This window comes from Ostrea edulis, chromosome 6 (genome assembly GCF_947568905.1).
Source record: "Ostrea edulis chromosome 6, xbOstEdul1.1, whole genome shotgun sequence".
In the NCBI taxonomy this organism is placed as follows: Eukaryota; Metazoa; Mollusca; class Bivalvia; order Ostreida; family Ostreidae; genus Ostrea; species Ostrea edulis.
The window spans coordinates 57,198,333-57,263,699 of NC_079169.1; the positions used below are offsets into that span (position 1 = coordinate 57,198,333).

Below are 65,367 nucleotides of genomic sequence, written 5' to 3' on the forward strand. Positions count from 1 at the left end.
AGTTTGTGAAAATCATGGCCCTGGGGGTAGGATGGGGCTACAATAGGGGATCGAAGTTTTACATACAAATATATAGGTAAAATCTTTAAAAAAATTCTTCTCAAGAACCACTGGGCCAGGAAAGTACAAATCTACATGACAGCTTTCTGATATAGTGCATATTCAAGTTTGTTAAAAATCATGGCCCCCGTGGGTAAGGTGGAGCCATATTTTGGGGATCAAAGTTTTACATATTTATGTAGAGAAAAAATCTTCTTCTCAAGAACCATTGGGCCAAAGAAGTTTACATTTGAATGAAAGCTTCCTGACATAGTGCAGTTTCAAGTTTGTAAAAATCATGGCCCCTGGGGTTAAGATGGGGCCACGATAGGGGATCAAAGTTTTGCATACAAATACATAGGGATAATCTTCTCAAGAACCGCAGGGCTAGGAAAGTGCAAATTTGCATGAACTCCTCCTAACATAATACAGATTCAAGCTTGTTACAATCGTAGCCTCCAGGGAGTAGGGTGGGACCACAATAGGGGATCAAAGTTTTGCATACAAATATATAGGGAAAATTATCAAAAATCTTCTGAAGAATCACTAGGCCAGAAAAGTTTACATTTACATGAAAGCTTCCTGACATAGTGTAGATACACGTTTGTAAAAATCATGGCCCCCCGGAGGTACGTTTAGGCCACAATAGGGATCGGAGTTTTACATGCGAATATAGAGGGAAAATCTTTAAATATGGGCCAAGATGACTCAGGTGAGCGATGTGGCCAATGGGCCTCTTGTTCATTTTAGAAGCACTGTCACAAGCTGATTTAGCATACTGCAGAACTGTAAGAGGATGATGGACAGACATTATGTGCAGTTTGAATGAGACCACAGTATGCACAATTTATATCAGATCATCATTTTCTTATGCAAAGAAGATCGCTAATCGAGCAAAACCTGATAAAAATATTCAAAGCCATTCAAACTCTTTACATGTCACCATTCTCAAATTACGGAAGTGTGCACCATCAAGATCACAATCGCTTTACATTAACATACCTTTAAATGACTTCTAGACCTTCGTGAATGGTATGCAATAGTTACTTAATAGAAATGTTGTCCTAATTTAAACCACAGATAGTATATTTGAACACATTTTTGCCTTTTGCAAAGCAGAACTAATGCACTTTGGCAAGTTCCACAAGTTATGATGCAGACCGAATTATTTTCCGTTAGCTTTGCATTTTTGTACATTGAATGGTATTTCTGTCAAACTTTTACTTCTATGAATTTTTAAAAATATGATAACACCGGTGTAATAACTAATATCTAAAGGTGGATAATGTCATTAAATAAAGATTTAAAGGTGGATAATGGCATAAAATAAAGATTTAAAGGTGGATAATGTCATGAAATAAAGTAGGTTAACGGATCAGATAGGAAGAGAAAATACGAAGGGAAGAGGATCTAAAATGTAAGAAATACAAATTATTCCTCCATCTGAAAAACACCACACATATATCCATTATCGATACGACGCCAATATTGTAACTGAGACGTAGTATGACCCATATACACTTACAGTCAGAAGTAAAGGTTTTATTTAATTTTTTTTTTTTTTTTTTTAGAAAAACTTACTCGGGTAACTCTCCGTCAGCAGAGGGTAAATATAGATCAAACCTCTGGTATGCGATAATGCAAAACACGTGAAAAAAGAGACAAGCAATCAAGATGCTGACAGTTGCATTAAAATGACATATCATAGATAAATTAGTTGCTGTTTTCAGATTTAAGACAGTTAATGCTGGTTTAACCTTCACAAACACTGCACCGCCGATACAACGCATTTTGCGACCGTTAAGATGTCTCGATACTCTATGGAGTGGTAATTTTCTTATTTAGTAATCCAAAAATAAAACCTTCTTTCGCCGAAAATTATTTCGCCACGTTGATGCTGAAAGACAATCCCCTAAGCACATACTACAAGATAGTGAAATTAGCTTGTAAACATAGGAGTCTTTATATTGATATTTGGTTTCATTTTATCTTTAATATTGATTACTTTTTAATCACTGAAGATTCGTACAAGAAATGATTGTTTTGAGACACCTAGATTTTAGCCATGTTTGGAATATGTGCGATTCGCCTTATCATAAACTTGGTATACTTATAAGATAAACAATTCCTTAATGTTATTTCCAACCAATAAGATATACCAGAGATAGGATCAGGTGCTTCAGGGCATCCCCAGTTGACTGGTAACACCCGCCGTGATTCCTTTATCTTAATCAGGTAAACGGAGTGATTCGTATTAAAAAATCAGTATATAAAGAACGGCCTAACAATTGGTATGAAACATGTTAGACAGCAATCAATCCAGTGATAGCTTGTACTAGCAAATAACAATAGCATAGCATTATAACGACCAAAAGTTTACGAAATGTTCACTTTAAACTAAACTGTTGAAAGCCCCTTTACCATCAACTTATTTGATTGTAGCCTGCATCGTTTGTCAAAATTGATGATACGAAGAACATGCTCTCGCGTATTGAATCAGTTGAAAGACTTAAACACCATATGTAGGTGATAGTGGAATATTGTTATATCTGTGTTGCCTTTCTACACAGAGATTTCTTGACCAACCTTAAATATTTCGAGAACATATGTGGTTGAAGAGATTACATAATTGATCTACAAGTTGGTTTGTCATCGTATATAATGTGTCGTTCATTTGTAAGAAACTCAGGACCAGCTGTTGTTCTCTTTCATACTCCAGTAATGTGTTGCCGAAATCCCTCGTTTGATATTTGGTAAGTCCAGGGGTCTGTGTTTGCCCAACTCTTAATCTTTATTCATTATAGGAGTTATGAGATTGATCACTGTTCGTAATCTTTATTCTTCACAGGAGAAGACTAGGAACACGTTTTGATTCACTGTGTGGATGATAACATATTCACCAAGACATTGTTTGAATGGATCATCAAATTTGTTTGGAGTGTGTTTCGCCTCGACAAGATCAGAATAGAATATTTCCATAGGTTGCATATATCTATTTTTTCAACCATACTATCCACGCACTTTAGATGTTTAGGTAGTGTGGAGGGCGCCGACTTTGTATTTTCTACGCTGTAAAAGAAGCCAATGTCTAGTGCAGCGGATTTCTAAATTTCATAAAATACGGAATTATGCCACACTATCCAAATGATATTCTAGGAGCTGAAAAGTAATATCCTGTAGACGTGCAATAAGGTTTTAGAATTTTCATATTGACCCCAGATGGCAAATAGGGGCCGAAAATGATGTTTTCTATCATAAAGCTTGTCACTTAAACTCCACCTACATCTTTAGGAGTAGTCACATGATATTCTAGGAGCTGAGACATTCGCTGACTAAGTCACGTCACAACTCGCTAGCCAAGGATTTACGATCCGCTCCGCTTCTCTACAAACCCTTGGCAGATTTAGTGCGATTTTCGTAGCTTTCAGTGGCACCCTCTAGCGGATGGAGAAAACAACCCTGTTTGGATGCTTATCCAATGAAAATGCGTGTTTCAGCTACTGTTTAAAAGTTGTTTAGAAATGGATGTAAACTAATTTCAGTTTTAAACTTTTCAACTTACTGTCCAGAAACCATATTTGTCTGAAGTTTTCAATCTATTTTTGGTCACTGTGACCTTGACCTTTGTTCTGCAAAATCAATAGGGGCCTTGCTTTGCTGGTATCCAACAATATAACCAAGTTTCATTTAATTCAAATTAAAAATTTTCAAGTTATTCTCCGGAAACCAAGTTTTTTGTTGGAATTCTAAATCTATTTTCGGTCACTGTGACCTTGACCTTTGACCCATTTTCTCCAAAATCAATAGGGGTCTTCCTTACCTGGTACATAACAATATCTTTAAGTATCATTTGATTCGGATTTAAACTTACTGAGTTATCATCCGGAAACCAAATATTTCTGAAATTTTCATTCTATATTCGGTCACTGTGACCTTGACCTTTGATCTTTTTTCTCCAAAATCAATAGGGGTCTTCCTTACCTGGTACCTGGTACAGCGAAAATATTGTGCCTCTGAGGGAAATTGAATGGCCCCAGATTTAAAGTAGAATTGAATTTGGTTCTTCATTGTACACAGTGTCTAAATCCCCTGGCATGGTACTCTGATGGGGTGTGGATTTAGTCGAAATTAGAGAAAATCTAATCAAGAAGTGGGCACATGCCCATCAGCTCATAGCACACTAGCATGTATGGATCATATAATTAAATGCTTTTTCAACAGCCTGTCATAACCAGATTTTGATTGATGTTACCTCCCCACACACACACACCTTTTGTCCCAAACACACATTTTGTTTTCATTTCTGTTACAATATGAAGAACAAGAGGCCCATGGGCCACATCGCTCACCTGAGTCACCTTGGCCCATATCTGAAGACTTTCCATATATATTTGCATGTAAAACCTTAGTCCCTATTATGGCCCAAACTACCCTTTGCAAACTTGAATCTACACTATGTCAGAAAGCTTTCATGTAAATGTCAACTTCTTTGGCCAATGGTTCTTGAGAAGAAGATTTTTAAAGCTTTTTCCTATATTTGTATGTAAAGCTTTGACCCCCCCCCACTTGTGGCCCCATCCTACCCCCCCCCCGGGGGCCATGATTTGAACAAACTTGAATCTGCACTATGTCAGAAAGTTTTCTTGTAAATATCAGCTTTTCTGACTCAGTGGTTATTGAGAAAAAGATTTTAACTATATATTTGTATGTAAAACTTTGATCCCCCTTGTGGTCCCATCCAAACCCCGGGACCCATGATTTTTTGAACAAACTTGAATCTGCATTATGTCAGGAAGCTTTCATGTAAATCTCAGCTTTTCTGGCTTAGCGGTTCTTGAGAAGAAGATTTTTAAAGTTTTTCCCTATATATTTGTATGTAAAACTTTGATCCCCCCTTGAGGCCCCATTTTATCCCCGGGGGCCATGATTTGAACAAACTTGAATCTGCACTATGTCAGAAAGTTTTCATGTAAAAATCAGCTTTTCTGGCTCAGTGGTTCTTGAGAAGAAGATTTTTCCTATATATTTGTATGTAAACTTTGATCCCCTATTGTGGCCCCATCCTACCACCGGAAGCCATGATTTGAACAAACTTCAATCTGCATTATGTCAGGAAGCTTTCATGTAAATCTCAGCTTTTCTGGCTTAGTGGTTCTTGAGAAGAAGATTTTTAAAGTTTGTCCCTATATATTTGTATGTAAAACTATGATCCCCCCTTGTGGCCCCATCCTACCACCAGGGGCCATGATTTGAACAAACTTGAATCTGCATTATGTCAGGAAGCTTTCAGGTAAATTTCAGCTCTTCTGGCTCAGTGGTTCTTGAGAAGAAGATTTTTAAATGAACCCACCCTATTTTTGCATTTTTGTGATTATCTCCCCTTTGAAAGGGACATGGCCCTTCATTAGAACAAACTTGAAAGCCCTTCACCCAAGGATGCTTTTGACCATGTTTGGTTGAAATTGGCCCAGTGGTTCTGGAGAAGAAGTCGAAAATGTGAAAAGTTTAACAGACAGACGGACAGACAGACAGACGACGGACAAAAAGCGATCAGAAAAGCTCATTTGAGCTTTCAGCTCAGGTGAGCTAAAAACCTCAAATTACGGTAATAAATTCTATTATTACGATAATACAATAATGCAATATATGCTTTCCTAACAGATTGTGTTTTCTTTTCATAGAAAGATTTTTTTTTTTATAAACATAGAAAATCTTGGAAAATAGCCTCCGCACCAATGGTCATGAATGCCCAGTCTGATTAAAACCATCCCACCCTTTTCTCATCGTACACTAAATCCACCCCCTTCTTACACTCGCGCGTCAGGTGAGGAGATACCAAAAAAAAGGTGGGGGGGTCAGACTGATTAATGCCGGGCCAGGACAGATTAATTGATGTCAGATATGTTCAGCTCTTAATAAACAATTGGGTGTTATACACTTGGTTTAGATATTATAAAATATAAATATTTTCTTTCATGAAACGACAAATTATGGCATCAAATCGCGGTTAATACATTAATTCTGAATTTTTCATAACATAACATAACCGCGAATGTTTTTTTTCCTAGTCGGCCTATGTGGCTACATCAACTTACATGTTTATACTGAATGCATGATCGTTTGTGTCATCCTGCAACAGGATATCCAGGGTATCTTCAGACTTCTTCATCTGACATTAGGTCGTTTTCAAGATGTAAAATACAATACAAGCGTTTGTTGTGTTGTTGTTTTTTTTCGTTGAAACGGAAACACGTGTGTTGCCCGTGCACACTTTCAGAAAACCCCGCGGCCGCGATCCGGATCACGGGGGGAAAAGTATTATATATATACAATATGCAGACTGGTCTTTTTGTTTTCTTTGTTTGGCAGAAAAAATATTTCTATTCCGAACAAATATTACATAACTTTTATATTTGAATTTGAAGTATTTTTTTTTATTCACTCTTCCGATGTAACATTCTCATTAGGTGTTTTATGAAGTTACAAGTAGGTGGTGTAACTGTTATTTACTAATAATGGTTTTATACTTGTTTTTAAAGCAGAGAATACCTGGCTGATTATTTCATACATATATGTATATTGTTTTAGTGTATCAAAAAGTATTCATATTACCAACAGAGAACAATACAAATAGTTTTCATTACTGTATTGTGCGATGCGCGTCGATCGCTTTCAGCGCCGACGTTTTGTCGCTAATTATAAAGAAAACCGCGCAGCATGTCCCAATTTCATTTTATCGTAATATAAAAACTACCAAGAATTACAACACGAATAAGGGCCCATCAAAAAGAAAATTTCCTCTACTTTTACAGGCTGTATTTACTTTTCCCTATTTCCATATATGAATATTGGTAAAACGCCGATCTGTTTAAACATTGAGAAATAAAATTGTAAGAAAGCGTACATGTGCAAAAAATAGCTATTTTCTTATAACTTTGCCAGGCATTAGAAAGAATTTTCATATGTTCTGAAAGCAGGGAATATATGCTTTTCAAAAATATAAAAAATAGTGCATTCATACGGGAGATTAAAAAAATCGTATCGAGGGGGAAAATGGCCTTGCAACAAAGCGTTGCGTCACATTTAGACGAAGCCATCTTTCGTTTTAAATGCTTTTATTAATTTAATGGTTTTATTTACTTAACTGATTTTTACATAGTTAAAAGATAGAGAAAATTTCCAAAAATATGATATATAGATCATATATCTTATGACCGTAGTTTGAAAGATTTAGAGGCACTCCTTTTGCGCTGTCCTGTTTTTTACGCGCCACCGGTCAAATTGACCGGTACGGTAGAGAAGGGGTTAAAGGACCTTCAAATGACTTCAAGACCTTCATGAATTGTATGCACTAGTCATTTATTAGATAACTTTGCCTAATTTAAGGCATATCTACCATATATTAACATATTTCCGCATGTTGCAAAGCAGAACTAAATGCACATTGGCAAGTTCCACAGATATAATGCAGACCTAATTATTTTCTGATAGTTTTAAATACAGTACATCGATTGTTATTTCTGTCAAACTTTTACTTCAATTTTTCCATATGACAGCATTGGTGTAATTATGTGGATAATGTCATAAAGTAAGTTGGGGCATCGGATCAGAAAGGAAGAGGATCTAAAATGCAAGATATGCAAATAATTCCTCCATCTGAAAAACACCACACATATATCCATTATCGATACAACGCCAATATTGTAATTGTATTGAGACGTGGAATGTCCATACACACATACACTTACATTAGAAAAAAAAATCTTGGATATGGAACTCTCCGTCACCGGAGAATAAATACAGATCAAATCTCTGGTATGGGAGAAAACAGAACATGTGAAAAAAGAGACGATCAAGATATCAATAGCTGCATTACAAAGACATCTAGAATACATGTGTAAGTACTAGTAGTCGCTGTCTTCAGAATTAAGACAGTTAATGCTGATTTAACGACCGTAACATCGCGGCGCCAGTACATTTTACCCCATTATGTCTCGATACTCTGTGGAGTTTATGTCTGAAAGCTATGTTCTTCTCTATACCCGTTAATGGCAAATTTCTGAAAATATCAAGACAAAGTAAAGTATTTTTCACCGATAATTATCTCGCTACTTTGATACCAAAAGATACCATTTCTAAGCACATACTTCAAGACGATGAATTTACCTTGTAGACACAGGTGTATTCAAGAAGGTGCATAAAGATTTGATTTGGTTTCCCTCTCATCTTTCATATTGATTTTTTCATTGAAGATTCGTATAGCAAATGCTTCTAAAGGTATACTCTCATACGTACACTAGTATGTTTGGGACACCTTGGATTTAGCTTTAGTTGGACTAAGTGCCAGTCCCCCTATCAGAACTTTGTATACATAATTATAGATACATGTATACTAATGCCTCAAAGGGATGTGGACGCGATTTGAGCTGGCAATTTTGTTTTTCCATTTTTAATGTTTAGAATATATTTCTAGTGAACAGCAAAAATTTAAAGTCAGTTGTCAAGGTACATGGAAGATACAGAGCTGAAAATTCTTTGTTATGTAAACAACGATCGTGCCATGTTTTTGTTTATATAGGTTAGATATACATGTACTAGTAAAGGTTCGTTTAAAGCATATTCTCATTTTACAAATTGAGTCTGAACATAATTGAATTTTTTTCAGTGTTTAGCACATTTCAATAAAGCAATCTCCATGTTTACATAACAGAGAACTGTGAGTGCTGTATGAAAGGTGAATATAACAAACGATGATCAATCTCATAACTCCTATAAGCAATACAAAATAGAGAGTTGGACAAACACGGATCCCTGGGCACACCAGAGGTGGGATCTGGTGCCTAGGAGGAGTGAGCATCCCCTGTCGACCAGTCACACCCGCCGTGAGCCCTATATCTTGATCAGGTAAACGGAGTTATTCGTAGTCAAAATCAGTGAGCTAAGAACGGTCTAACAATCGGTATGAAACACTTAAGACAGCATTTCACCCAATGATAGGTTGTATTGGTAAACTAGATCGTTATAACGACCATAGACTTTGCGAAATGCTTATATCAAACGAGATTTTTGAAACCCCTGTACCATCAACTTGTTTGTCAGTAGCCTGCCTCGATTTGAAAATTAACCATACGCAGAACAAGCTCTAGCGTATCGAATCAGTTGAGAGATATAAACACCATATGCAGGTGATAATGGAATATTGTATCTCACGTGTAACTAAAAAACTGATATTCAAATTTTGTTTGACCATTAGAAATACTTTAGTTAAACATTATAAACAATAAAAATGGAAAAATAAAATTAGAAATTTTTTTTTTTAGCTCAAATTGTGTCCATGTCCCTTTAACGTCTCTTCCGACCGATATATTGTGTAAATTTTCATGACTTTTGCAACAATTCACTACGATTGATTGATTGGGTATTGTTTAACGTTCTGCCCGAGAATTTTTCACTCATATGGAGATGTCACTATTGCCAGTGAAGGGCTCCAAAAATTTAGGCCTATTCTCGGCTCTTACGGCCTTTGAGCAAGGAGGGATCTTTATCATGCAACACCTGCTGTGACACGAGGTCTCGGTTTTTGCGGTTTCATCCGAAGGACCGCCCCATTTAGTCGCCTCTTACGACAAACAAAGAGTACTGAGGACTTATTCGAACCCGGACCCCCACGGGACCAATTCACTACGCGTGCCAGCAAACGCTTGCTTGAGTCACTCATGGTCAACTGAACTCGGCATGTCATGTGATCCAAGGAGAGAAGCCATTCGTTCGTAGAATGTTTGACATTGAGAACCAACTGAATCGCAAGGATGACAAAGTCTGACTCAAAATATTTCAACTTCTTAAAACCTGAATTCCTGTAGTCAATGTAGGCGATATCAGCCCTATTCATGGATGTTGGAAATGTTCGCTCTAAATGGTGAGTAAGAAGAAATATTAGTGACCCATTAGCAGTATTTCAGAGTGTACATTTTCCTCCCAGGTATCATTCGCATAGATGGAAGAATTGATTCTTTCATGACAAGAGGTTTGGATGTCACACGTTTCATGTCATCTTGACTTTTTCCAGAAACTACATTTGAGTATAGGTATTTTTGTTTAGCCTTTTCTTTTTCACGCTGGATTTAGATTTCTATCTGTCTGTGGGGATATTCTGAATCTTTCAATTCTTTTTTATTTCATTTCTTTTAAAATTTGTATCCTGGTATCGTATTTCTCATCATGCAGTTTTTATTATCTGGTTCAAGATTCGTATCTCTGATTTCACTTGTGTCAACCTTCTATTGTAGGCACTTCATCTAATTCCCACGACAATCGTTTATTTTTACATTGAAATGACCGAATTCCAGGGTCTTCGCTACGTAATTCACCTTGAAAGGCATATTTCATTTCCTGGATGGAAAGAAATTCCCTATGCAGGATCTCCATATTGGTCGAATAAAAACTAACTCATTAGATTTTCTCAACATTATTCGGAATTTTCGTCAGCAATTTGAAATTCTCGCTATCAAGTACTAGCATATTTATTTTTTGTGTTTACCCACTAACTTCTATTTTGAGTTCGGGCGTTGACAATATATATATATTCATTCAATTGATTTGTTGTAACATTTAATTTATATATAGTAATACAAAATAATTTCCCCTAAATATCCAATCGATTTATCGTAATTATTTAAAATCTATGTATTTGTGTTTTCTTAAGAATTGGACTATATTTATTTTGACAATATTTGTTAAATACCATGAGATACGAAATTACTCAAAGAATCATTACTGTATGGAAATCCCCTTTGTTAACTGTTAAAAAGCAATCCAATCATATGTTCGCTTCATTATTCAATCTCTAAGCGGACTGCGAGTATCTCCGCTGAAGTGATATGGTAAGAATGTTATTTAAATTTCGTTTCTAGGTCATTTGAGTATATCCAGGTGACCTATTGCAATTGGTTGTCATCCGTCGTGCGTTAACAATTGAACATTTTTAACTTCTTGATTACTGCCATTCCAATTTTTTTCAAATTTAATATGAAGCATCATTGCGACAAGGGGGACAAAAAATGTAAATTTCAGGATTCCTGCACCACTGGGGCCTGATCAAACTGACCAATTTCTAAAAATCTTCTCTACAACCGTAAAATGTGTAAGAAAAATTAAATGCATAGTGATGTAGAACATGAAGGCTTCTATCAAAACTGTAAATTTGATGGTCCATCCCAGGGGTTGAGGTTTTGGTATCACTGTGGGGCTAAAATGGTCAGATATTAAATGTATGAAGAATAGAATATTTTTAAATTCTTGATAACTACTATTCCAATTCTTTTCAAATTTGGTATCAAGCATCATTGGGATAAGGGGGACATAAATTGAAAATTTCAGGTTTCCTGCACCCCTGGGGCCTGAGGAGTGGGACAAAGACTGCCAAAATTGACTCATTTTCATGAAATGTTTTCTCAACAGCCGCACATTTGTAAACCCCCCCCCCCCCAAAAAAAACAAACAACAAAAACGCCACCCAACTAAATGCATAGTGAAGTAGAACAGGAAGGCCTCTAAATTATAAATTTCATGATTCTCGGGTAGAAGTTCTGATTCAAGGATGGGACCAAACTTTGTATATACAGTGTATATGCGTAAAACATTTAGATTATATATTTTTAATGCTATTGATACATGCACTAAATTGAAACTAAATACATGTAGATATTTCGAAGGAGTAGGTACATGTAGTCCTTTACCAAAATTGTTTTCATGATCCTAGAGGGTAAAGGTTTGGTTCCAGGGTTGGGCCAAAATAATTACAGTGATTATATTTTCTTTATCATTTGAAATACTACTTGAGGTTTGCTGATATGATAAAAAACTAAATGCATATGTAGGAAAAGCAAAAAAGGATGTACCAAACTTGTGATCTTCGCAACCCCAGTATGATGACTTTAGGATGGGTCCACATTAGTCATATTGTGTTAATGTTATATATATATATATATATATATATATATATATATATATATATATATTATGTAAAGCCTTCCATCAGTATAGGAACTTTCAAGGGCATTTAGAAAAAAAAATGTGTTTCGTAAAACTTATACATGTACTTTTGCTGAATATTAGTATTAAAAACAGGATTGTTTCTTCTAGATTTCATAGGCCTTAGGACTAGTGGTTCTTATGTAACTAATACTCAGGTGACCAATAAGGTCTGTGGGCCTTTTGTTTCCGATAGTTCTCACACGAAATCTACGTACGGCTGCAGGACCTCTGCGATTTAAATCTGCCCCGGATCGTGTGACTTCACACGGGATGCTTTGCAGATCCCCATGAATTTTTTGAAAAAAAACGCTATGTTTGAACACCTCAAGCTTCGTGGGTGAAAGTTGAGAATTCCTAATCTCTATAATGGTATTGGCAGACCCCGTAAAATGATTACTACACCTCTAAAAGAAGACTTCAGACTGGTTACGGTATCTCAATGGTAGAGCGTTCGCTTCGTAACTAAGAAGTCGTAACTTCGAGACTAATCTCGGTCGAGATTTGGCTCGGCTGAACCTTCACCAAATCTCGGAGTAGTCCTTCATAATTCATGTCTGGAAATTTACTATCAGATTCGGCCAGTTTTAGCAATTAATGTGCACTTAGGTGACACTGCTGTTCGCTTCAACTAAGTGATTTGACTGTTTTACTAAATCTCTATCACTATTAATTTTGTATTGCTTACCTTCTAGGTATGAAAATAGGCACCAAATTTTCCTTTCAAATGAAGACTTCCATGGCACAATATTTTATCTCCTGGAATTGAAGAGTTCCAATTGTCCAATAGTCTGCTTTATCTTGTTACCGATTCATTGTATTTTTACATACCTACTTACATATCGCTAATTTAAAAAATAAACTATAGGAACTCTTCAATTTTGGGGGATAAAATATTGCGCCATGGAAGTTTTCATTTGAACGGAAAAATTAGTGATGGTTTATTTTATGGAATTTACATTCTTAGACGGTAAGTAATACAGCATTGATAGCGATACAGATTTGGTTTAATAGTCAACTAACTAATTTGAAGCGAACAGCAGTGTCACCTAAGTGTACATTAATTGTTAGAACCGGTCGAAGCTGAAAGTAAATTTCCAGACATGAATCAGGAAGGTCTGCTCCGAGATTCGGTGAAGGCATCAGTTCAAATATTCAGCCGAGCCAAATCTCAACCGAAATTAGTTTGAGACCAGCTCGGGTTATGGCCACGTCAAACGTAAAGTTAAACCAAGGTAGTGATTACTCCTTCACCAACGTTCGGCAGTTAGAAGTTATAATTACGGGTCTTTCGAATATGACCTTAAAAACAGAGGTACCGTGTCACGACAGGCATTGGCAGGATAAAGAACCCTCACTGCTACGGCCCTGAGTGCTAAGCATAAGTCTGAATGTGTGGTACTTCACCTACAGCTGGTGAGGACTCAATATGAGTGAAAAATTATCTACAGGACGTAAGACAAATAATCAACCAATCGTAATAGCCCGTGGCTAAGGAGAAGTCGATCCTTACCTTTATTCATTTCACTATTTTATAAGTGTATTATGATTCTGTAGTTACGTAATGTGACTTATCTACCCTAGCTCCGGAGATTGGAATTACATGGGTTTACGAGGTCTTGCATTTATCATATCTTCGAAGCAGTATGGCGTCTCTGCAAACTCTACCCGAAACGTATCCAAGATGCCTCCTTTTCTCTCATGCTCAGACCGATTTATGTTGCATTCGTTTCATTTCCTAGAAAGCAAACATTTTTATGACAAATACATTTAATTTATAAGAATTGATGGGCCTGTGTCTTCTTTTATACGCATACTTCATTCTACCAAGTGTTAAGATTATAAACATGACAATTGCATATATTTTGATAGACGCTGAGTCTAGTAGTATTATTTGATAATTCTAATTCATGCTGGTTTTGCTTATCATTATATTCGGTGAAATATGCACATTTCATTGGTTTGTGTATCTTATTAAAATGATATCTGTTGCTTTATTTATCTTGTTACATTGTTTAAGAGGTATGGTTTTATTAATTGTAAATCCCTTCTCATTAACTTTTGCCCCTTCCAGAATTTAATATACTCCCTACAATTGTAAAATAATCATGACGATTAAATAAACTATTGGTTTGTATTTTTATAGAATTTATGAGATCCATCGCTGTTCTTTATCTTCACATTTCATCCATCTCTGTTCGTTATCTTCACATTTCATTCACCACTGTTACTTATTTTCACATTTCATTAATGGCTGTTCTTTATCTTCACAATTCATTCACTACTGTTCGTTATCTTCACATTTCATTCACCACTGTTACTTATTTTCACATTTCATTAATGGCTGTTCTTTATCTTCACAATTCATTCACTACTGTTCGTTATCTTCACATTTCATTCACCACTGTTACTTATTTTCACATTTCATTAATGGCTGTTCTTTATCTTCACAATTCATTCACTACTGTTCGTTATCTTCACATTTCATCCATCGCTGTTCGTTATCTTCACATTTCATCCATCGCTGTTCGTTATCTTCACATTTCATCCATCGCTGTTCGTTATCTTCACCTTTCATTCATCGTTGTTAGTTTTCTTCACATTCCATCCATCGCTGTTCTTCACATTTCACTCATCGTTGTTCGTTATCTTTACATTTCATTCACCACTGTTAGTTATCTTTACATGTCATTAATATCTGTTCGTTATCTTCACATTTCACTGATTGTAATTCGGTATCTTCACATTTCACTCATCGCTGTTCGTTATCTTCACATTTCACTCATCGCTGTTCATTATCTTTACATTTCATTCACCACTGTTAGTTATCTTCACATGTCATTAATCGCTGTTCGTTATCATCATATTTCACTCTTCGCTGTTCGTTGTCTTCACACTTCACTGATTGTAATTCGTTATCTTCACATTTCACTCATCGCTGTTCGTTATCTTCACATTCCACTCATCGCTGTTTGTTATCTTCACATTTCACTGATCGCTATTCGTTATCTTCACATTTCATTCATCGCTGTTCATTATCTTCACATTTCATTCATCGCTGTTCGTTATCTTCACATTCCACTCATCGCTGTTTGTTATCTTCATATTTCACTGATCGCTATTCGTTATTTTCACATTTCATTCATCGCTGTTCGTTATCTTCACATTTCATTCATCGCTGTTCGTTATCTATACATTTCATTCATCGCTGTTCGTTATTTTCACATTTCATTCATCGCTGTTTGTTATCTTCACATTTCATTCACCACTGTTCGTTATTTTCACATTTCATTCATTACTGTTCGTTACCTTCACATTTCATTCATCGCTGTTCGTTATCTTCACATTTCATTCATCACTGTTAGTTATTTTCACATTTCATTCATCACTGTTCGTTACCTTCACGTTTTCATTGATAACCGTCGCGGGTGGTCTAGAGGTAGAATGTTCGAACCGCTTGGAAAAGTCGGGATTCGAAGCGCGGCCGCGACAGACCTAAGTCGATAAAACAGGTAGTGACAGTTCCATCACCAAACGCTCAATATCAGGTGTAAATGTCACGGGTTCTCGGAGATGACCTTAAAACCGGATGTCCCTTGTCACAGTAGGTGTGGCACGCTAAAGAACTCTCACTGCTCATTGGCCGTAAGCGCCGAGCATAGGCCTAAATTTGAAGCCCTTCACCGGTCTTGTTGACCATGAGTGAAAAATTCTCGAGAGGGACTTTGAAACAAGATACAATCAATCAATCATCAATGACAAATTGAAATATGAATATACGCAAACAAAATGAATAAAATCATAAGAGAAATGAATAAGCATGAAAGCAGAAAAAAATTCTGAAATAAAATTGCTGAGGATAACTTGCATTTGTTTATACTACAAAATCGATTCAATTTTCCAGCAGTTGCTACCACAATGGAGGATAGGTAACGGATAGTCATCCCGCCATGACAACGCGGTTTACTCGAGATACCCGTAATATTGCGTTGGATTTTCCAGTAACGGGATCGCGATCAAATGGATTCACGTTGTCAGTATTGAAAATAATGGAAAATCCCCTAAAAATCGCAAAAGTTTGTTGTCGTTTTTAAATTCCATGTTCCACCCAGTGTTAAGCAATGACTCATCAGTATGGTAAGCACAATAAGATCTTTAAATACCTAGCTGCAATTCAACAATTCAAATTACCTAAATAATCACTTCTCTGTGGAAATTCCCATTGCATTGAACCATCTCCAGCAAGTGCACCAACTTGTCTGGTAAAATGTAAATATAATTGTATATTTGCTTTAGATAAATAATTTCCTTCTTAAACACTATTGTGAGTATCGTCGCTAACGAAATATGGTTAGAATTTTATTAAATTATGTATTAATTTTTTATTTTTTCGAATATTTCTCGTAAATTCTCCATTTGTTGTGCCTCGGTCACATATAGCCTACGTACAGTTGCAGATTTGAATCCGCGCTGGATCGTGTGACATCACACGGGATGTTATGCAAACCCACACGAACTTGAAAAAAAAATGCCATGTTTGGGCACCTCAAGCTTCGTAGGGGAAAGTTTAGCATTCCTAATCTCTATAAGGATATTGACAGAACCCGTAGAAAGCCTGACATGGATGTGATCATTACTTCATTCAAAGAAGATTTTGTTACCAGCTTTTCAAATCGTACTAGTCCATGGTTAAAGATAAATCTCGTGTGACAGAGTCATTAGCTTACTTGTGTCTACCTAGTGTAATCCGCTACCGAATTATAACATTCAATATTACATTAAGTAAACGCACGTTTTGTCTCTTTTAAATAATTTATATTCTATTGTCATTTTGCACTGCTAAAACAACAATTCTTCATTTCGTCTTGTACTCTGCAGTAAAAACTTCCCTTTCACATACAGCACGAAATGCAAACGCACTGATTAAGTTTCTGAAACAGTTTAAATTTGTTTTAACATGGACCAATTTATGCAATATTCAATTTCAAATATCCAATAACAAGAACAAAATTTTGAATCCTTTGAATTTCTAGGTATTTTCATTTTTTTAAAGGGACCAAGAAACAACCCGGTGAGAAGAGCGCATCGTAATCAAAACGGATACCCGAGCAATGCACATGGTATGATTTTTTCCCAATTAGTTTTACGTATTGTAAACTAAGACATATTGAACACGGCAATTTATACAAATCATGTAAAAATGAATAAATATTATAGAATAATTCATTTGAATACATGACTTCGGACTTTCAAGACGTTGACATAGATAAAATGAAATTCCTTGAAAATTGTTCTCTTCTTGGTGGTGTACCTCTAGTTTGTTTGTATTATGCGGTATTAAAGGGTAATTTGCATAATCGATGAAGCCGATTTATATCATCCACGATATAAACAAATTATACACGTATTACTTCATCTATATATTGGGCTAATTTTGTTTTAGGAATCTCAAGTTCAAAGGTCAATTGTTCCTCATGATGTCTTCATCGAGAAATCAAAACAATGAAACAGCAAAATAATGTTTAATGCAACTGGATAAAAAACATTAGTGAATGTTTTGTGTCTACATTTACCAAAGTTTTTTCCCTTCAGTAATAAACTTTTAAACTTTGTGTTTTATTTTCAATATAAACTGCGACAAACAAATGACCTTTCAACCTAACACAAGATGAATAAACATGTAACGAACAGATGCATACTTTATTTGCTTTATGGGGAGTAAAAAAAAAAGGAAGCAAGGTTAATTTCCGTGACTGCGCGATATTCTCCATACTTTCTTTGTTTTCATATCCTAAAATTCAAACAAACTAAACATTTATTCTTTAAAATACACCGTTCTCCACATACCTTCGACATCCCTAAATGTTTAATATTAGTACATGATGATAACACTGGTGTCGTTTCATTTAATAGGTACAGAAGACTACCCTCCGTACCTGCCTCCAGACTACCCATTGAGCGATCTCGACGTATGTAGCAAACTGTTTATATGCCCCCGCCACAAAGTTTTTATGCCCCATATAGTTTTACCCTTGTCCGTCCTTCTGCAATATCCAGTTTTCCGGACTTTTTTTTTTCTAAATGCCTTGAGGTGTTGAATTGGTTTTTTTTGTATGCAGGTGTATATTGATGAGTTATTGATCGATTTTGAGTTTTGTTCCGGTTCGTTGATTATTGATGGAGTTGTGCCCCTTTAATGTAGAAAAATGACTGTAACCACCAGCTTTCCGGACAATTTTTCAAAAGGCTTTGAGATATTGACTGATTTTTTGAATGCAGATGTATATTGATGAGTTACAGATCGAGTTTGAATTTTGTTCCGGTACGTTGATTTTTGATGGAGTTGTGTTCCTTTAATTTAGAAAAATTAATGTTAGGACCAGTTTTCCGGACTTTGTTCTAACCGCCTTGAGATATTGAACTGATTTGTTTTTGCATGTAGATGTATCTTGATGAGTTACAGATCAAGTTTGAGTTTTGGTCCTATTCCTTGATATTGATAGAATTGTGCCCCTTAAACGTAGAAAAATTGATGGATTTATTTTAAGTCTGTTAAAACATATAAAAGATTGTTGTTGAGTTTTTCATTGTACTAAATGCGTGTAACATACAATCTGAATACCATATTAGAAATGCTATACCTCGATGAATTTCCTACATTTGGCTTTACTGCAGGTGGGGGCATTCGTATCTTGCCGACACATTTAGCTTGATACTAGAATATAACTATTTTCTTCCGTAGTGTGTATAGAATGTATAGAAATCCAAAAAACCCAAATTCCTTTTTTGTTTTTGTTTTTTAAAAACCCTCACTAATCGTGTGGTAATATTTCTATGTCGGATCAGGCGGCCTTCGGTCGGTCCTTTGTGCCAACATATAGCATCATACTCATTGGTGGTTCATCCGAACCGTGGACAACAAAATAATCGGAATTGGAGCGGGAAGATAAACTTGGGTTTATTTGATATAGGTAGGGGTTTGGTCTGCTCTCATGGTCTTCCGCATTAATGAATTTAACAAGCGTTCACAGCAGAAACAACTTTGCTCTTTGATGCATCAAACGCATACCCGAGTAACTACCAGACGACCAAAGGCATGGTGTCATCATTTAGGATGCAAGAAATTCTAACAATTTTTATTAGACTATTTTAGTAAAAATAGAGTTTAATAACCTTTCATGATCATGCAACAGGATATTTCTTACAATTAGTAGATGTAGACCTGTAGTAGATTGTTACACGGTATAAGGGCAAGGAACATAATTCCTGTCATCGCGGAAAATTCTTCAATTTTAGCTTTATTTTTATTAACATTACTATTCTTTATTTTCATTTCTTTACATTTTCTTAATGTTTGTTTTCCATCAAAAGCACTATTGTCTGATGAATTCTACTAGAATGAGAAACCATTAAAGTGCAGACTCTAGTAACACACTTGTACATATATATGTCATATGTACATGCATACCAAGTAGAAAATTCTCCTTTTAAATATTGAAACAGTGTACATGCATTATGGTTAGATATATAGAAAAGCTAGATCGTGTTATATCAAGTTTTTGGGAAAAAATACGAAAATCGACTTACAGAGTTACGCCTAATGCGTAAAGCTATTTCCATAATTTAAGAAAGGTATATTTTTTTTTGTGGCGAATAAAAAAGCATGAGGCAACTGCACAACCGTAGTAATGATAATCCTTTTCATTTCCTGAGTCAAGTTATCACTTATGCATGTTTGAATATTTCCTCTTAGTTTTGACATGTTTTAGATTTTTTTCAGCCAGGTGCTTCAGATTTTGGTTGTAAGTTTTGATCCATTTTGATTTTTTAAGAAAGATAATTTGGTGGAGAAATTCAATTTGTAAATCATGTCGAGGTGTTTTGGCGTTGAAATATTACATTTACAATTAATGAGTTGTAAAATAAAAAATACATTTGAAGAATAAAATAAATCATATGGTTTTTTTATGCAGCATAAATCAACTTCCCATTTTTCAATTGTTAGAAAATTATCCAAAATTCCAATTTCATTATGCAAGTTATATTTCAAAGAGGTTTTGTTTTTAAACATTATTCTGGGTTACTTTATTTAAATCCCTTCCTTTTGCTTGGATTTCACCATTTGTTAATTTTCTAGAGGTTGAAACAATTGTTTTAATTTGTTGTAATATTTCAGAGTAATACGCCACGGGTCCCGTCAATCAATCAGTCATCATCATCGAATCCGGTAGGTATTCTCCATCAATTAGTCGTCGTTATCGGATCCAGTAAATATTTCCAATCAATCAGTCATTATCATCGAATTTGCTATGTATTACCAATCAGTATACAGTTGAAGGTAATCCGAGGGAAATAGGCTTGCTCTAGGGGAACTGAAATCGTGTTGACTTCCTCAAAGATGTATTTTAACCATTTTATTTTATCGATACAAACATTATAACCAGAATAAAACTTGAAATGAATACAATGTTTTAAACCTTGATCCATTTACAATTATGGTAGTCGTTTGAACGTAAACTGGTTCTTATATGGGGACCAGTTAACCCATGATGATTTTGTAATGAATATTCATGGTTCCATTTGGAATATGTCAGAACTTTTCATGTAGCTACGCTTTCCGAATTGGTGTACCAGTACATTGCACTGATGCACCTTTTATAGGAAAATCAGTGACTTTACGATGCTTTTAAGGGAATCAGCAAAATATATTGAATTACGTTTATATTGTGAAAAATTAGTAGAAATATAATAATCAATATCACATACCATGTGTATTCCTAATCAATCAGTCATCATTATCGAATTCGTGATGTATTCTGAAGAAATGAAATCAATAAATAAATGTTGATGGGAAAGAAGAAATCAAATTTTTTAAATGAAAGGTGAAGATAACGAAGAGTGATCAATCTCATAACTGGTACGTCCAGGGGTCTGTGTTTCCCAACTCTCTATTTTGTATTGTTAATAGGAGAGGTGGGATCAGGTGCCTAGGAGGAGTAAGCATCCCCTGTCGACCGGTAACACCCATCGTGAGTCCTATATCTTGATCAGATAAACGGAACCACCCGTAATCAAAATCAGTATGCCAAGAACGGCCTAGCAATCGGTATGAAACAAGTCAGACAGCATTTGACCCATTGATAGGTTGTATTGGCAAACTAGATTGTTATAACGGCCATACAATTTGCAAAATGCTGTCTTTAAACAAGATTGTTGAAACCCCTGCATCATCAACTTGTTTGACAGTAGCCTGCCTCGATTGAAAAACTGATTATACACAGAACAAGCTCTTGCGTATCGAATCATTTGAGAGATATTAACACCATATGCAAGTGATGATGGAATATTGCTACATATATATGGGAAGTTGACGATGAAGAAGATGAAATCATCCCGTTTATCATAAAGTTGATTTGTTACTTTGCCGTAAATATCTATTTTCAACAAAACTATTCAAGCATGAAACAGAAGAGGAAGACTCTGTGGTGTCTTTCATCTCGAGTTCACAGGGATATATCGAATCGACATATGAATGAAAATTAGCATTGTTAATACATAAAACGTCGTCGGTATATCTAAATGTCGCATTGAAGGCCACAGCAAGATATTTTTTCTTGTGTAGAAGTTTTTGAATAAATTCTGCTTCCTATGAATAAGAAAAAAAACACACCACATGTCAGCTAACAAAGGAGCACAATTCGTGCCAAAGAGAATTCCAACAGAGTGTTGGAAGACCTGATTACTAAAGACCAAGAAGATATTGTCAACGAGGAACTCCAGCATATTTTTAATTTCAACTTCAGAGTACTTGTGCGTGAAATCAGAGTGGTGTTTAACAAAGTATTTTTTGTGGATGACTAATCAACAGATATGGATATTTCCATTTTCCATTTTTGTTGAAGAAACAACTTTCTATAATGTCAAAAAAAGTCTGGGCTTTAATTTATGATGAAGAATGGTCGTGTAAAGTGTTGAAAAGTAATACATTTTGATGTTGTTGATTTGAGAAAAACTTTGCGATTTCAAGTTTACTAAACGTACTTTAGAATTTTTTAGAATACACATTTGATTTACACCACTTCTGGCATAATGTAGTGGCATAGTACGTTTGGGGTTTCTCCTTCACAGCTGTTAATATTTTCGTGAGGGGCAAATATAGATACCTGGTAGAACATTAGATAGTGTTTTCCATTATATCAACGTCTCGTGGGGATCCGGGTTAGAATAGGTCCTCGGTACCCCTTGCTTGTCGTAAGAGACGACTAAATGGGACGGTTCTTTGGATAAGACCGCAAAAACCGAGTCCCCGTGTCACAGCAGGTGTGGCACGATAAAGATCCATCCCTGCTCAAAGACCGTAAGCGCCGAGCTTAGGCCTAAATTTTGCAGCCCTTCACCGGCAATGGTGACGTTTCCTTATGAGTCAAAGATTCTCGAGTGGGACGTTAAACAATATACAACCAATCATTATATCAAGACATGAAAACATTGTATTAATTTCAAGTTTTCTGGTTTTAATGTTGCTATTAGTATAATAAAACAGAGAAATTGTATCATTGAGAGCATCAGCAAGGTGCCGCTTCACCGAGAACAAACCTACATGTATTTCCCGAGGGGAAGCCGAGGGAAATGTTTGCTGAAGAGGAACTGGGATCCTGCCGACTCCCTCAATGATATACTTTAACTGTATACGAGTAACTAATAAACATCAAGAGAGAGAGTCACACAGTGCATGTATAATACAGGAGAAAAAGAAATCATGATGCTAATAAAGATGACTTTCTTAAATTGCGTCTGTAAAGTATAACGTTGGATCTACATATCTTTTGTTTCTTGTTTTAACATTGATATCGGTTTTCACACCAGGGTTCGAGTTCGTATGGTCCGGTGGTGAATACAGCATCTACGAGGTATTTTATATATTTAAAACTTTGTCCTGAATATCCTCTGAATTTATTTTACTCATACTAGTGCAAAAATCACACTAGATTTTACTTAAGAAATGGATACCGATATAAGATATTTGATTTACTTTTCTAATTTGTCTTCCTATGTAATGTGTTGATATATTTTTGAATTTGTATAATTTTCATGAAAAATAGCATTATATAAAGAACATAAAATGACCAAAGACACGAAGAATACAAAATTGTCAAATTTTTGTGACCAGTTTGGATGTTGTTATATTTTAGTGCTCTATCTGTTTATCTATCTATCTATCTATCTATCTATCTATCTATCTCTATCTATCTGTCTATCTAAGGGTCTGATTCCCTTTTTTGAAATTTCTTATTATTTTTTTTATATAGTTCAGGTGATGAAAGAAATCCAACAATTGGCAATGTGAGTATAAACAAGTGAAAATAACAAACATATATCCTGGTTGAATAAATTACTTGCACATTCATAAAGTATTATAATATTCAATATCAATCAATGAAAATCTTTCCCATTAGATTTAGAATTATACGCTTAAATACGAAACGTATATCTAACACACTCACGCATCCAATCAACCATTAAAAACTGAAAATACGATATTTGAAATAAAGATGGATTACACGTAACGTAGAAGTTATGCACAGGCAATTATATCGATTGGGTTCAAATGTACTATAAAAGGATTCGAACCCAAGCGATATCATTGCCTGTGGTGTTATTGTGAAAGGTGCATTAGCTGCCCAAGTCATGTTTGCCAATTGCTACCAAAATCACTCAAACACATTTAGAGTACATAAAATCACCATAGATATGTCAAATTTCATACATCTTGCACTATTTTGTTGTAATTTTGACATTAAAATTTCTTTTGTTTACTACAAATGTAGCAAGAATGACAGAAACATTGTATAGAAGTACCTACTTCACTGCTTCACAGATTTTACATAAATTTCTATAAAATTAAACCCCCCTTTTTTTTTTTACCTTCTTTCATTCCAGCAATGTAATAACGATTCAGAATTTAATTTATTTTACGTCGTAGTTGACAGTTGATGCCCCTTCAAGACCTACACAGAAGCTACAATATACTAATATGCTATTATATAATTTCAGCGCCCTGGACCTGGACTCTATGATAATAATGGTAAGTTCAAAACGCACTAAGTTTTTACATTCCTTATGTTTGCTTGTCAAGGAATCAAAGATCGTTCTTTTTAAATAAAAGGTGGATACACAAAATACTATGCCTGTGTGAAAATATCATTAATCAATTATCAGTAAATGGCAAAAATCGTATACAATAACGTTGAATAATTTCATACTGAGAAAGTTACATTGCATAAACATTCAAAGTTGTGTGCATATTCATGAGATGTTTTACAGATGTGCATTGCCTTTTATTAGTTTTTAAAAAGTCAAATCTTATGACTCAGTAAATAAAAACAAATCATATGACGATTTACTTTGTACGGTTTTTTAATCTATGTTGTAGTCCCTACTATCAGAAGTCTTCCATCTTTTATTCCACAGCCAGATTACGATTATGTAAGTATACAAATAACTAAATACCATATCAAGTTTAGATGTCAGACAGCTTTAAAAATGATGTCTCAGTTTTATAGTCATGCTTACTATTTATTTATATAATTATATATTTATGTAGCAATATTCCATTGTCACCTGCATATTATGGTGTTTATATCTCTCAGCTGATTCAATACGCGACATGTTCAACGTTATGTCAGTTTTCAAATCGAGGCAAGCTACTGACAAATAAGTTAATGTTACTGGGTTCTAAACAGTCTCGTTTAAAGTCAGCATTTCACAATTTCTATGGTCGTTATAACGATCTAGTTTGTCATTACAACCTATCAATGGGTCAAATGATGTCTGGCGTGTCTCATACTGATTGTTAGGTCGTTCTTGGCAGCACACTGATTTTGACTGCGGAATACTCCGTCTACCCGATCGAGTTGCAGGGTGACCGGTCGACAGAGGATGCTTACTCCTCCTAGGCACCTATAAAATTGTAATGAAACTAATTGCTTTCCATACATGGAATTTCCCCGCAAAATGTTCAGAATCAAATACATCCATAAACAGTTAAATATTCACTGACTATGAAATGAAATAGTTCTTATCATTCATAAAACGAATCATGAAACAGCAGCTACATTGTAGCGTGTTTACTCGCGGAAGTAACAAATTGTTGATAACTTAAGAACTTATCTGGACAAATCTTGAAAACAAAATTCTGGAAAGACTAAATGCAAATGACAAGACAGCACAAGTTACGTGGTACTCAAGGAATTGTTCAGACCCAAAGGGCATCAATATGTTTCTAGGATTGAAAGTGTTTTCTATTAAATAGACATACAAGAAAAACCATTTATAAACATATATATTTTAGCAAATAAACGGGACAACTTACAAATACTAGATGAATGTAACAACTAATGTCAACTATATATACAGTGATGTGCTCTAAGATCGCCTTGAGAGTTCACGGGGTATCGCTTGTTATACCAGAGGACCACGAGCCCAATAAAAATGTAATTTGCAGAGTATGTACGTTGGTAGAATTAGTGCTAGCGTTTTTATACAGATTTCACTTGTGTAAAGCTTTTCCGTTTGTTCTGAAAAAGAGACTGGTCGTACCAAAAATAGTGTCGTCAATCATGTTTGTGCTCTGTGTGTGTGTCTATATCTATCTATTTAAATTGTTTAATTTTATTTCAGATACAGCAGCTTAACAGTTCTAACTCATTCAAGGTTGGTTTATGCCAAATGAATCTATGCCACATTTTAGGAGGCAGACATGAAATTATATTTACACATTTATGAAACACATACAAATTAAGACACCCGCAGAACTAAAACTTCATATTAGATTTTTATACACTTGGTTTCACATGTTGTACGTACTATATATATATATATATATATATATATATATATATATATACATGTATATATATAATATATGTATATATGTATATATATATATATATATATATATATGAAAGGTGAAGATAACGAACAGTGATCAAACTCATAACTCCTATAAGCATTATAAAATAGAAGAGAGTTGGGCAAACACGGACCCCTGGATATACCAGAGGTAGGATCAGGTGTCTAGGAGAAGTAAGCGTTCCCTGTCGATCGGTCACACACGCCGTGAACCCTATATCCTAATCAGGTAAACTGAGTTATCCGTAGTCAACATCAGTCAATTGATTCAATACGCGAGAGCTTGTTCTGGGTACGATCAGTTTTTAAATCGAGGCAGGCTACTGACATACAAGTTGATGCAGGAGTTTCAACAGTTTCGTTTAAAGTCAGCATTTCGCGAATTCTATGGTCGTTATTACAATCTAGTTTGCCAATACAACCTGTCATAGGTTCAAATACTGTCGGACGTGTTTCATACCGATTGTTAGGCCTTTTTTATGGCTCACTGATTTTAACTATTGATTTACCTGATCAAAACATAGAACTCAAGGCGTGTGTGACCGATCGACAGGGAATGCTTACTCCTCCTAGGCACCTGATTCCACTTCTGGTATGTCCATAAGTCCGTGTTTGCCTAACTCTTTGTTTTGTGTTCCGATAGGAGTTATGAATTTAATCACTGTTCGTTATCATTACGTTTCATCATAATATGTCGTAAACGAATCGGCCAGTGATTGGTCAGAATTTTTTAATAGCGTGATATTTTGTCTCCCTATTACGTTTTGTCCAAGAACGAATTGCCCTAAAACATTTTTATTGTATTTGATAAGCGTAAATTTATTTGCTTTTGTAAGCATCACAAGTGGTATTATATGCTAAGTTCAAGGTCCTTTTTAACTCTTTCAGAAATAGGTCTAGAAAGCCTAAACTCAAACTTGATCTTTAACCCAATGATAAGTTCATGCATGAGAAGTTCACTGTTCGTTATCTTCACCTTGCATGTTCAAGTAGCTGCAGGGATAGTCAAAATATAGTTTGGTTAAATCCCCAAAATTTGCTACATTCGAGGTTCATAATTCTTTCAAACATAGGTCAAGAAATTTCAAACTTGATCTGTAACCAATAAGTTCATGTATAAACTTTCAATTGGGCAGCTTTTCAACAGAAAAGGTGAATACAACCTACACTAATCAATCTCATAACTCTTAATGATAATATTTCTTATCCTTTCTCTCAGATCTTGCATCAGACAGCATATCTTCAGATGAAAACGAGTTGCTGTCCTTTAAAAAAGGACTTGGTTAAAATAAAAATGTTTTGAAACAGATTTATTAAATCTTAATTAAGTCTTGATAATAACGTTTGAGTTTCATATGTTAATCCGATGGTATTAATTTAACAACAAATACCATAATCCAATGATATGAACATGGCAACAAAAATTGATACTTACAAACTTGAATATCGTTTTTTCTTTTCAAAAGCTCCGTGCAACTTCATAGATGAATTCTTGGCACGCTGATGTTGACTACGGATAACTCCGTTTACTTGATCAGGATATAGGGCTCAAGGCCGTTCTGACCGGTCGACAGGGGATACTTACTCCTCCTAGGCACATGATCCCACCTCTGGTATATCCAGAGGTCTGTGTTTGTCCAACTCTTTATTTTGTATTGCTTATAGGAGTTATGAGATTGATCACTGTTCGCTATCTTCACCTTTTATGATGTCCAGTTTAAAATATGAACAACAATACTAGTGTATTACCTCTTTAGTAGCTCTCTGTTAAGTAAACTACCAACAAACCTGATAAAACAGACACATATGTCAGTTTGACCCGTGACCATGTGGCCTCAAAATCAATATGGGTAATCTTCTGAAGATGTACTGGTGTACCAAGTTTGATGTCTGTCAAGGAAAGGGTTCTCTAGACATTGAATGGTCAGTATATTCCTATGCCTAGTTTGACCCTTGACCTTATGACCTCAAAATCAATAGGGATCATCTACTCCCTAGGATGTACCAGTGTGCCAAGTTTGATGTTTTACAAACAAAGGGTTCTAAAGATATTGAGCGGACTTTATATTCCTATGTCCAGAGTAGATTGACCCTTGACCTTTTGACCTGAAAAACAATAGGGGTCCTTTTCTACTCATAACCAACCCACATATGAAATAACATTATCATCAAGTGAATGGTTCTCAAGATATTGAGTGGACAACATGTTGTCTACGGACCGACCGACAGGTGCAAACCAATATGCCCCTCTTCTTTGAAGGGGACATAAAAATTGTCATTTTGGGCAGTTTTTGCGCTGCCCCTAAGGCTCCAGGGGCGCAGGAATCCTGAAATTTGGAATTTATGTTCCCTTTGTTCCAAATATGTTTCATACTAAATATGAAAAGGATTGGAATGATAGTTATCAAGAAAAAGTTAACAAGATGTGTTTGTGAAACACAAATGCCCCCAATAATGGCCAATTCCGAAGATGACCAAGGTCAAAAGGACAAATATCTTGGTACCAGTAGAAAGATCTTGTCACAAGAAATGCTCATTACAATATGAAATCTCCAATATTTACCATTTAGAAGTTATGACCTATGTAAAATATAATAATTTAAAAGTAGGTCAAATGTCAAGGTCAAAAGGTTGAGTACCAACGGAAAGGTTTTCCCACAAGGAATGCTCATGTGAAATATCAAAGCTCTATCACTTACTGTTCAAAAGTTATTAGCAAGGTTAAAGTTTCAGACAGAATGACAGACAGGACAAAAACAATATGCCCCCGATCTTCGATCTCGGGGGCATAAAAACATTTATTTTACACGAAAACAAGAGAAATCCTAATAAGACTACGTTAGATAACCGCTTTTGGTGTAAAGAAATACACATTGAAGAATAATTGCCTTGCAAGACATTAATTATTTAATCATAAAAAATTCTGTACATAATTCATGTGCCTGCTTTGAGGATAAAAAGTGTTTAAATTAATCAAATCGTGCAGTTATTCCTGAAATATATAATATGGAGCAACTTTCATTGAATCAAATTTTTGGTGACAAAATGAAAGCAAATGCCCCTTTGAATACACATATTGATAATTCAGTACATGCAAAATTACAGCCAGTGTTTCTGTAAGACATTTTGTTTATACCCCAAATGTGACAATATATTGCTTAGTTTACGTGTTCAAAGCATTGTGTATAAAAGTTCATTATTTGACCCCTGGGTCGAGGCCTCTACTGATGGACTGTTAGTCCCCGAGGGTCTCTACAGCCCAGTGGCTAAGTACTCCGTTACTAGCTTGAAAATACGGATGTATATTGAATTGCTGTTATAAAATTTAAAAATTAATTTCAAAATTAAGGATTATCTCCCTCACGCATAGCTCTTATCCTTGGACGAATTTGACTCCACTTTTTTGGCACACTGTTTTCCCCTATAATAGCTCTAAACCTTCATTGTTATTTCGGATTTCAAACATTTCGGTTGAGCATCACTGAAGAGACATTATTTGTCGAAATGCGCATCTGGTGCATCAAAATTGGTACCGTATAAGTTTTACTTGATGAAGAAATGAATAACAAAATTCAGTGAATGCATTTAAAATTATATTTGTACATGTACATACATTTCAAGACTAAATATACTGTCGTTTGCCCAGTTCCGGATCACATTTTTATTTAACGATTGCTGGAGATACCAGGAAGATAATTTAGGTTTCAATCTTCTTGTGAGAAGATCAGAAGTTTCTCAAATGAAAAAGCATTTAAATTGTCTTAAAATTGCTGTAAATGTCACAGGTCTTTACATTTTCAATACCCAAGTTCATAGGTCCGTTCCGCATCACACCACCAATTCCGAATCACGGAGATGTTTGAAACGACTGCATGCCGATTCGAACATTGCACTGACTGATCCGATCCTACATTCAATCGGTCCCATACTTTAAATCAGTATGTCTGTATGTTTATTCCGCTTAAGATAAACCTAGTTTTTGTAGAAATAAAAATAAATCAGACGCTAGTTTAATTTGAACAATATTCATAGCTTCACATTTAGACGTAGCCAAAAGGTGGCATTCAAAACTCTCTTCATTAGCATTTATAATTATCTTTCTCTGAGGCTGTTCATAATATAACATTATATTTACACAGAAAAACAATTTCTCGCCATTTTCTTGCGGTTTTGGCAAGGGTGGGAAACTTGGAATGAAAAAAGTTTTAAAATTAAATATGCTAAAGTTGACTAAACTACAGTATGCATTTTAAATATTAAATTCAAGAAGTAAATCTAGACGCAATGCATAGTATATTAACAGTCTCAATTTTTTAATTTAAAGAAAAGTTTGTTGAGTTTATAAAAAAAAAATGTGTGCGTTTATATCTGACACTACTTCTATAAATCCAAGAGTGCCTTTAATATGAACTGAAATATTGCTCAAAGTTGAAAACTTAGTTCAATATTTCGCGCGAGACACGACTGATCCGAAATTGGTTCAGCAGATAAAGAAATAGTTATTGATGCTATTACTAAAAGATTTATTAATTAAATGCATTAATGTTTGTGCAAGAAACGTGGTTATACTTTAGCTACAGACTTTTCCCCACAACGCGATTTTTCCCACGCGTGAAAATTACCAAGATGTCGAAGTGTATTATAGAAGTGTGACAAGTAATAAACCTGGGTTGAATAAAAATTACCTCAGTAATCATTTCAAACGTGATTTACCTTTCTGAGTAAAAATCATTTCAATAATTAGTACATTGTACTTTTAGAAAATAATTACAAAGTGATTCGGAATTGGCAATGATCCGAGATTGGGTAAAAGACTAATTTGTTTTTGTTAAAAACTGTCTTTCCAACTATCCACCACTAAAGTTCATGGTTGTGTTTGTAAGATCTACACCCCCGTTATTTTTGGTTATTATTACAACTAATACCGGCATAGTTGTCCTCGGCTCGAGTGTGCCTCGGAGTGTCTCCGCATGTTTTAAAAATATTCGATGTTGTTCAGGTTTTGCTGTCACAGTTGAAATATCATTATTTCCAAGCGCAGTCATGACTTCGTTAAAAACTAAAATAAAAAATGGAGCGGAAAATGAACCAAAAAATTCCGGAAGCGGGAAATTTAAATTAATATTATGTCTTACGTTCTATTTAAATACGAGCGCTCGGATCCGACGAACAAGAAATTATATTGGTGTCGCCTTAGGGCAGTTATGTTCATTTTAGAGTTCATTGCCTATTTCTGTGCTTTATATATAAAATACTTCGAATGCAATGTGTATCATGTATGACCCTCTTAAAATGTACGTTAAATAACTATATTCCATTTCCATTCTCAATGACCGTGTAGCGTGCGACAGCGTGGCGAGAATTTCATCGTCATCGAAAGCAAGTTTTTTAAAGACTTGCCTAGATGGTCGAGCGGTCTAGCGCGTTGGTTACACGCTGCTAGGAGATTTGGTTCCGCAGGTTGTGAGTTCAACCCCGGGTAGGGGCGGAAGTGGGTATCCAAATAAAGTGAACTTTTCTGTGCTTTATATATATATATATATATATATATATATATATATATATATATATATATATACCAGAACAATCTGGTTGTTCGTGTCGTTGGTCAGTGTTTTGTATGTATATATATATATAGTCTAGTCAATCTAGCAAATCACCTCAAAGTAATTGCAACAGAAACAAACTCGATGGAATTTAATAAACAAAAGCGTGATTAACAACATACAAAAAATCGGACAAAATCGGACAATGGGAAATATTTCAAATTTAGACTTAAACGTTTTAGTAAACCATCGATATTTTGTGGTGTTTACGGCACACCGTACACGTAAAGGGGAGTAACTTAACTGTGACAGTCATAGGTATAAAGTTATACACGACGATCTAAAGTGCATGTAATAAAAAACGCGATTAAACAGCTAAACAGTTGTATTAAAAAGGTGATTTTAAGACCTTCTATATACATACAATATTGCTCAGCATCTCATATTCTTTGCCGACTTCCATTCCCGGGGAACTTTCGCGAATAAAGCTTCAAAATATTTTGTTTGACCCTCTACTGAATTAATTTTAATTATAAAACACAATATTTACTTTAAAAAATATGAATAATCAATTATAAATGAAATCTTAAAGAATTAGTGTCAATTTACAAGGGAGAATTACGGTTGCTAAAAAAGAAAGTATGGAAAGCCATTCGGGATAAAAGTTTCAGTTATTTTGTATCTTCATCATTTGGGCAAGCGCTTTGTATAAAAACTTTTATAAAACTAAGTAAGTAAAGTATTTTTGCTTTTCTTTTTCAAATTCAGGTTTGGGGAGTCATTCATGGGCAATAATAATGACAATAAAACATTGATAATATAAATAATAAACACTAGCGCATAGTATCATGATTTGATGTAAAATCGAGTAGTTACTCTTTCTAATTAGTCTTGGGCTCACGACCTGCGGAACCACATCTCCTAGCAGCATGCGAACAGCGCGCTAGACCGCCCGTCCATCTATTCAAGACTAAACTTGTTTTCGATGACGATGGAATTCTCGTCACGCTGGCACACGATCATTGAGAATGGAAATGGATTACAGTTATTTATCGTAAATTTTAGAGGATCATACAAAATGCACATTGTGTTTGAAATGTCTATATATAAAGCACAGAAATAGCAACGAACTCTGAAATAAACATAACTGCCCTAAGGGACGAAATCAATGTCGGATGAAAATTTAAATTCAATTAGTTAGGGGGAGGGGAATAAAAACTCCCGTAAGTTTCTGTCATCCGACATCGATTACACTTTAGTGGAAAAAGGAAAAAGACAAGCGACTGTTGAATACCACATAATATTTAAAACATATTAATGAACATTTAATAGATTTAATGTACACTTTCATTTGTGAATAAACAGTAGAAAAGGTATACAGAGTGTTATTTATAATCGTACGTTTCTTTTCTTGTTATTCGATTAGTTTCAACATTTGTCATATTAAGTTTTAAAGGAGGGGGGGGGGGGGGGGTGGGTGGGGTGGTGGTGGTGTTCTTGGTGAAAACTATGTGAACTTAGTTTTTTGTGAGACATTGAATTTTTGATCTTGCCCCTAAGTGAAGAATATCGTTAAAACTAGACGTCTTTTTAGGAAACGAAGTTTGTCAATCCTTGCCCTTTCTACATGCATTCACAGGATGCGACACAACGTCAAGAATGTTCGGCATCGGAACGGGTCCTGTATAGTCAAAATGTAGACAAATCGCGAAAAAATTCTGTATATGATTAGTTTTTAAATGGAGGCAGGCTACTGACAAACAAGTTGATGGTGAAGGGGTTTCAACTGTTTCGTTTAAAGTCAGCATTTCGCGATTATATGGTCGTTATAACAATCTATTTTGCCAATACAACCTATCATTGGGTCAAATCTGTCTGACTTGTTTCATATAGATTGTTAGGCCGTTTTTGGCACAATGATATTGAATAAGGGTAACTCCGTTTGCCTTATTAAGATATAGAGCTCACGGCGGGTGTAACCGGTCAACAGGGGGTGCTTACTCCTTATAGCCCATAGGCACCTGATCCTACTTCTCGTATATCCAGGGGTCCGTGTTTGCCCACCTCTCTATTTTGTATTACTTATAGGAGTTACAAGATGGATCACTGTTCGTTATCTTCACCTTCCTATATGAGGATTTCATAGAGCAAAATGATATATTCTGGTGTCGATGTCATAGCGACTTTGTACGATGGAATACCATAGATACATTTATAGGAGATTTGCTCTGTAAAGTATTGTCTAACACAATTGTCAATATCATTTTTATAAGTTCAGTCATTGCCACTAACTACTAACTACAGCTGCAGAAAAGGAGCACTGCAAGAATTTCATTTGGATCCTTCGAATTGGGGCTTATCACTGCTTTCAGCAATTCTTGTATCCGTTAAAACTAAATTACAAGTCGCGACAGATAAACTTTTGAACGTTTTTCGCTGTAAATGCAAGGCAAATTGTGACACTAGTCGTTGTACTTGTAAAAACATGGACTGAACTGTACTGCAATTACTCAAATGATCACTTATATAATTATCAGGCACGTAGCAATAATGGCTCTACACCTTTTATCGTTACATGCAAAGTTGATAAATTTTTACGTACAGAGGTCGATTTTTAGACAGATTGGTTGCCCTCCCTCCTCTTTTTTTTTTTTTTTAAATAGCATTCTCTTAAACTGTACACAGTGGAAGTGTAAAATTGAACTGAGAGAACAACCTTAGCCCCCCCCCCCCCCCCACCACCACCACACACACCATCAAGGATTTTTATAACTTTGGATTAAAATTTACTTGTCAATTTTCAGGCAATATTGTGAAATTATCTTCACACCCCCCCCCCCTTTTTTCACGATGCTGCGTGCCTGATTCATTTTGTTTTTAATTCTATGTGTCCATTGTTTTTAAAACAGATTACTCCTGAAATTCTCGGTATTAATTGCACAATAATTTGGATAGAACTAAACATCAAATACGGCTATACCCCTCCCCCCTCTTTCCCAAACTCTAGAACTTGATGAAGTGCACGTATTAAAGATTTCTTTATATAAAATGGAAGAAACTGAACCTTGTTTCGTCATAGATGTAGTACAAACTGTTAAAACTCAGCTTAATAAAGAATTTGGTAACGTAAGCTTTACTATACACTGTTTGTTTTAAAATACTACATGTATTTATGTGAAACATAGGACCGGAATGGTAAGCGCGCCTCCAACTTCCGATGTAAGGGGAGTAACTGCAAAAATGTAGGTCATCTTTTACAGACCATTTTTGAAGGGGCACTTTTTTTGTGTTAACAGTTTATTTTAATGTATAAAGTTTCATGTGGTAACTCATATATACCTAATGGACAGGAAAAAGTATTTTCTTCCAAAATCCAGTTTTTAACGATTTTTGTTGGAAAATGAAGATTTCAGCCCAAAATTCGGCAAGGGAAAATAAATTTTGGTGCAGAAAAGTTTAGTTGTGCATTTGGACGTTTTATTCTTAAATTTATAAGATCAATGTCATCTCTTCTATGAAACAGTCATTTCCTATCATTTCCAGTTTTTCACTATTTTTGTTTTAGAAAAAGGTAGGTTTTCCTACCTAAAATGGTATTTTTCATATATATTGCCAACAATCTATATATCTTACTTGTTGAGCAGTTTTTAAATTAAATCCTAACTTCAATTTTTTATTGGTAGACTCAAACGTATGACAAAATGTGGGTTTTCTTCTTAAAATTTTAATCTTTAACAATTATATTCAAAAAAGCAAGATTTTACCCAAAAATTACAGTCAAGGAAAGAATATATTCTGCTGTAAAAAAAAATTAATCGAACATTTCCAGGTTGAAATTTGAGATATGAAACTTATTCTTACTGTATGTTACATAAAATGGACATTTTCTTCAATTTCCAGTTTTTAGCGATTTTCATGAAAAAACACATCATTTTACCCCAAAATTCCAATTTTCCCATGGAAATACAAAAGCCGATTTTTAATATGTTGTTTGCATGTGTTTTCTTGCATGAATAATCAAAATTTCATTTCTGTTGCAATTAGTTTGAGGTTTTGCTCATTTTTGAGCTAGATTGACTAGACATATATATATATATATATATATATATATATATATACAAAGCACTAAAATGACCAACGACACGAACAACCAGATTGTCAAATTTTCGGGACGACCAGTCCCTTCTTCAGGACAAACGAAAAGAATTACATAATGTGGCCAATATCAACAGAGCATAATAACAAAAACTACATCTAAATACATCTAGCACTACAATTACACTAATCTACAAACGTATTTACAACGCAGACTACATGTTTGGGGTCTTTAGGCTTGCCAATCAATGTTAAAAGTGGAGCGAATTAGGACATGCCTTATTCGTCCAAAGAGCTGATTCCAGGATATCACTTACTACAAAAACCCCTGTTAATTAAAATACATTTATGTCCTCCATTTATCTTTTGATTTCCCAATATTGCATGTAACTCCAAAACTTATTATTGATGAAAAATGTCATTTATTAATGACGAATGTTATAAACTACTACAAATCAACTACATTACTAATAGGGAGATCCCCGACAAACATAATCCGACTTATTGAGCAAATGCTATGACAGACAGTGGGATCTCCCTAGAACTTAAGAGAAACAATGTACATAAGAATGTATAAGTATAAAAACATGTTAAAGCACATATAAAAAATTCGGGGATCACCGGGTAACATATTTACACACAATAGTAAAAAACAATGGCAGGGTGATATCACCTTGATGTAAAAACCAAGAACATGTAAAAAATAAGATGGCATCTACAAAGTTCCGCCAATGCATCTTTTAACAAAATGTAACTGTCTATAGGGTCAAGAAAAACTGGGTCGGTAAGATGGGGATGGAGGAGGGTTAACTTATAGAACAAACAATCTCTTTGTGTCATAAAAGCGTCCTTCTTCATACAGGGTTAAACAAAAGTGACAATCATGTGATCATATATCTGCAATTGCATTGGCTATCAATGAGGCCAAGGACACACGATTTATAAATAGCTCGGTGATAATTTAACAGGTTAAAAATAAACATAAAAACCAAGTTTAAAAAAAAGAATCAGTCTTGAAATAGATTGTTTGATACAATGATGACATAAAACATATTATTGTACAATAATATTTCATGTACCAACAAACCTGATAAAACGGACACACAATAGAAGCTTTAACCAGTGTACATCGGAAACATTCATCAAGCAAACGGGTGTGTTAAATTAAACAATAAAATGCGTTCTTTATTGTTTCATCGAGTGATGAAGGTAGCTAACATTGCAGAAAAAATTCATAATCCGCTTACGCGGGTTATGGTAAAAAAAAAAACTGCAATGATTGCTACTTTCATCACCCGATGAAAACACAACGAATTACATTTTATTACTTATATTCATATATATTGTTTCCAAATATAGACTAGATTTAAGTACTAAAATATCACATGGTTGACACATTCGTTAGGTTAAACGGAACAACCAATGCACCCTTTGACCTTGATGACGTTCCATATTTAATAATGATTGCACAGACAGGTGGTACTAAAAACCGGATCGAACTAGTTTGCAACAAACATGCATTCATTGTTGCAGATGTAAGCAATTTTCAAAAGAAATATTAAAGATTCACTGAATGTAAATATATTACAATGAATAGCGACATCAACGGAAAATCAATCACGTGTTATCATAAAATTATGAATACAAATTATTGTTAATCTGCTTGTACAGATTACTTACTCGTCTGATTTCCGCCATAATTGTAGGAGGAGAAACAGCGTGGATCCTGCAGAAAATCAAATGCTGTTATCCGCATACTTGTAGGCATAGCTATAGCTGCAGTGATGATATTGTCTATGATTTTCTCCACTACTGATATCATAGATAAAAATCCAGGTAAGTCTTTTTTCACTGATAAAAAAACTTTCAGATATTTGGTGACCTGTACCCTAACAGTTAATTTCCAAGGCAATAGAGCGAAAGCAGCTAATTCGTATACATATCATGTGCAACATTGAAAAACTAGTTCATTGAATAGTCTTTAATAATGCTTATTCCGGGGTGCTACAAAACTGAAACAAAGGAATTAAACTTTTACGATTTACTCAGGAAAAATGCATTACATGTTTATTAAAGCATAAATTTATCATGACAAAATACCTTTACCAATAATTCAGTTGTAAAGCTTCGATACAATTAAACCGTCAGCCTTCTAATTACCATCTTCCTTGGAAGACGGTATCATACAGTTGAAGTATTTTACAGTCTTCGGACAATGCACTTCCTGTCTTTTGTGAATAGTAGAAAATGTATGATGTGAAAATTCTAATCTATTTCATTTGTTAAAGTTCTATTCAACGCAAGGCAGATGATTTCATGATGATTTCATTTACGTACGACTTTACAATTTTAGAGGATTAAATTTTTTTCATTTTTTATGCCCCCCTTCAAAGAAGAGGGGCATATTGGTTTGCACCTGTTGGTCGGTCGGTCGGTCGACCACATGTCCGCTCAATATCTTGAGAACCATTCACTTGATCGTAATGATATTTCATATGTGGGTTGGTTATGAAAAGAAGAGGACCCCTATTGTTTTTCAGGTCAAAAGGTCAATCTACTCTGGACATAGGAATATACTGTCCGCTCAATATCTTGAGAACCCTTTGCTTGACAGACATCGAACTTGGTACACTGGTACATCATCAGGAGAAGATGACATCTATTGATTTTGAGGTCACATTGTCAAGGGTCGAACTGGACATAGGAATATACTGTCCGCTCAATATCTTGAGAGCCCTTTGCTTGACAGACATCGAACTTGGTACACTGGTACATCTTCAGGAGAAGATGACCCTTATTGAATTTGAGGTCACAAGGTCAAACTGGACATAGGAATATACTGTCTGTTCAATATCTTGAGAACCCTTTGCTTGACAGACATCAAACTTGGTAAACTGGTACATCATCAGGAGAAGATGACATCTATTGATTTTGAGGTCACATAGTCAAAGGTCAAGGGTCGAACTGGACATAGTCAAATCACATGGTGAAGGGTCAAGCTGGACATTGGAATATACTGTCTGCTAAATAGCTTGAGAACCCTTTGCTTGAAAGACAATAAACTTGGTACATCATTAGGAGAAGATGACACCTATTGATTTTGATGCGCGTGGTCAAAGGTCAAGGGTCAAACTGGACATAGGAATATACTGTCCGCTCAATATCTTGAGAACCCTTTGCTTGACAGACATCAAACTTGTTACACTGGTACATCTTCAGGAGAAGATGACTACTAATGATTTTGAGGTCACATGGTCAAAGGTCAAGGGTCAAACTGGACATAAGAATATACTGTCCGCTCAATATCTTGAGAACCCTTTGCTTGACAGACATCAAACTTGGTACATCTTCAGGAGAAGATGACTACTAATGATTTTGAGGTCACATGGTCAAGGGTCAAACTGGAAAAGGAATATACTGTCTGTTCACTATCTTGAGAACCCTTTGCTTGTCAGACATCAAACTTGGTACACTGGTACATCTTCAGGAGTTAATGACCCCTATTGATTTTTAGGTCACATGGGCAATCCACTCTTAACATAAGAAGATATTGTCTGCTCAATATTTTGAATTGATGATACTACTCTCAATTAAATGATGTGTGTGTGTATAACCCTTTTCAATTTTGCACCATGGGGGCATATGTGTTTTACAAACATCTCATGTTAAAAAGAGAAAACGGAGAGAAGAAAGGAGAAAAATTGCAATATAATGAAACTGACATTTTAATCTTGTACATAACAACTATCAAACACGTTCCTATAATTCAACAAATAATAGAAATGGTCTTTTTTGCACGCAAACTTCAAAATTCTTATTGATTAAAGGCGAAGATAACGAACAGTGATCAATCTCATAACTCCTATAAGCCATACAAAATAGATAGTTGGGCAAACACGGACCCCTGGACACACCAGGGGCGGGATCAGGTGCATAGGAGGAGTAAGCATCCCCTGTCGACCGGTCACACCCTCCGTGAGCCCTATGTCCCGATCAGGCAAACGGAGTTATCCGTAGTCAAAATCAGTGTGCCAAGAACGACCTAACAATCGGTATGAAATTTCAGCAATTTCAAGCTATTTAGTAGTTTTTCATTCTTGCTTTGTGAAAAATTAGACACCCTGAACATCTGTTTTCCACTGTTTTCTTGAGGTTGAGAAGAAACAATGCGTTCTATTCTTAGTACAGATATCATGTCTACTTCAAGGTCATACTAGAAAAATTATTGTATAGTTGTTTCCAGTAGATGTTTTTTAAAACTTGATTTTATATCAGATTTACCAGTTTAGAAAAGTTTGATTATGTTTTCATATAATAAAAATGTAAATACTTAAAGCATATGTATTTATATCAGTTCACTGTATAAGGTTGTTCTTAAAGACCGCGAGCTTTGTTAAAAAGAAATGTTTGTAAAACACCTATGCCCCCATGGTGCAAAATTAGAAAGGGTTATACACATGTATCATTTAAATGATAGTAGTGCCAAACCATTTCAAAATATTGAGCAGACAATATCTTCCTATGTCTAGAGTGGATTGACTACATGGCCTAAAATCAATAGGGGTCATCCACTCCTTATGCTGTACCAGTGTACCAAGTTTGGTGTCACTCAAGCAAATCATTCTTAAAATATAGTAGACAATATATTACTATGTCCATCTTAACCTTTGACCGGGTGACCTCAAAATCATTAGAGGTCATCTACTCTTTAAGATGTACCAGTGTACCAAATTTGATGCCTGTCAAGCAAAGGGTTCTCAAGATTTAGTGCGGACAGTATATTCATATGTCCGGTTTAACCCTTGATCGTTGACCAGGTGACTTCAACAATCATGATCATTTACTCCTGAAGATTTTCATTTCTCTGCCACATACAATGTATCAAACTGATATGGGTTACTCTAGATCATGTTATAATTTTGATTGATCTCGACCTCTCTTGCAGGTGTTTTGTCCCTTCATTTGAAAATTAATGTTATATGGAGGTTACATAATTTGTCCGCCTAATTCCTATAATTTACAAGTCAGGCCCTTCTTGTTGAACATAGTGTATGGGTATGAAAAAAGCGCATGTGGCAAGGATTTTGATTTTCTTAAATTTTTTGAGAAATTACAGGTTTTTTTTAACTTAGTCAGTTAGTGCATTTATGGTCGGGTTGCATTGTGAAAAACCCTATGATATGGATACAAGGTATCCTCTTGATATCAACTTTCTCTTTGTTTCCAGGCAATGGCGATTTGAGGAAAAGCATGCAGAGCATGGATCGGAATCAGATGCGCCAAAACGAAACAATGAACAGAATAATGATTCAAGATGCAGAGGCACACCGAAATATAAATGCTTCAATAGAAGATCTCAAAAACCTAACACAAAGTTTATTGCCTAGAATGGAAAGATACATTGCCGACCGTAAAGAAGAGCTTCTGAGTTATATTTACCAAAGATTTGCAGGTTTGTATACTTCTCTGATCAGGTAGAATGGCACTGTGTATTATAAGACGGTGGACCTTAAGTTCAATTGATAATGAATATGAGGCCTATTTTAATTAAGGGGCGTCAATGCACTAATCATAGAAACATTTCAGACAACCTGAATAACGTATCATTTAAACTTGTGTACAAAGAAGTCAAATAATACACCGTTACAAAGTAGGGAAAATGTGCAATGTTTCTAGAAACTAGCTAGAATTACACGGAGGAACTTTAAACGTACTGTGTGACTACATACGCCAGAAGTGGTGTAAATCAAATATGGATTCTAAACAGTTCTAAAGAACTTTTAGTTAACTTGAAATCGCAAAACTTTTCTCAAATCAACAACATCAAAACATATGGCTTTTCAACACTTTACACGACCATTCCTCACGATAGATTAAAGACTAGACTTTTTGACATCATAGCTTCTTCAACAAAAATGGAAAACGGAATATTCATATCTAATGATCAAGTGATCAGTCATCCAAAAAATTATTTTGTTAAACACCACTCTGATTTCACGCACAAGTACTCTGAAGTTGAAAGGAAAAATATGCTAGAGTTCCTCATTGAAAATATCTTCGTGGTCTTTGGTGATCAAGTCAGGGCCTCCGTGGCCGAGTGGTTAGAGCATCGTGCTCAAAATAACACGGCTTCTCACCTCTGGTCGGAGCGGGTTCGAATCCCGCTCGCACAGGTAAGTGAGAAAGTTTCCCAGTTTACTTTCGGAAGGTTGGTGGACTCTTCCCAGGTACATTGTATCTGGATTCTTTCTTCCACCAATTAAAAAAACTGGGCGCCACCAGATAACTGAAAAATTGTTGAGTGTGGCGGAAAACACCAAAACAATCAATCCAACAGTCTGTTGGAATTCCCATGAGCACAAATTATGCTCCTTTGTTAGCTGACCTGTTTTTATATTCATATGAAGTAGAATTTATTTAAAAACTTCTACGTTTGAGAAAAAATCTCATGCTGCGGCCTTAAATTCGACATTTAAATATATCGACGACGTTTTATCTATTAACAATATAATAACTTTCATTCATATGATTCGATATATCCCTGTGAACTCCTAATGGACTTTTGCGAGAAGGGCTGACGTTTACAATTTACGGCCGACTTTGACACAAGCTTAATATACGGAAACCTTTTCGTGACATATTTGTACATACATGAATAAGCGATGAACCGAGGCAATGTACAGAAATGTTAGTTGTCCAAAGAGTATTGAGTTGTTCCGGTTCCTTTCCATACTCGTACTATTTCTCACAGGCATTTGAGAAGCAGTAGACGATATTTGACGGTTGATTATAGTCGATAAATGGACTTTATTTCCAGTTCACCATGACGATGCGAGAGGTAGGACTTTGACATAGTTGCCTAAAACGGTAGGGGTCTAATTATCATATTAAGTCGAACTTTTCGCCGAAATTTTCAAGCGATGCAGCTGGTAAAACAGAAAACCAAGATGACGGCGTGATATACCTTGTGAATATTATGTTTACAGGAAGACAATATTTTAATTATAGATATCTAATTAAAACGTTGAGTGTCTGTGCTATTTCTGTTACAGTGAAGTCTATGTGACCTAATATCCCCATATATTCCTCCTGCACCCCCGCTCCCATGGATATCCGGGTTAGAATAGGTCCTCAGTACCCCTTGTTTGTCGTAGAAGGCGATTAAATAGGACGGTCCTTTGGATTAGACCGCAAAAACCGAGGCCCCATGTCGCAGCAGGTGTGGCACGAGAAATATCCGTCCCTGATCAAAGGCCATAAGCGCCGAGCATAAGCCTCAATTTCGCAATCCTTCACCGGCAATGGTGACGTTTTCTCTCGAGGGACGTTAAACAATATTCAATCAATCCTGCACCCCCGGAGCCTTAAGGATGGAACAAAAATTGATCAATGTTAAAGCATCTTCCCTACAACCTCACGTCTGTAATAAAGATCTAGGCCTCTATCGAAATTGTAAATTGAAAATGATCTCCGGGGTAAACGTACTGACTCCAGGGCGGGACCAAACTTGGTATATTTAATGTTTATGTGGAAACCATTTTTGAATGTCTTTTAAAATGGTATTGATAGCATAGATCTTCTTTAATGCTATGCCGTGGGCCTCTTGTTGGTTAAATATTTAGATGAAATAATTCCAGATCCATCTCCGCTAAGTTCTGTTTTTATATGTCAGTATTGAAAAATATCATCGGGAACAGGGTCCAGACTGATGGCTTTCATAATGTACTAGGATTGCTTTTCAATATTTACGTCCAATATTCGTGTTTATTATAAATGAAGACCGAATACGTACTTCATATTGCATAGAATGAATAGATATAAAAATCAACGGGGTTCGAACTGACTGCTACGTAACATGGCAATCTTTAAAAACGAAATCATTTGAAATTGGGACTATTCGGTTCACATGGGAATTTGATAAATGTTTGGACAAAAATATACTAGGAAAATATACATGGAATTTTTTTATATTATGATGCCAGAATACAGTGACCTGCGCCGTAAATCGAAGGTTTGTATAAGGGGTGGATCTGTAGCTCTCTGGTATGACCAAATATTTTCCAAGAGAGCTGCAGATCTGCATTAGTGCAGATGCACATGTAATTCCAAATTGTCGGTACGCTTAGCACGCACTGTGTTGTATGCAAGGTGAAGATAACGAACAGTGATCAATTTCATAACTCCTACAAAATGGATAGTTGGGCAAACACGGACCCCTGGACACACCTGAGGTGGGATCAGGTGCCTAGGAGGAGTAAGCATCCCCTGTTGACCGGTCACACCCGCCGTGAGCCCTATATCCTGATCAGGTAAACGGAGTTATCCGAAGTCAAAATCAGTGTGCCAAGAACGGCTTAACAGTCGGTATGAAACACGTCAGAGAGCATTTGACCCAATGATAGGTTGTATTGACGAACAAGGTCGTTATAACGACCATAGAATTTGCGAAATGCTGACTTCAATGTAGACTGTTGAACCCCCTGTACCATCAACCTGTTTGTCAGTAGCTTACCTCGATTTAAAAACTGACTATACGCAGAACAAGTATCTGTGTTTGATTGAATAAACCTGTATAACAACTTCACATTTAATTATAAAAGAAAACGCAAACCTCCTGCATAATAAACTTACATGTACATCCGATTTATCATGTTGCGATGACGTTTTGTAAAGTTTGAACATGAATCAATGTATATGTTCGAGTTAAGATTTTACATCTACAATGTATGTATGTATGCAAAAATGAAATGAATTGTTTTTATTTTTTAATAATTGTCAGATAAATGAAAGAAGTTCATGTGGTTTAAGCCTAACATTGGTACTATAATAATATTGTAACGTACAGTGATCTGAACACGCTCACCGTTGCTTAGAGAAATACTACCACATGGCCGTAGGAAACGGGGTGCGCCCCCCCCCCCCCAAATATTTATCCAAAAAAAAAAAAATTCGTATTGTAAAATTCACATAATATTATAGTGTAATGTATAATTATTTTTAAGCAGAAAGTTCATTTAATTCAATGAGACTCAGAGTCAGTCAGTGTGACTGTCCTTTAGCTTAAATTAAAAAAAAAAAAATTATGAAAAGCACTTAATGCCTTAACATTTCTTAGGGCATCATCCAAAAGGTCGTAATCATGAGGTGATGGTTCGGTTCTCGTTCCCAGCTCTGCATCTGGCGTCAAACCTATGATATGTAGTGACTGTTCCTTTGCCAAGTGCCCGGCACTAGTGTCGTTTAAAGTTCTTTACCAGTATTTGTAGACGGCTCATACGAGTGAAAAAATCTCGCAAGGGACGACTGATCAAAAGGTATCTAATATGTGTGACCTTGACTAACTTTCAAGGTCTAATAATTCATTAGATAGCTTGTTCATAGAAACTTCGTCTTGATACAAAAATGTCTATGCCCAACTGCCCTAATACCAGTTCAACGTTTGTATATATTTAAAATCTTTTTGTAAAGCTAATATGATGAATTGTTGACTTTTTATGATCACAGTTTTTATGGTAAAGGTAAACCCGACAATGTGTGAAGTACTATTTATCAGTGACGTAACACCCCCAATGTGACGTAGGTCATGACGTGTAACAACTTTTTCAAAGCTTGTAAAGTCTCAGGCTGTCAAGACCTGTTTCATTCTTGGTCCAAGAGTAGACACTATCGTATCAGTGTAAGATCAACCTTCCGCACAGTTTTAACTTTGATTATATTTCACAATGTATGACCAGACGGACGAAAGAAAGGCATTTTTCGAAAAAGTGCACGAAGAAGCAAGGAATGCAGGGAAAAAGGGATGGGGAGCACTAAGTTTTCTTGTTAGACTCAAAGGGCAAATTTTTAAGAAATATCCTCTTCCAACAAGCATACCTAATATCCCAACTTTGAATATTCGAAAAGATGTTGTTTCCTCAGAGCTTTATCCAAATGATGCTCCTTCTGAGCTTATCCCGATTCAGATATATGGTGATGGGAATTGTTTATTCAGAACTCTCTTTTTTGTGTGTGGACATGAGGACAATTTTAAGGAAATGAGGGTACGAATTGTGTTTGAACTTGTTTCAAACCTGAAGCGCTACACGAATGAAAACACTTTTGTGACCATGTCCACAAACAAAAGTTCACTTCAATATATCTTTGAAAGTTCCCTGTCAGAAGAGAGTTTAATTTCTGGTGATTTGATTGCTTCGTTACAAAAGGAAACAATAAAATCAACCCAGAACGGTTACTATTCAAGCCTTTTACATATGTTCGTAGCCTCTAACGTTTTGCAGAAACCAATCATGTCGATTTTCCCCGAGGTGCAAAACCCTGGTGTAAACAGACAAGATCATAATCAGCTTATTGTTCCTCTTGACCATGCTGATGCTAAAGAATATCAGGATGCTATCCACATCATGTGGACTCAAACAATTGTTACAAAAATAGATGGTTGGACACCTAATCATTTTGTTGCCTGTATTCACAAACACGAGGAACCTCTTTCAAAGCGTTCGAGGTTATCCTTTGAGGATTCTGAACCTCATCGCTCATTTGAACCAAAACAATCACAAGATAGTCCTTCCCCACTCTTGGAGTCTAACACAAATTAGGAGTCTATTGAAACAGGTAAATTGTGGGAAACTGCAAACAAAGAAACAGACAAACATGTTAAGGTTACTTCCTTTATTGATTCTTCATCAGAAGATGATATCTCAGAAATACCAGTTCAAAAGGCCCAGGTTGAAAAATGGCATACACGGTTACACCAGAGATCGGTAGTACCCCAAATCAGCCACGGAATATTTTCTTTCCAGCAAAAACGTTTGGTAAAAAGATGAGATCTTTCAATGCCTCCTGGTTTGATCAGTGGTCTTGGTTACATTATGTAGAAATCAAAGATGTTGTATTCTGTTTTCCTTGCATAAAATCATTTCAGAAGAAGACTCAGTTGTCACAAGAAAGAAAAAGCTTTCATATCAAGTGGTTTTAAAAACTGAAAATATAGCAACCACAAAATTCGCTGCATACGAGAAAAGTGATTGCCATAAAGAGGCAATGGAAAGGGAGTTTAAGATGAAGGAGGAGGTTAAAGATGTTGGAGAATGTCTTTCAAAGACGCACGAAGTCGAGAAGAAGTCTAACAGAGAGAATTTGCTTAAAATCACAAACATTTTAAAGTTTCTTGCTCGACAAGGAATTGCTCTTCGGGGTGACAAAGACGAGAAAAACTCTAACTTTAATCAACTTCTTATGCTAGAGGCTAAACGCGATCCCCAGCTTCTACAACGCAAGAGAAATAAATATGTTGCTCCAGATAAACAAAATGAAATTTTGCAGGTGATGGGGTTGCAGGTTTTGCGACAAATTGTTGCTTTCATCAAATCGTCTGAATTCTTTTCAATAATGGCAGACGAAACACGAGATATTTCCAACAAAGAGCAACTTGTTTTATGCATTCGATGGGTTGATCAAAATTTTACCGCTCATGAAGATTTATTAGGGATGTACATATGTACTGTCTTTCTGACATTGGGGCTAATTCAATAACCCTAGCAATTAAAGATGAGGTTCGATCTGCCTATCAACAAAGTACGAGACCAGTGTTATGACATGGCTGGTGCAAAGACAGGTGTTGCAATACAAATTCATGCACTTGAACCCATAGCCCTTTACATACACTGTTATGGCCATGCTCTTAACCTAGCTTGCAGTGATTCTATTAAGGTATTCCATGTATAATGAAAGGATAAAGCACAATTTTGAAGGATTTAGATCAACAAAAAAGTTTATTATTAAATAATGATGAAAGTGAAGCAGATGAAATTCACATGACTGGTAAATGATTAGAAGCTGACCTTTTTGCACTTAAGACTTTTTGGAAAAGTTGTCTGCCCTTTGTAAAAATAAGAAAAATCTAATTTTCTAAAAATGTGTATGATCAATGATTAATTTTATTTCATATTTTCATAAAAAGAAAGTATATGTAACTTTCTACCATGAGATAATTATGAAAATATAATTTGTTTTTAAAATATTGTAATAAAACATGCTTTTCCCATATACTACAATGTTAAATTCTAGGTGAAATAAATCAGGCATTAAACAAAATTTTGAAAATTCCTATGGTGGATTATTTTTATTTGAAGGACCCTTCAAAATGATTACAAATATCCCACCATCCATTTATTAGATATGAAGTATGGTCATTATACATTGAATACCTTAAGGGATGTAAGTTGCTTAGAGACACCTTGGACATTGCAAAGGATATAACAAAGTTGATTAAAGAATCTCCAAGAAGGGAGATGATTTTCAATACATTAAAAAATGCCCAAAATCTAGAGAAAACGTCAGCGGGAATAACGGTTTTGTGTCTCACAAGATGGAATATAAAAGCCGACACATTTTTAGCATTTTGTCAAACTATGAAATTCTAAGAAATGTTTGGGATGAAAGCCTCCAATACGTGCGTGAGGTAGAAATGAGAAACAGAATTAGGGGAGTGGCTGCTTATATGTGCAGGTTTGATTTCTTCTTTGGGTGTTTACGGAGTGAAAAACCTTTACGTTATAGTGATAATTTGGCAGGCTCCAAATTTCTCGGCGAGTGATGGTCAAAACATAACATCAACGACAATGAGTGCTTTGCAAAGTCTCCGAGATGAGACAATCTTCACTCAGTTTTACGAGGAAGTTGTTGAAAAAGCAAAACAGAGGAACATCGATGATCCTGTATTTCCTAGAAAACGCAAAATTCCTCGTAAACTTGATGATGGGACAGCAGCACATACTTTTTCATCGTGTGCAGATATGTATAGGAAAGATTTCTACGAGGCATTAGATCTGCTTTTAGCTGGCATAAAATCTAGATTTGACCAACCAGGTTACAAAGCTTATGTTAATCTTGAAAACCTCGTAATTAAGGCTTGTACATGTCAAACGTTTGAAGAAGAATTAAATTTTGTCACGACCCTATATGATACAGATTTGAAGCCAAAGGATCTTCACTGCCAGCTTATAATGTTAAAGACTGTTTTGCCAAAAGACTTTACGCCAGATATACTAAGTGTGGTTCAATTTTTCAGACATTCAAATGAAAAAAGTCTGTTTGCCGAGATCCTCAAAATTCTCAAACTAATTTTGGTACTTCCTGCAACTAACGCTACCAGTGAGCGCTCATTCAGCGCCTTGAAAAGATTGAAAACATCACTGAGATCAACAATGAGCCAAATACGAACAAACAATTTGCTTTTATTGCATGTTCATAAAAATGAGACTGATGAACTGAATCCAGAAAAAATAGTTGAGGAGTTCGTAAGTGAAAGTGAACACAGACTGGCGATTTTTGGAAATTTACTGAGTAGTAAATACCTTATGACTCAGAAATGATTGATAACAAAATGATAAAGATAAAAACAAAAAAAATAATAAAAAATCCTTAACACCCCCCTCCCAAAAAACAAAACAAACAAAACTTAAAATTAAAGTTGAGGGGTTTTCTGGGGAAACTAATTAGATTCTATGTACATAATTATATTTATTACATGACGTACACCTCAATGCTTGCACATATTTATGCAGTTATCTTTTTACTAATGGTTTTGTCGATATCACTTTTTTGTCTTAAATTACTTTGGTGTGGTGCCCCCCCTCCCCCCCAGTGAAATTGCTTCCTATGGGCCTGTACCATATCACTAGAACCGCTACATGTAGCTCTCTAGCGAAGCAGTAGAAATTCCCTACATACTGTGCGCTACACTTCCTACGCTCAGGGAAGCTTCGTTCCGAAGCTTAACATGGATCTTCTCTGATTGCTTGGCACCTCTTCGGCAAAGGCATCCGCCGTTCACGACAACCGCCGTCCTCCCAGGACGAAACCCGTCCGTACATGGATACAAAGTCCCAGAGATAATCTATCTGAAGCAGGTCTCCCATCAAACATCAGTCACTACCCTGTAACGATTTTGTAACGTGCAGTGGTTTGAACACGCTCGCCTTTGCTTTTGCGTGATCAAGAGAAATCACCAAAAAAAGCTAGCTCAAGATCGAGGCAGTAGAAGTTCCCTGTATAAACAAGTCGATATTAGATATATTTAACGATATCGTGCTTCCATACCATACGCAGGTTTAAATCTCTAAGTCAGCTGTTGATTGTGAAAGTCAGCCCTTCTCGCAAAAGTCCAATAAAAGACACCACAGAGTCGTCCACTTCTGTTTAATATTTAGATATTTTATTGAAAGTATATATTAATGGCAAATTAACAACTCAACTTTATGACAAGTGAGATGATTTCAGCTTCTTCATCGTCAGCTTCCATATTCATGTAAAACTATTTCATTATCGCATGCATATGGTATTTACATCTCTCAACCGATTCGATACGCAAGAGCCTGTTCTGCATATGGTCAGGCTTTAATTGAGGCAAGCTACTGACAGGTTGATGGTACAGGGGTTTGAATAGTCTCATTTATAGTCAGCATTTCGCAAATTCTATGGTCGCTATAACGATCTAGGTTTGCCAATACAACTTATCATTGGGTCAAATGCTGTCTGACGTGTTTCACACCCATTGTTAGGTCGTTCTTGGCACACTGATTTTGACTACGGATAACTCCGTTTACCTGATCAAAACAGGGCTCACGGCGGGTGTGATCGGTCGACAGGGGATGCTTACTCTTCCCAGGCACCTAATCCCACCTCTGGTGTGTCCAGGGGTTCGTGTTTGCCCAACTATCGTATTGCTTATAGGAGTTATGAGATTGATCACTGTTCGTCATTTTCTCCTTTAATACACATGTACATGGATATATGTCCATTTACATAGCTAGTTATTTTTAGATTTTTTAAAAAGATGAATCTGAATAGATCAATTATGGACATTGCATTGTAACTTTTCAATATATTAATTCTTTACCAATGTTATGGGTCAGAACAAGCCCTTAATATAGCTCAGCAGAATTTACTATCAAAAGGCAATTAATCATTTGATTACTAGTATATTTATTTACAATTAATAATTGAAAGAAATTTGTAACAATAGCAAAATACTAACTTACGGTAGTTGAACAGTAAATCCGAATAGAATCTACACACACAAAAATAGTAAGTCCAAAATCCTAGTTCCCAGTATGAAAAAAAATCCAAAATGCATAGAAAGTGTCTAACCAGGAGTCGTATGCATAAAAATTCTAAGAATTTTCTTAAGTATATACTTAAATTTCTTAAGTATATACTTAGCTAAGTAAGATTCTTAAGTTCCGTTGCATAAAACCTCTAAGCAACATGCTTAGTTGTTCTTAACTAAGTACATCGCAATCTGCTTAAGGTTATCGTTGCTATGTCAAACGTCATTTCCGCTTTCACTTTACCGTAAACACAGATTGCATGGAGTTGAACATTTTCTTGATACGTCTCTCTTGTATCGCTAATAAATGATGAAATACTATAATTTTTTGTGTTATGCAAGGTTAATAAAATAAATAGACCAAAAATCAAATGTCGTTTTATATGACGTTATATTCGATTTTATCGTCTGCATCTGCATTGATCCTTGAAAATATGGCAGAAAGAGAAGGTGTTGAGAGTCAGTCATTACAGACAACTAAGAAAAGAAAACCGAATTCGACAGCAGATGAATGCTTGTTTTTAAGCAAGTGTGTAGGAGAACATAAAAGTATCCTTCGAGCTAAATTCGGAACGGGGGTTACGACATTAAAGAAACGGGAGATTTGGAGGAAAATCACAGATGCCATCAATGCCTCTTCCTCCACCAAGCGAACGGTGGAGGAGGTTGAGAAGAAATGGCACACTATACAGATGAAAGGGAAAGCAGAGCTGACAGACGCACTACGTAGTGTGAAACAAACGGGTAAACGAATATATATTAAATCTATACTATACACGAACAAGACAGGCACTAAATCTATTCCCCGTAATGTGCTGATGATCAACTATATTTCTTGACTATCGCATTTATAAATAAATAGATCTTATAGGTTCCATAAACTTCCTAGACCTAGGCACTCGAGGGTAGCCTAATTGTATGTTATCTTACCGTACCATCGAGTATGTATCCAAATAGGCCCAATGTCATATGTTGTTTCTGTATTCAGCAATCAAATCCTCAACAAATTCGAATATCGCAGTCTGCACAAAGTTATACACAGTAAACAAAATGTCGAAATATGCATCGTCATTGACTGAAATGACGTAATATTATTCAAAGATTATGTCCGTTCCCCCCCCCCCCTCTTCCGGTCATGAATAGATCCTTATAAATCATGAAAAAGTAAATCTGGGAAGTTAGCTTACATAGGTGACGTATAAACCATTGCTATTTTGAGAAATTTTTAATTTAACTTAACTTAATGACAGAAAAATATGAATAATGTAAAACCTTTGATCGATATGACCCTTCTAAATAAATAAGAAATAAATATAATGTGCATGCATAAGTACAGGGATAACCCATGGAAGCTCGAAATTGATTTGCAATGGGGCCCTTTGATGCACGGATATTGGCACTAGGGGATCGAAATCGGGTCGCAACTGTTACTGTAGAAGCGAGAGCGCTAACTCCGCCCTACCCAGACACCTACTTTTTTAACTGAAATATCTAAATTTTGACAAAAGTTCAGAATGAGAATAGATCTACCTTGATTTAATTTACCTAATGACTAATTAAAAAAAACTTTGGTGATTTCATCTTAAATTTGATAGAATAAGTAAGACTTTGTAATGTAGAAATAAATATATAGGATGTCCCATGGTTTGTGGTTTGATTTGAATTATATTCAACAAGTTGTGTGTTTTCTAGATTATAGAGAAAATACATAATTATTATGATGTGTGGTTTTTTTTTCAATAACTACCCACTCAAAGCTGGCCCTATCTATGCAATACAGGCTCTTAAAAAGGAATTTTTCAAACAATTTTTCATCATCTAATTATTACCAGGGCGGATCGAGGAATTTTGAAGGGGGGGGGGGTACAATTAATTCTGGTTTTCAAAATTGGGGGTACATCTTAAAGATGCATAATTTAAACTTTTCTTTAGCAAAATCATGTGACGAAAGGGGGGGGGGGGGTTCTAACTCCCGGACCCCCTCTGGATCCGCAACTGATTACAAACTTCAGACAGTCTTTGATTCCTTGATGCATTTGAGTACGAATTATTTTCTTCTATTTCTAAAGAATAAATACTTGCATTGATTTCGAAATTACACACAATTGCTTAGTTTTACATTTTTTTTTATACTAGCAAGTATTCTTCTATCCCAACATTCGAACGCATCAGTTATCCCCCCTCCCCCCATTAGGCAACCGGTCCAAGCTGCTACCATCTCTATGTGCAATATCGATTGATAGATATATTATAGGATTGAACATTCGTTTTAAAGAATTTATCGATGTGTAAACTCTGGACATTTTACTCACAAAAGGAAATGCAAGGCACTTTTATGTTAAGTTTGTAAAATGTCCAGAATTTACACATAATAAATTCTTTTAAAAAAAATGTTTGATTCCCTGTATCATCAATTTCAAAAATTTGAATAGTTTTCCCGCACTGTGTTATTTGTTTTCAGGCGAGTACATGTACGTATGCAGGGCGTTTTTGGATTTATTGATGTGTAAATTCATGATTAGATTTGTTTGTGTCCAATCAAAACAATTGTAATAAATAACATTAGAATTATACTACATTATTTATCATTACTTGTTTTGGCACCAGTGTATTTTGTTTAATTTTGTAGGCGGTGGACCAGCGGGAAAGCCTTTAACGCCATTAGCAGAAGCAGTTGGGAGTGTTATATAAGTATCAGTGGGATCCCTGGTACAGTTGACACAACATATCTAATGCTCGACAGACCAAAGATCAGCACGGAAACCACAGCGAGTACGATGTATGTTCAGGAATTTTACACACCATTTCTTAATTCCTGGATCTAAAATTGAAAAAAAAAATAAAGAAACTTCTCAATGTATAAGAATTCGATTCCTATTATTTCAGTGAATCAGATGGCCTTGTGACTCAAGATCTCCATGTCATCAGCACCAGTGAATCTGGAGATGGGCAGCAACAAATAAACTTTGTTACTGTCCCACAGCCAAACGCATGTCCTACCAATTGTTGCACCCATACCGTAATTGACCCGCATCTGCAAAAGCAGAATTTAGAACTAGAAATGGAGAATCTCACCCTCCGAAACAAGTTTATACGACTTCAGATTGAAGGAGTAGATACAAGGCATAACCTTCATCCTCTCGACTTCTCTAAAGAGAATAGGTGTGCTGCTAGAGAATATGAGAATATTTCTCGTAACATAAGCGAAAAGTGTTTATTTTTCAAAGTGATCCGATTTATCTTAGGCCCTAATTTCCTTACCTGTTGTACCGTGACTGTGGACCACCTTGTGGATTTTAAAAAGGTGTCAGCAGCCAGTCTTTCCCAGGATAACCGCTATCACCGAGAAGATGGCATTTCATGGGCAATAAACGTCGTTGAAAGAGCTGAAATAGACCACTCTCTCTCAGTATTCTGGCATCGTGAGTCGCTCCCGGCCAGCTTGCCACGATGTCTAAAATCTAATAACTGGCATCACATACAATCTGTACATTTATACTGTGAAAGTTTTTCCGGTTAACATACTCCACTTCGTGTTCACTGGGAGCTATAATTCGCACATGAGTCCCATCAATCGCCCCAACCACGCCAGGGAAATCAGCAATGGCAAAAAAGTCAACCTGGTGCTTTCGAATAGTTCCTGGGTCCATTGGAAAGGAAATGAATCGCTTGACAATATTTGGTTGAACAAGAGCTGTAGTAACTCTTTGAATTATTCTTGAAACAGTTGACTGGTGAAGACCAAAGTTGTCACCACTACATAGCTGCATCTTACCTGTAGCATAGTATCTCAAGGCAACCATGACTTGCACAATTGCAGGCACACTGTGATTTCTGTTGGTCAAAGGCATAATGTCATTTTGAATTGAATCTGTTATAAATTCAATTCCTTCCTGATCAAATCTAAATCTGTGCTGCAGTTCTGCTGCTGTCATTGATTCTAAGGGATTAATTCGTGGTTTGAATGTTCTCTGTTTTCTGTCAGCCATTTTGTTCTTGCTAAGCAATATGCTTAAGAACTTAAGACAAGTAAAGACCATGATTAACTTTAAGCATATACTTAAGAGTTAAGAAGTTTTATGCAATCTGCTAAGCAATATGCTAAGTAAAATCTCAACCTGCTAAGCAAGAAATTCATACTTAAGTATATGCTTAAGGACTTAAGAATTTTTATGCATACGACTCCAGAGCTTTTTTTTAATCAGAAGAATTCCAGTGCATTTATAATAGGAAGTATCTGTAATAGGAATTAATTTTCTAGTACAATCTTGAAAGACAATGATGCAACCATTACGTCATCTTTCTACTAAAAATAACTTGTGATTTTGTATTGCTTATAGGAGTTATGAAATTGATCATTGTTCGTTATCGTCACCTTTCACTCTTGAACAATCTAGGTCACAGGTGTCAATTTGAGTGCACGTTATACACAACAAGCAAACAAAGCAGTTGCAACATAAATTCTAAATGGAAATTAATACAATGTTTTCGTAGAGGTATATTCTGCACTGTCTGGGAAGGCTTGTAGATGACATTGAATGTGAAAATCAGATACTGAAGGGCGACAAATCGTAGAACTATTATATATAAGCACAAAACAGCTAATCGTTGATGTTGTTGTATCTAATACGTATCCATATTTTCACTATATCGATCCACGTTTCAAGTGAAGAGTCTTATGCCTTTGTACAAAATAATTTATAACATATCGTCTTCCAGTATTTGATTTATTTGAATTCACAAGCCTTCTTAATAGTACCGAGCCATAACATACCTTAAAACCCAATAATGTACATGTTAAGAACAACTTTCAATTTCCATCTAAACCCTCATAGATTTTATTTCCATTTGAATCACCGAGTCACAACTGTGTCGTTGATTTCATGCATGCAGGACTTTTACTTCTCAACTAAACATTGAGCGATTAAAACTTTGAAACATTTTCTTTTTAAATTCAGGTTGCTGTGGAAACCGCGTTAATATCACCGTGAGGGACTGCGTTGACAACTGCACAAACGTTGATGATCATGATTATCAGTCCTGCAACACATGTAATGGATACGTCACGTGTTCAAATGGGCGCCTCTCTAACATGACCTGTCCTGGAAAACTTGTTTGGGATGATTATAACAAAACTTGTGAATGGAACAGTACGACTTGTTCGAAATACGTTTTATAAGTTATCTGTATGTTAGAATGACTGTTTTCAACGTGATCCTTTGTATTGAATGTCTACAATTTCATTGTGATATATCATCCTTTTGGAGCTAGTGGTTGAAGAACATTAAACGTATATGCAAATATAAGAAGTCCATCCATTTGTCTGAAAACAATAGAAATCTTCCCTCCACCTGTCTGTCTGAAAACAATAGAAGTCCTCTATCCACTTGTCTGTTTGAAAACAATAGGTCTTCTATCCACTTGTCTGTCTGAAAACAATTTCAAAACGCCAATCCCCCACGTGTTTCCGATTACAATGAAAACACGTACAAGTGAAGACTACATGGAGATCGGACAGATTGTAATATTATTGTACAATAATATGTTTTATGTCATCATTGTATCAAACAATCTATTTTAAGACTGATTCTATTTTTAAAACTTGGTTTTTATGTTTATTTTTAACCTGTTGAATTATCACCGAACTATTTATAAATCGTGTGTCCTTGGCCTCATTGATAGCCAATGCAATTGCAGATAAATGATCACGTGATTGTCACTTTTGTTTAACCCAGTATGAAGAAAGACGCTTTTATGACACAAAGAGATTGTTTGCTCTTTAAGTTAGATTGAATAAGGATGCTAGGGCCGATTTTAGACAACTGGGCTAAGTTTATTGACCACTTTAATGGAAAGTCAGTATTTCTAAACAATGTCTGGGTAACATCAGACCATCTCAGCTTATACACGGATGCTTCTGGTGCTTTTGGATTTTCAGCTGTTTTAGGTGCACAGTGGTTTGCATGTGAATGGCCAATTGAATTGGAGGATTATACTATTTGTGTAAAAGAATTGTTTCCAATTGTCCTTGCTTTAGAAGTGTGGTCAAGCCAATTTCAAAATAAAAAGGTTTTGTTTCTATCAGACAATTTGGCTGTGGTAGAGGTCATCAACAAGAAATCCTGTAGGGATAACTCCTTAATGAGATTGCTTCGTAGACTTGTTTTAGTGTCATTACGGTTCAATATCCATTTTAGATCAAAGCACATACCTGGGAAATTGAATGTTACAGCTGACAGATTATCCCGTTTTAAATTTCAGGACGCCTTTCGGGAAACACCACATTTACACAGACAACAAACAAAAATTCCAGTGGAACTTCTTTGCATTTAACAAACTCAGCACATCAGCACATAGACTTCTACAAGCTTCATTGGCCCCATCAACAAGGAAAGCATATCAACACTCATGGCAGCTTCTCCTTACCTGGGCCAATTCCATATCATTACCTATACCTTCCATTACACTGTGTAATTTTATGGGTCATTTATTTGAAACCGGATATTCACCAAGCTCAATAGCATCACACATTTCAGCTTTGACATACATCCATAAAATTTTAGGATTGCCAGATCCAGCTCAGTGTTTCTTGGCGCAGAAGATGCTAAGAGGCTGTTACAAATTAGGTCCAACAGTAGACACTCGTCTACCAATTACTGGTGAAATTTTAAAAAGCATAATAAATGCATTGAGTCATACAGTTACTAATCAGGCCCAATCATTATTACTAAAGGCTTTATTTCTGGTTGCATTCCATGAGTTCTTCAGATTGGGGGAATTAGTTGTTACATCAAAAACACAGTCAGTCAAAGTCATTCAAAGATCAGATGTGCATTTTGAGGCAGTAAATGGCAAGCTGAAGCAAGTGCAATTAGTCCTGCGAAATTTCAAAACGATTAAGTGTGGGCAACCACAGATTATTACCCTAGAAGCATCAGTCAATACTAATGCATGCCCAGTACATGCTTTATTCAACTACCTGAAACATCGTCATTCCAGTGGACCTCTTTTCCAGTTTTTAGATGGTTGTCCTGTGTCTTATTCCTTTGTAGCACAAAAGTTGAATCAAGTTATAATATTCATTGGGCTCGATCCAAAACAATATAAGGGTCACACCTTTAGGATTGGAGCTGCTACTCATGCCTCCAAGCTGGGGTTTTCAGAGAATGCTATTCAGAATATGGGTAGATGGAAGTCTGATGCTGTCAAACGTTACATCTGTTTGGGTTCATTTCCTGTCACACTTCATTGAAGGAAATTCCTTGAACACATAATTAGGGATTTAGAGTAGTCTAGTAATTAGTTATGTCAGTATTAGCATACTATCCAAGCCCCTTAGTAGTGCAATTTTTGTCTAAATTCCAACCCCCTTTTTCATCGTAGTTCAGATGATGTCTGCTACCACCCCCCATGATCTGTAGTTCAGATTATGTCTGCTACCACCCCCGTGATTTGTAGTTTAGATTATGTCTGCTACCGCCTCCATGATCTGTAGTTCAGATGATGTCTGCTACCACCTCCATGATCTGTAGTTCAGATGATGTCTGCTACCACCCCCATGTCATGAGGGTTCAAGTGTAAATATCCTATATTTGTTAACAACTATGTATTTGCTTTCGCTTGCTTTTTGTTGCTGGCCACCTGACAAATCAGTGAATCACAATTTTTCAATGTGTTTATGTTTACCTGTCTCAACAGATTTTTTTCTGACATTTTGATAAGCAATGTATGTCACCAGTCCCATCTTTGTCCTTTGGGTGGCGGAATCCAATTTTCATTGGATTTATGGCGGAACTTTGTAGATGCCACCTTAAGTTTTACAAGTTCTTGATTTTTACATCAAGGGGAGATCACCCTGCCATTGTTTTTTACTATTGTGTGTAAATATGTTACCCGGTGATACCCGAATTTTTTATATGTGCTTTAACATGTTTTTATACTTATACACTCTTATGTACATTGTTTCTCTTAAGTTCTAGGGAGATCCCACTGTCTGTCATAGCATTTGCTCAATAAGTCGGATTATGTTTGTCGAGGATCTCCCTATTAGTAATGTAGTTGATTTGTAGTAGTTTATTACGTTCGTCATTAATAAATGACATTTTTCATCCAAACTGATGTGGTTATTTTCAAAGGTAAAAATTAAAGATGGAACTGGAAATAATAAGTTTTGGAGTTATATGCGTTATTGGGAAATCAAAAGATAAATGGAGGACATAAATATCATTTCTTCACTTAATCAGTTTAAATAAGACTAACAGTGTAGCACAATCATTTTAATTGAAGAGCGCTAGAGTATATTTAGGTGACCTATTGCGACCTGTTTTCTCTGTCGTTGTGCACCAATATTTGGATATTTTCTACCAAAATTGGCATGTAGCATTATTGTATATGGAAAACATAAATCACAAGCCTCTCTCGCTCCCCCTGTGTACTGATGCATGTGGTCAAAAGCTAAACATAATTACGCAAAGAACAAGGTACGATTGTGTATATAAAAAGGCCCCAAAAATTTCTTTGTTTTAAATGTGTCTTGAATTAATCTTGATCTGTGTTTTAAGTAAGTTAAATATATGCCAAGTATACTATCTCAACTTAAATCAAAGTTATTGCTTATTTGATAGCATTATTACGTCATGAATAAACATTTCTCGCCCTTTTTCAAACAAAGCTTAATAACTTAACTAAATTTCATCCAGATTATTGCCTAGGAAAAGGTGTGCCCATCTGTCGAGCAAAATGAAATTAATATATATTGTTTAATAATAGACGATAACAAATATATTTGAATATGAATTTGCTTGACGCATGGGCTGCATGTTTTCTGAAAGGAAAACTCCCTGAATTTATTAATTTTTTCATTGATTTTGGCAATTCTATGCCAACTTCACCTCTTGTCATTACAACACGAAGCAATTTTGGATCAAATCAAATGTAGGTTGGGTTTTCTTATATATTCTCTTTTGGAATGGCAGATTTTGGGACTGCTATTGAAATCATCAATTTTCTGGGCTAGATGACTGTAGAAACTGTACCTGCTTCTTTGTAGTTATATTCTTTACTCGAGGGAAGTTTTGCCGAACAAACGGTGTCCATAGTCGTAATGACCAAGGAAGTTTCTACCATAAAATTCAAAATTGCGAAATTCTTGATCTCTTGATCTGAGGTTACGGTCTAAGGACCGACGGTTCCGGTTTATGTAGTGACTTTGACAATTCTCCCTCTACAGTCCTGGACTTCAAACAACTAAATCGAGTCATAGTAATGATGACATGGAGACCTTTGCTAATATTCTGAAACTGGTTTCCCTCCAGTCATGGGCATGACACGGGGCTCTAGTATACATAAGCAATGAATGTTTTGAAAGATGCAGCCTCAGAAGTGCAACAGCGTGTTTGTACAAATTAAATAACGCACGTTATGAAAACTTTTTTTGCACACACCGTTGCAGGTATGAGACTACATCTTTTGAGAAATGATAATTCATTGCTTTTATTGAAATTTTTAAAACCCTTTTTGATGTGTGCAAGTTTTATATTTTAAATTTCCAGCCTCATTCTTTGAGTCTCTAGTAAACATGTAGCTAATGAAAGGTGTAGTGTGAAAAACACAATATACTGCGTCTTTTATTTCACCCCTGAACGAATAGCAAACAAATTACATCTCATACATAGCTCATATCCTTGGATTGATTGATTGATGTTTTCCGCCACACTCAACAATTTTTCAGTTATCTGGTGGCACCCAGTTTTTAATGGTAGAAGGGAGAACCCAAATACAATGTACCTGAGAAGCGACCACCGACCTTCCGAAAGTAAATTGGGAAACTTTCTCACTTAACGGCGCGAGCGGGATTCAAACTCGCGCCGACAGAGTAACTGATATATTCAGATATAAACGTCAAATTCCAAAATTAGGTCACAGTGACACTTTTTGGTCGACACACTTTGAAGACTCAAGACCCATCAACTGACAAAGTTTGATGATTGTAAGTCAAATAGTATCTGAAATATTCAAATATAACCGTCAAAATCCAAAAATAAGTCACGGTGACCTACTTTTTAGTCAACACACTCTGAAGATTCAACATGCATCAACTGACAAAGTTTGATAATTGTAAGTCAAATAGTATCTGAAATATTAAAATCACGGTGACCTACTTTTTGGTCAACAAACTATGAAGACTCAAGATGCATCAACTGACAAAGTTTGATGATCCTAGCTTTCATAGTGTCCAAAATATGCATCTAAAATTAAAAAATGTAAACTTTGAATGTCTGCAAAATTCAAAAAGTAGGTCACTGTGACCTACTTTTTTTTTATAAATATGTTTCGAGGCCTCTAGACGCATCAACTTACCAGGTTTGATGATTCTAAACCTCTCGGTATCTGAAATAACAACCTAAAATGTATTCATAAATGATTAGCCATAAAATTCAGAAAGTAGGTCATGATGACATACTTTTTACATGACGCAGTTCAAGGTCCCATGATCCATCAACTGACAACTTTTGATGATCATAGGCTCAAAAGTGTCCAAGATATGCATAAAAATCCATTTCATAATAATTACCTGTGAAATTCAAAAAGTAGGTCACCATGACCTACTTTTGAGACAACATGATATTACGTCCTAAGATGCAACAACTGACAAAATTTGATGATCCTAGTCCTTATACTAAGCAAAATATCAGTTTTAACAAAACAAAATTTAAGGTCAACTTTGAAGTGACATTGAGACCACACCCTTTGCCCCAGGATGATGCCTTGAACAATTTTTTATCTACAACCTATCCTCATCCTTATGCATAAGTTTGGTGATAATTAGCCCAGTGGTTCTTGATAAGGTTTTTTAGCAACCACTACTTTTGTTTGCATTTTCCTAATATCTTTCCTTGTTAAAGGGTCACAACCCTAGTTTTAGTACAAATGAAAGCCCTTGGGCCAACGATACTCTGTGACAAATTTGACAAAAATTGGCCAAGGGGTTCTTGAGATATAGCCCTTTTTCCAAAAAAGTTGACGCACACCGCACACCAGACATATGACCATATTATTAGCTCTTTGAGCCTTCGGCTCAGAAGAGCTAACAAGTAGCCGGGTTAGTTTTCGATGTATCTGATGAAAAATCTTCATCCTACTGCAAAAAGTCCAAAGTTTTCGGCCAGAAATACTTCCTTTGAATGGGAACTCAATATTTATCTGAAGAAACCAGCACAAAATTATGGTATGCCGAGTATTTGACTGAAGTCCCCGTGTGAAGTAGGGGTGTGTGTGAAAATCGTGTTTCGTAGAGGGACCGAGACTCCTTTTAACTTTTGCAAAGTTTCTTCTCACAATTCACATCTTGAACACATCAACATGAAATTCAAACTTGTTCAAGGCTACTCTGATTTCCATACGATAAACCGACAATGACTGACTTTCTAAACCATTAAATTTCATTAAAAAAAACATTCTCTAAAAATAATTATCACAATAGGTCCTAAGTACCCCATGGTTGTCGTAAGAGGCGACTAAATGGGGTGGTCCTTCGAAAGAGACCGCAATAACCGAGGTCCCTTATCGCAGCAGGTGTGGCACGATAAAGATCCCTCCCTACTTAAGATTAGATGTATAGTTTAATGTCACACACGAGAATTTTTCACTGATGTGGAAACGTCGCGATTGCCGGTGAAAGGCTGCAAAATTTAGAACTATGCTCGGCGTTTACGGCCTTTGAGCTGGGAGGGATCTTTATCGTGCCACATCTGCTGTGACATGGGACCTCGGGGTTTTTGCAATCTCTGCTTCACCATAGTCCCTTACCAACAAATTTTATTTTTAAAATAAAAGGATATTTGACATCATAAATAGAGCTGCTTCTTCAAGTGATGTTTGTAAAACACATGCCCCCATGGTGCAAAATTGAAAAGGTTATACACGTGCATTATTTTATTGATAGTAGTATCATCATTTCAAAATATTGAGCAGATAATATCTTCCTACATGTATGTCAAGAGTGGATTGACCATTTTATCTAAAAATCAATAGGGTTCGTCTACATGTACTCCTTATGCTGTACCAAGGCCGTAGCAGTAAAGGTTCTCTAGTACAAACGCCTGCAGCTACACGGAACTTCCGTTTTTTCAATGTCATATCCGAAGGACCCGTGACTCTCACGTCTAAATGCCAAGCGTTGGGCGAGGGAACAATCACTACGTACGTTTACGTCTGAGGTTTGACGCGGGGCTCGAACTAACGACCTCCCGGTTACTAAGTGAACGCTCTATGACTGAACTACCGCGACCAATTTGTATTGTCATACATTAATGAGGTATAATAATATGATAATAACTTGAAGTAATGCTTGAGAAAAATTCTTTGTGTTGCCCTTAAATGCTAATTTTTATTCATTATGTATATTTGTAATCAAAATGACGTATTGTTATTTTTCTGGTGGAAACAGAGAAACAATTATATTGTACTTTTCATTCTATTCTTCCACTCCTGGCTGATTTTAATAAAATTTTCCGTTTGAAATTCGATTTTTGTTTTCAATTTTGGCGTGCATTATCTACCGGAGGGATTATCCCTCTTTCACTATAGAAAACATTCGTTGTCGTAAACGGTCGATATCCCGACCACTCAGAGCAACATATTCTATAACTACACTTCTAAAACACGATAAGGAACTTGTGATGGGGATTGTTTCCTATACAGTATATACAGACATTGATTACATCGTGATTAAAATGTTCATCAGTGTTTAAGTACATGTATGTTATCTTAGAATTAGGAAATCAATCTCTGTACAGAGGATTACAATTTACTGTTTAACTGATACCGTTATCAATGTCTGAAGAGATGATACACAACAGACATTAAATTATAACATGAAAGCTACATTTTCAAGACTGTGTAACAACAAACAACTTGATATAGATATGTCCAGAAGCCTTTGGTGTGACTAACATTCCTTCATGTAAGTATTCATTATTGTGCACATCTAATTTGGAAGTGGAGGACTAAGAAATTGATTTTATGAAACCCTCACACACTACGCTGTAGAACCTCAATAAAGAGAAGTTTGTTCTTCACTGGGAAATTTAGCAATCGATCGACATTAAAAGTGAATGTTTATTGGCTTTGTGGAACTGGTTTAACGTTTAAAATTTTAATAAGCAAGTGTAATTGTTCATATGTGGTGTTTTGTTCATTTTATCGTTATACCGGCACTACATTCACTGCACGATGTTGTTCTGACAATGTGGGAATGTTAAGAGGTAACTAATAGGTGAAACTAAAAAAAAAATTAACAGAAAACTTAACGTTCTGTAGTGGTAGTGAATATGGAATATATTTCATGATAGAGACAGTATTTTATTGTGTTCGGATAGGGCCATGTGCAAAAGCGTAATAGCGCGTTTCTTAAGCTAACACACAACACACTGTCGCGCTATTACACAACACGCCGTCGCGCTGTCACGCTACATGTAACACACAACACGCCGTCGCGATTTTGTAGTTAATCGCGTTCAATTGTGTATTAACGCGACAGCGTGTTAACTTGAAAGTGCAGCAGCGTGTTGTATATTAGCGCGATGGCGTGTTGTGTGTTAGCGTGATAGCGCAACGGCGTATTGTGCGATAGTGCGACGGCGTGTGGTGTGTTAGCGTGATAGCGCAACGGGGTGTTAGCGTAACATCGCGACGGCGTGTTGTGTATTAGCGCAATAGCACGACGGCGTGTTGTGTGATAGCGCGTTTTAAGAAACGCGCTATTACACTTTTGCACATGGCCCAGTCCGGACACCATAGTCTTTTTATTTCATATTTTTACTAGTCCTTTAAAAATTTCTGTCTCACAACCATACGGAACGTTGATATTTCATATGACACCTCTGTGTCGAAGACTATCACATACATGTATATAGCGCTAGATATGACGACTAGATAATACAATACAGTAAATGCAGTACTAACACTCTGAGCATGGATCTGAAATGAATCACGAAATATTGATGTAAATAGATAAGTTGATCAAAACTACGGTGTCAACAAGAAAAAACTGCTTTGCTTTATTTTGCTGAACGAGTTAGCATATGTATGTTTTATTACTTACTCAATTTAAAAGACTTAGTTTCAATGATCAGTGGTATGTAATCTTAATTTGAGGCTTATTATTTCTTTTTCACAATTACGTTTTTCTTAAAGAGTTTCGGGGTTTTTTGTTTTGGTCTCAGACCTTTCTCGCTAAGTCTTATCACGTAACAAGAGCCCATAAGCCTAATCGGTCACCTGACTATTATTTGAAAGTATCAGGAGTTATGAGATTGATCACCGTTCGTTATCTTCACCTTTCATCACTAACCCAAGAGCTAAGAAATTTACAAAAACATTTCCTGCATATCTTAGTAAATCTAATATACAGCAGCGTATAATATACTATATTATTATACCTCAGTATGTACCAATACTGATAAAAGAATTTAGAGACTGAGATATGTTGTATTAACACTATATGACTATTTTGGACCCGTCCTAGAGTCAGAAACCTTGGATTGCGATATTCACAATTTTGGTACATTCCTATTTTGCTCTTCCTAGAGATGCACTTAATGAAAGGCGAAGAGAACGAACAGTGATAAATCT

The 65,367-nt window shown here is 35.7% G+C and overlaps 1 protein-coding gene across 1 annotated transcript; it reads left to right on the forward strand.

The window, feature by feature from the left end:
* Nucleotides 1-10,873: 10,873 nt before the first annotated feature.
* On the forward strand, nt 10,874-56,265 carry LOC125647708 (uncharacterized). Its single transcript, XM_056140186.1, has 12 exons — nt 10,874-10,922; nt 17,126-17,192; nt 17,986-18,041; nt 20,249-20,299; nt 22,939-22,982; nt 23,382-23,415; nt 24,127-24,157; nt 24,506-24,558; nt 25,753-25,785; nt 37,331-37,460; nt 40,852-41,076; nt 55,692-56,265. The coding sequence occupies exons 1-12, from the start codon at nt 10,920-10,922 to the stop codon at nt 55,910-55,912; spliced, it is 948 nt and encodes a 315-aa protein (XP_055996161.1). The 5' UTR covers nt 10,874-10,919; the 3' UTR covers nt 55,913-56,265.
* The last annotated feature ends 9,102 nt before the right edge of the window (nt 56,266-65,367 follow it).

What these genes read in the sequence shown, in the direction of transcription:
- LOC125647708 (XM_056140186.1), top strand. An exon ending in ACCCATTGAGCGATCTCGAC is followed by an intron (nt 18,042 to 20,248) that starts GTATGTAGCAAA and finishes GTAATATTTCAG; the next exon opens with AGTAATACGCCACGGGTCCC. An exon ending in TATCATAGATAAAAATCCAG is followed by an intron (nt 37,461 to 40,851) that starts GTAAGTCTTTTT and finishes CTTTGTTTCCAG; the next exon opens with GCAATGGCGATTTGAGGAAA.